The sequence below is a fragment of the Salvelinus fontinalis genome, chromosome 4, assembly GCF_029448725.1.
Source record: "Salvelinus fontinalis isolate EN_2023a chromosome 4, ASM2944872v1, whole genome shotgun sequence".
NCBI classification, from domain to species: domain Eukaryota; kingdom Metazoa; phylum Chordata; class Actinopteri; order Salmoniformes; family Salmonidae; genus Salvelinus; species Salvelinus fontinalis.
In genome coordinates, this window is record NC_074668.1 from 12796495 (window position 1) to 12868583 (window position 72089).

General features: G+C 41.3%; 3 protein-coding genes across 3 annotated transcripts; all 3 read right to left on the reverse strand.

Annotated features, from left to right (window-relative positions):
* Positions 1-20209: 20209 nt before the first annotated feature.
* si:dkey-245n4.2 (uncharacterized) lies at positions 20210-27345 on the reverse strand. The gene is made up of 5 exons (XM_055918836.1): positions 27171-27345; positions 25245-25793; positions 22014-22133; positions 21587-21677; positions 20210-21051 (listed from the first exon to the last, which is right to left on the reverse strand). Exons 1-5 carry the CDS (start codon positions 27328-27330, stop codon positions 20838-20840), a joined length of 1134 nt encoding a protein of 377 aa, XP_055774811.1. The 5' UTR covers positions 27331-27345; the 3' UTR covers positions 20210-20837.
* A 326-nt stretch (positions 27346-27671) lies between these two features.
* On the reverse strand, positions 27672-53047 carry LOC129853115 (arrestin domain-containing protein 3-like). Its single transcript, XM_055918835.1, has 6 exons — positions 52708-53047; positions 31127-31184; positions 30889-31036; positions 30090-30186; positions 29611-29867; positions 27672-29412 (listed from the first exon to the last, which is right to left on the reverse strand). Exons 1-6 carry the CDS (start codon positions 53036-53038, stop codon positions 28963-28965), a joined length of 1341 nt encoding a protein of 446 aa, XP_055774810.1. The 5' UTR covers positions 53039-53047; the 3' UTR covers positions 27672-28962.
* A 654-nt stretch (positions 53048-53701) lies between these two features.
* LOC129853117 (arrestin domain-containing protein 3-like) lies at positions 53702-56774 on the reverse strand. Its single transcript, XM_055918837.1, has 6 exons — positions 56422-56774; positions 56099-56156; positions 55812-55959; positions 55455-55551; positions 54628-54884; positions 53702-54513 (listed from the first exon to the last, which is right to left on the reverse strand). The coding sequence occupies exons 1-6, from the start codon at positions 56669-56671 to the stop codon at positions 54064-54066; spliced, it is 1260 nt and encodes a 419-aa protein (XP_055774812.1). The 5' UTR covers positions 56672-56774; the 3' UTR covers positions 53702-54063.
* Between the last annotated feature and the right edge of the window lie 15315 nt (positions 56775-72089).

Genomic DNA, 72089 nt, shown 5'->3' on the forward strand with positions numbered 1-72089 from the left:
ATGGTTAAGTCGAGAATTTTTATATGATGGATGGTCAGTCCTTGCATCCATAGCTCTGTCTATTAATTTGAGAGTGGTTACATTTCTTCAGCCCCATCTCTCAACTTTTACCAAAACAGGGGGCAGGGAGCCACTTTGTTACTGTTTCAACTGCTGATTGCTGCTTTAAATTCTTCTCTAAATCAAAGATGTTTTCCGCCTGAAAGAAAGCTGTCTAAGAGCAGGTTTAACCTCTCTACTGTTAGAAAGCCGGATCAACTAAGAATACCTAAGAGTGAATTAAATTATTTTGAAAACGCAATTAAGGGAATTAACTGGAATGATCTCTTGTCCTATACAGACATGGAAGCTGAAAGTCAGGTTTTTCTATCCACAATCCAGACTACAATAAGTGGTTTCCTAAAGAAAATCAAATCCAAACCTTGCCAAAAGAGCACTCTTCCTTGGCTAAATGGAGAAATCTGGAAATTGATGAAAGAACGAGAATATGCTCTAAAAATAGCCCTAAAATCCAAATTAGAGCATGACAGACGTAGGTTTACCATGTTGAGAAATAAGGTGATGAAAGAAATCAGACAGGCCAAGGCAAACTTTTTTATTAACATAATTGGTGAAGCAAAGAGAAATTCTAAATTGATCTGGGAGAATCTAAAAAAGTTAACAGGGAAAGACCATAGTAACACTGCAAAAAGACTAGAAATCATGGTGAATAATAATCTAACACAGGATGCTGTCGAAATAGCAATTCCTTCAATTTCTACTTTATTGACTCTGTCAGGGTACTGTGCTAGTAAATTACACTCAACCATGTCTTCATCATAAGGGAGGTTTCTGAGTCAAAGGTAAACAAGGTGATTAGCTCACTAAAGAACTCTAAAGCCAAAGATGTGTTTGGGCTTGACTCTACCTTTCTTAAAAACTACAAAGAGTCACTCATTGGCCCCATTACTAAGGTCACCAACACATCTATTGGTCTCGGGGTGTTTCCAAGGGCATGGAAGTCGGCCATAATAACGGCCATCTTTAAATCGGGCGACCCTGCTGACGTGAGTAACTACAGGCCCATTAGTATGCTACCTGTGGTGTCAAAGGTTGTTGAAAAGTGTGTAGCAGAACAACTGATTGTCCACCTCAACAACAGCCCCTTCACATTACACTCCATGCAGTTTGGCTTCAGAGCGAAACACTCCACAGAAACGGCCAACTGCTTTCTTCTGGAAAATGTTAAGTAAAACATGTAATCAAATCAAATCAAATTTTATTTGTCACATACACATGGTTAGCAGATGTTAATGCGAGTGTAGCGAAATGCTTGTGCTTCTAGTTCCGACAATGCAGTAATAACCAACAAGTAATCTAACCTAACAATTCCACAACTACTACCTTATACACACAAGTGTAAAGGGATAAAGAATACGTACATAAAGATATATGAATGAGTGATGGTACGGAACGGCATAGGCAAGATGCAGTAGATGGTATAGAGTACAGTCTATACATAGGAGATGAGTAATGTAGGGTATGTAAACATAAAGTGGCATAGTTTAAAGTGGCTAGTGATACATGTATTACATAAAGATGGCAAGATGCAGTAGATGGTATAGTGTACAGTCTATACATATGAGATGAGTAATGTAGGGTATGTAAACATAAAGTGGCGTAGTTTAAAGTGGCTAGTGATACATGAGTTACATAAAGATGGCAAGATGCAGTGGATGATATACACTACAGAATATACATATACATATGTGATGAGTAATGTAGGGTATGTAAACATTATATTAGGTGGCATTGTTTAAAGTGGCTCGTGATACATTTTTACATAATTTCCATCAATTCCCATTATTAAAGTGGCTGGAGTTGAGTCAGTATGTTGGCAGCGGCCACTAAATGTTAGTGGTGGCTGTTTAACAGCCTGATGGCCTTGAGATAGAAGCTGTTTTTCAGTCTCTCGGTCCCTGCTTTGATGCACCTGTACTGACCTCACGTTCTGGATGATAGCGGGGTGAACAGGCAGTGGCTCGGGTGGTTGTTGTCCTTGATGATTTTTATGGCCTTCCTGTGACATCGGGTGGTGTAGGTGTCCTGGAGGGCAGGTAGTTTGCCCCCGGTGATGCGTTGTGCATACCTCACTACCCTCTGGAGAGCCTTACGGTTGTGGGCGGAGCAGTTGCCGTACCAGGCGGTGATACAGCCCGACAGGATGCTCTCGATTGTGCATCTGTAGAAGTTTGTGAGTGCTTTTGGTGACAAGCCGAATTTCTTCAGCCTCCTGAGGTTGAAGAGGCGCTGCTGCGCCTTCTTCACAACGCTGTCTGTGTGGACCAATTCAGTTTGTCCGTGATGTGTACACCGAGGAACTTAAAACTTTCCACCTTCTCCAAAGGGGGCGTTGTTGGGGCTGTATTTCTGGACCTAAGGAAGGCTTTTGATACTGTTAACCATGAGATTCTAATCACAAAATTGTCCAAGTTCAACTTTTCCCCTGATGCCGTGAGATGGATAGAATCATACCTTGAAGGCAGAACTCAGTGTCAGAGTGAGCAATGAGCTGTCGCCCACTCTTAGCTATGATGTGGGCGTGCCCCAAGGGTCAATACTGGGGCCCATCCTGTTCAGGCTGTACATTAATGATCTGCCTTCTGTCTGTACTGGGTCTGAAGTTCAAATGTATGCAGATGATACAGTGATATATGTGCATGCAAAGAGCAAACAACAAGCTGCACAAGAACTCACTACTGTAATGGTCCAGGTTACAAAGTGGCTCAGTGACTTGTGTTTGCATCGCAATGTGAAAAAAACTGTTTGCATGTTCTTCACAAAGAGGGCAACAGATGCTACTGAGCCAGATGTCTATGTATCAGGGGAGAAACTCCAGGTGGTATCTTATTTTAAGTACCTTGGCATCATACTTGATTCCAACCTCTTTTAAAAAGCATGTGAAAAAGGTAATAGAGATATCCAAATTCAACCTAGCTAATTTCCGATTTATACGAAATTGTTTGACTACTTAAAATCTATGATACTCCCCCACTTAACATACTGCTTGACTAGTTGGGTCCAAGCTTGCTGCACAACATTAAAACCTATTCAGTCTGTCTACAAACAGGCTCTCAAAGTGCTTGATAGGAAGCCCAATAGCCATCATCACTGTTACATCCTCAGAAAGCATGAGCTCTTGAGTTGTGAAAATCTTGTGCAATACACCGACGCATGTCTTGTATTCAAGACCCTAAATGGCCTGGCTCCCCCTCCACTCAGTAAATTTGTTAAACAGAAAACCCAAACATATGGCAGCAGATCCACAAGGTCTGCCATGAGAGGTGACTGTATAGTTCCCTTAAGGAAAAGCACCTTTAGTGAATCCGCTTTCTCTGTGAGAGCTTCCCATGTCTGGAATACACTGCCATCAGACACACATAACTGCACCACATATCCCACTTTCACAAAATGCATGAAGACATGGCTAAAGGTCAATCAGATTTGTGAACATAATCCCTAGCTGTGTATTGCCGCTTTCCATGTTGTCTGTTGTCTGTAGCTTGTGAGGTGTGGAAACACTTTGTTGCTTTAATGAATTTTGTCTTGCTGCCTTTTGTCCGATGTTGCTCTGTCTGTATGTTATGTCTTGCTTGTCCTATGTTGCTCTTTCTGTATGCTACGTCTTGCTTGTCCTATGTTGCTCTGCGCGTGCTCACTGTTCAATGATTGTCTATATTGTAATTGTTTTTAGTAACCTGCTCAGGGACTGCGGTTGAAAATTAGCCGGCTGGCTAAAACCGGCACTTTTACTGAAACGTTGATTAATGTGCACTGTCCCTGTAAAAATAAAATAAACTCAACTCAACTCAGCCTACTGTGGTTCCTTTGGATTCAGCCAGATTCACTGGGTTGTAATGGCAACACGTCAGTCACATAAAACCTATTTTGGCAATCTAGAAAATGTGAATTATAGGGAGGAGACCTTCTTGTGCCTTCTTGTTTAAGGTTGTTGTTAAAGTCAGAGGTTTAATTGAACAGAAAGTAGGCCTACTGTACATGCTGGGACAGAACAGCCTAGTATTTCCCTTAAGCCAGATTGTGCCAGCAAAGGATCAAAGTATTTTCACCTGGTCTGATGTCAGAATTGTCTAACACTTTCACTGAGTACATAAACCAAAGCAACATGGCTTCTTATTCCCAATCCCCAACAGTAAAAGGACTGGATATACCCTGCTCTCCATTCATACAGGCACCTCCATCGTCTGTCTTAAACTGATCTGGTTTATACTGATTACATAAGCCAAAGCATTGTAAACTCAGCAAAAAAAGAAACGTCCTCTCGCTGTCAACTGCGTTTCTTTTCAGCAAACTTAACATGTGTAAATATTTGTATGAACATAACAAGATTCAACAACTGAGACATAAACTGAACAAGTTCCACAGACATGACTAACAGAAATTGAATAATGTGTCCCTAAACAAAGGGGGGGGGGGGGGGGGGGCAGAATCAAAAGTAACAGTCAGTATCTGGTGTGGCCACCAGCTGCATTAAGTACTGCAGTGCATCTCCTCCTCATAGACTGCACCAGATTTGCCAGTTCTTGCTGTGCGATGGTCCCCCGCTCTTCCAACAAGGCATCTGTAAGTTCTCGGACATTTCTGGGGGGAATGGCCCTGGCCCTCACCCTCCGATCCAACAGGTCCCTGACGTGCTCAATGGGATTGAGATAAGGGCTCTTCACTGGCCATGGCAGAACACTGACATTCCTGTCTTGCAGGAAATCACGCACAGACGAACAGTATGGCTCGTGGCATTGTCATGCTGGAGGGTTATGTCAGGATGAGCCTGCAGGAAGGGTACCACATGAGGGAGGAGGCTGTCGTCCCTGTAACGCACAGCGTTGAGATTGCCTGCAATGACAACAAGCTCAGTCCGATCATGCTTTGAAACACCGCCTCAGACCATGACGGACCCTCCACCTCCAAACCGATCCCTCTCCAGAGCACAGGCCTCGGTGTAATGCTCATTCCTTCAACGATAAACGCAAATCCGACCATCACCCCTGGTGAGACAAAACCGCGACTCGTCAGTGAAGAGCACTTTTTGCCAGTCCTGTCTGGTCCAGAGACAGTGGGTTTGTGCCCATAGGCGACGTTGTTGCCGGTGATGTCTGGTGAGGACCTGCCTTACAACAGGCCTACAAGCCCTCAGTCCAGCCTCTCTCAGCCTATTGCGGACAGTCTGAGCACTGATGGAGGGATTATGCGTTCCTGGTGTAACTCGGACAGTTGTTGTTGCCATCCTGTACCTGTCCCGCAGGTGTGATGTTCGGATGTACTGATCCTATGCAGGTGTTGTTACACCTGGTCTGCCACGGCGAGGACGCTCAGCTGTCCGTCCTGTCTCCCTGTAGTGCTGTCTTAGAAGTCTCACAGTACGGACATTGTAATTTATTTCCCTGGCCACATCTGCAGTCCTCATGCCTCCTTGCAGCATGCCTAAGGCACGTTCACGCAGATGAGCATCTCTCTCTTCTTTTTTTTCAGTCAGTAGAAAGGCCTCTTTAGTGTCCTAAGTTTTCATAACTGTGACCTTAATTGCCTACCGTCTGTAAGTTGTTAGTCTTAACAACCGTTCCACAGGTGAATGTTCATTAATTGTTTATGGTTCATTGAACAAGCATGGGAAACAGTGTTTAAACCCTTTACAATGAATTATTTTGATTTTTACGAATTATCTTTGAAAGACAGGGTCCTGAAAAAGGGACGTAACTTTTTTTGCTGAGTTTATTGCACTTTTTCTGAGTACATCAGGCAAGAATTTATCTTTTTTAAATGTTCTTGAATCTGGCTTTAATCACATGATATCATTGCAGAAGAAATTCAAGAAGACAGAAGCTGTCCCACCTGAGAATGAATTATTCTAAAATCTCTCCTATAAATATCTCAAAGGTTTACTGTAACCTTTCATGTCTAAGCCATTGTCCTTGCAACTGTAGCCCTAAACTCAATACATTAGAAAAATTCTATCAAACTTATTGTATACACTAATTATTTCCTGTGATGCTACATTTGGAAGATTTGCATCACTAGCTAAGTTTCCATCCAATTGGTGATAGATTTTCATGTGAATATTCTAAAATCTGCATAAATAAAATATGCTCATTCTCCCACCAGTGTGTTTCCACCAAACTGACTTTTTGCCGATCAAAATCAGTGCGTGATGACATAGAGCACAAAAATGTCTTTTTTTGTTTAAGTTTTTATGTACTGAATGAAAATCTAATGTTCAGTGTGTTTCCATTGCATTTTCAACTTTAACTGTGGTGTTAAATAGCAGATGTGCCTTACTCTGGTCATAACTGCAGTATGTTTGCTGAGGGTGCTGCAGCATCCCCTGAAAAGTTCCAATAAACAAATATATTATTACAAATAAAATATACATTTCATTTTTTCACAAAAGTAGTGCACTGGGCCTTTACTAGTCCTGTATTAGAGGACCGATATAGCACGGGTAAATGCTTTTTTATAGGTATGACTTTATTCGCATAAAAACTGTGTATGAAAACATGGTTACTGGCAGACAAGAATGTGCCCTTTAGACAAGAAATGAATCCAATATCCGGTTCAGTAACGGGGATGTGTCATTTAATAACCTGTAAATGTTTTCTGTCAAAACTAATACTACTAACAATTGGTAGCTCAGACCAATAGGTGTGTTGTGACAGTTTGCATTCTACAGAGAGCATTTCAAATCAGTTGTACCCTGCCCTACAGTCAGTATATTGCTTCCTGTTTTGGCTGTAAAAACCAACGTGTTTGTGTTTGTGTTGTTTAAGTGGGTTGTCTCCCACTGGCTGCACAGTGTCTCTGCTCCAAGCAGCCTCTGAAGCTTAGTTGGTTTTGGATCTATTGTCTCTGACCATCAGACCCCAGGGGGGATGGATGATGCCATGTGCCGGCCATGTGTGCCGACCCAAAAGCCTTTTGTACCAGCACTCTGTCTATAACATACATCAAACCTCTGTCCAAGAACCAGTGGAAAGAACAGAGAATGAGATAATACAAAAGCAGCCATCTTTGGCCATTTGACAGGTCATCTAGCCAGCCTAGCTGTACACAAAAGGGTATGGGTCTGTCATGCAAGCATTAGCAGCAGGGCTGCTGGAAAGCGTGTGGCAAGATGGCCACACCACTTTTGATTTAGTTTAATAAAATATAATGATGCAAAGCGTTAATAACAGGGGCAAAGTGATGTTTTTTAGTTTTTTTTACAGATTTGCCTGATGATTTGTCATCTCACGCTCTGTCCGTCACATCAGAGTGCTGCTGCAGGCTCTTTGTGTGTCTTGACCAATCAGATTAACGGAAACTGCAGGTCGTGCACAACACACAAAGCTCAAGCCGCACTCTCCACTTTCCTCTGGTATTTACTTAGCAAGCGTGATAACACATCATTCCTGACAGACAGACACAAGCAAAAACTTTTGCATAAATGTAGCATCCTATTAAACCTAAACTTTAGCAATCTGACATGCTGTGAGGACCTACTGCCAGTGGTGTGAAGTTCTTAAGTAAAAATACTTTAAAGTACTACTTAAGTCTTTACTTTACTATTTATATATTTGGCACTACTTTTACTTCACTAAAAAAGAATGTACTTTTTACTCCAAACATTTTCCCCGACACACAAAAGTACTCGTTACATTTTGAAGGCTTAGCAGGACAGGAAAATGGTCCAACTAACACACTTATCAAGAGCACTTATCAAGAGTACATCCCTGGTCATCCCTACTGCCTCTGATCTGGCACACTCACTAAACACAAATGCTTCATTTGTAAATTATGTCCAAGTGTTGGAGTGTGGCCCTGGCTATCTAAAAAAAACTTGTTACCGTCTGGTTTGCTTAATATAAGGAATAAGAAATAATTTATACTTGCAGTTCCTGCACCTAAATATAAACAGTACACACAAAATGAGTGCAGGGCACTAATGTTTGTCTAAGTCCCATGTAGCTCAGTTGGTAGAGCAAGGCACTTGCAACACCAGGGCTAAGGGTTTGATTCCTGCAGGGAACAAGTATGTAAAAGTGTGCACCACTTCTGTAAGTCGATCTGAATAAGAGCGTCTGCTAATTTACAAGAAAAAAATGTCAAGAACTTCCCACACCTATTCACTGATATATAGGGTGTGGTGTTTTGTGTGTCCAAGTGCAGTCTATTTTCCCCTTTTTAACACGTGAAGAACTCTGCTCCCTGGGTGAACTGCCTGTCTGTACTACCGTCCCTCATGAAAGCCTCTCCACTGTATCAAATATAAGGTTTTCCATTATTGTTCCTGTATGAGAGCGACCTCCACCATAGCATTTTTGTAGGATCTTGTTGTCAAATGGGTAACAGCCAATCGGATAAGAAAAATAAAGATAATCTTGTTTACATTGTGGGAGGCAACCCGTCTGCCTAGGGAGACTAGTCTAGTATAACTGAAGTCACTGTTTAACGCTGTTGAATAAAGAATGGAGGAATGAAGGAACAACTTATATTTTTATATTTACATTCAAAGTCACTTTTATCACCACATTCTCACAGAATTATTTGACATTTGTAAAGAGATTAAAGCACATTACAAGTTGTTCATAGCTACCAGCTGGTTATTTCTTAGATTTATTGCATCTCAGATACCAAGGGAGTTCTACAGTGTTCCCGTGACAACCACTGACAGCACTAGACATACATCAAAACATCAAAGGAGAAACAGCTTCAAGGCATTTATTATTTTCCATTCAAACCAAGCAATGCACCGTATCTGCTCTGGGGCAACAAATACTGTACAGTGTATTTTCCACTGAAGATGGACATGGACTTCCATTCCAAATGGCACCCTATTTCCTACATATTGCACTACTTTTGACCAGAGCCCTATGGGCCCTGTATTTGAACCTAGAACTGGGTTCAAATACTATTTCAAATAGCTCAATTACCTTCACATACATTTTGAAGTAAATATTCAGATTTTTTTGTTTGTTGGGGGGGACAAGTAGTTCAAATATGGAATGTATTTGGAAATAGACTTGAAAAGTATTTGCATGTATTTGAAAATACTTAAATACACTGACACAAATATACTCCCATGCATGTAACACAGGGATCTGAAAATAATATTTGAAATAAGTATTAGAAAATATTTTCAAATACTTCCAATAGAAGTAGTTGATTAGGGCCACATTATTTGAAAATACTCAAATACACATAAAATAAGTATTTAAATGACAAATACACGTCTCCACACAGTAGAGTGTAGAAGTTGGCATGTTCATGTGGTCAGGGGGGGTTGTTGCTTAACGTCAGCCTGCAGTTTGAATCCATCTGGCCCTCTCATTAAGCTATATTTATACAGCAGGAGAGAAAAGGGAACGCGGGAATTGCCAAAACATTACTGTACTTTCTCCACCACCAGGTCAACAGTCAGGGGAGGAAAACTTAAGAGGTGATGTTGATGGAGACAATACCTACTTCCGTGTGAAAGGATGTACACATTCTCAGCTCAGCTGTAACATTTACAGTACATAATGACATGTTGGGGGTCAGAGAACTCCCCTCCCCTGTAATCCTTTCGCAAATCATAATTTCCAATAAACAATGTGTCGTGGAGTTATTCTAATCAAAAGGAGACTTTTAGATTTCTTAAAAACAAACATCATTATTTAATTACTGCAGTAATGGAGCTTGTCAACGACCCTCTCGTAGGTGGTTCATTGAGAGCCCAACCAGCAGGACTAAGCCAAAGCATTTTATATCAAAGTCCATCCTCCTGGATGTTCATGACAAATCACAGATGAGAGAATTTATACAAAGGTACATTTTGCTCTCATGCAACAGACATCAAGATTTACATGGCGCCAAATATCTGTCTCTAGTTCATTTACTGCTTGCTTATACAGAAATACTGATGCAACATAGACACTAGGTCCTTTCCTTAAATAAACTGGAGATTGGGTCTCCCTGGTACTGACAGACAGGCACACAGACACTAATCATGGAATGGAATGCTGTCTTATCACCAAACCATTGTAAATCTAATGCCAACGTTAAATCTCAGAGGCTTCTCTCTATTCACACAGACACCTGAGAGTTCTAAGAAACCTATTCTGTTGCCTCTAAGAAAAACAGACGGTGTGAATACCAGTATAGGAAATGCATTCTGATATAAAAGTAATGTGATTAACATAATGTTGTAATTCTATGACAAATGCTAATGGCTTTAAGCCAGTCCCTCATTCCTCTGTACCTCTTCTTAACACGAATTATTCAATATTAAAGCCTAAAACCTTGACACCAGTCTCTCCTAAAACAACAAACGACATGGAGCATTAAACAGAATCCTCCTGCTGGGTGCTGGGACATTTCCGTGCCACAGGGTAATACCAGGTTCCAGTCTGACTACCTCTGCGGCTTCTATGGCTGTATGTACACACACACTTTTATTGAAATAAAATTATCAATAACCTGGGAAATACCAGGCTCCATAAATGAAACATCATCAATCTGACTAGGTAGCCTGGTGGGTAGAAGCATTCGGCCAGTAACTGAAAAGTTGCTGGATCAAATCACAGAGCTGACAAGGTGAAAATCTGTTGTTCTTCCCCTGAGCAAGGCAGTTAACCCACTGTTCCCCGGGCCCTGAGCAAGGCAGTTAACCCACTATTCTCCGGGTGCCGATGACATGGATGTCGATCAAGGCAGCCCCCTGTACCTCTCTGATTCAGAGGGGTTGGGTTAAATGTGGAAGACACATTTCAGTTGAACGCATTCAGTTCTACAACTGACTAGGTATCTTCCTTACCGCTGTGTCTTCTATGTCCGGAAGTACACAAACACACAGAAAAAAGAAACGCATTATACTTTTAGAAATATTAATTAAAATAATAACCTACACTTATCAAACTTACTATACTTATGAATTGTATCATATTCTATTTTACTACTATTTCTACAAAATAAATCAGTTTCACAGGAAGCTGCAGCCAACTCCAACACCCCCAGGAATGGTTTCCAGGTTCTCTCTTTATCAGAAAAAAGCAACTGGTTTCCTGAGCTTACACACTGCCCGTAAAACTCCACCTTGCACCTCATCTCTATGTGCTTGTGGAACAGTCATTGTTTCTACAGCTCAGCCATGTGCCAGTAGTTGTGGCGAAAGCTGGCCATGTTTAGGGACCGGGACTTCCAGTACTACTCACAGTGCAATATCTGAGAAACTTGGAAGGACTTGACCTAAATTCACACATAAAAGGAGTTCTAGATGCACCTAAATGCATTCTAAGCAAGGGATGTTGAGAAACACACAAAATTCAGCAATGAACCAAATGCTGGTGAGACTACACTATCTGATTCTTACCATTGATGATCATATTTCATAGTCTTGCAGGAAGATACTGATGTACCTGTACCATCCATGGTATGGAGTGGTGAAATTGCTGGATACTGACGCTCATGTTGAAAAATGTATAATCTTGGATATAGCAGAAACAAGTTGCAAGTATAGCCTTGGGGTTGTTGCCACCAAAACAGAGTTACAAATCAATATTGCCTATCCCAAGCATCTTTGAAATGATCTGTATATTGAAAGCACTGTACAAAATAAATATATTATTATTTTTATTATCCTGTAGCAACAAAAAAAAAAGGATCAAGGGAAGCCAGTTTGGATTTGGCTTCACACCAATCACATCACATTAGAAGCTCTAAGACCAGGTTGAGAAGCAAAAAGGCAACTTGAATTGTTGCATGTTGTCCTCCTGTGGCTAGCTAGCTAAAATCTACCCTTTCCTAAATTATCCATGGATGGAGATAGGGAGTTGGACTTGTGGTTTTATTTAATTCTCCGTAAAGGTCAATGATTATAATGCCGATTCTGATCCAACCATAAATTCATACATTGTGCCCCTGGCCTGAGAAGATGGAAGTTCAATATGCAGCTAACGTTAGGCTAATGTTAACTAGCTGGCCTGGCGCATTGTTGCCCATGAAAGGAATTTAGGCTAGCAAGAAAACATTTTAGCCAGGTAGCCTAGGACAACAAAAACTAAAAGCGTGTATTACAGAGTCATAGACCATTTAGGCAACATGAAAGAGGATGGCATTGGCATTTCTCTACAAGTAGGGTGAGTCAACATGTTTTTTTTAGTTTTTTTTTTTACTTGCATGCACACATGCACACACACAGAAATCAGTACCATGGACAGGCACATCATATATAGTTTACGTTGGTTGGACTAAATCATTTTTGGTATATTTTATTTGTCACTGTATTACACTAAGCATAGGTGATTAGATGATGTAGAAATGGTGCTGGAATAGTGGAGGCAGCTCCTGTTTTCTTTGCGACTTGTGGTAACTCTCCATGGTTCTAAATCAATAGGTGTTTAGTAGTCTGAAAATGTTGGAAACATTACCTTTCTTGACCATGCTGTAGTTTATGTAGCTGTTTGTTACATTCAATATGTTTTGTGGACTTCACTGGACAGATGTTGCTCTCCGGTTTTGTGATGAAACAAATGTGTGGTTGAAATTATTCTGCCACTGTGTCTTCTTATTGTCTCGGCCTTTAGGCCTATATATCACGGTGTCAAGGCATATGAACTAACAGGTTACAGAGCAAACAACACAATTATCACAAAACATAGGTGGTAAAATGCCCTTTTCCCCCTAGCTTGGCTTCCTCTGTGATTTTACCCACGCACCGCTACTGTTTGCCACAGCAATTTTCAATCCTTTTGATTCAGTTTAATAAATGATATCAATGCAAAATGTTAAGTGTCAAAGTGCTGTTTTTTTAGACAGACTTGCCTCATGATTTGTCAACTTGCGCACATTCTCTGTCCTTTACATCTGAGTGCTGCTGCATGAATTTTGTGTGTCTTGACCAGTCAGATTCACAGAAATCGCAGATCGTGCGGGCAGGGCACAACACACAAAGCTGAAGGCGCGCTCAACACTTTCTCAGATATTTATTTAGCAAGCGTGATAACCCATCACTCCCCACAGACACAAGCAAAAACTCACGTAAATATAACAGCCTATACGCCTTAAAATTAGCGATCTGACATGCTGTATTTGCATGGAAACGAGACAATTTTTTCAGACTAATCAACTGTAGGTATACTAACAACAGCAGCTGCATAGTCTAGCACAGGGCTGCCCAACCCTCTTCCTGGAGATCTACCTTCCTGCAGGTTTTCAGTCCAACCCTAATTTAACACACCTGATTCTTCTTATTAGCTGCTCAACAAGACCTTAACTAGCTGAATCAGATATGGTAAATTAGGGTTGGGCTGAAAACCTACAGGACAGTAGATCTCCAGGAAGAGGGTTGGGCAGCCCTGGTCTAGCACTTCTAGCTGATACCGGATTTCCCAAACTAGCTCCCGTTTTTTTCCTTGCACAATTTAGATGATTAAAAAAACAAAGCTTGATAATGAGTTGGTTAGTTGAATCTGCTGTGTAGTGCTAGGGCAAAACAGTAAATGTGCACCGGGGGGCTCAGGACCGAGTTTGGGAAACCCTGATCTAGCCTACAATGCGCCGTGGACAAAGCAGTAACGTTGTGTATTATAGCCCATTTGTTTGTGAGAAAATGTGAATGGGATCAAATGTTGTTTATATTCAAACTTGGGCTGACTGGGCCACCTAGACTTTTTATATCCAAAATGATCAACTGGAAGGAAAAAGTTAACACAGTAGCTGACATAGACTGATTTCATATTTTATTAGGTCTACAGTAGCATAGGGCAGGACTACACGATGCAAACCTGCACAAAGCAAGCCGTGTGAGTTTTATTGTCCAATCATGCTTTCTCTGTGTCTGTGTATAAGAACCTCCCTAGTCCTTTCTTTAAAACATCATTCATATAGATTGCTGCGGTTTGACAGGGTTTTCATCCTCCCCAAGGGCAGTTTTTTAAAAACCATGTAACCTGATTACAAAAACTCTGGTCCTATCTAAGCCCATATTAAAACATTTTTTAAACAGATTAATCATGTCATACCATATAAGGTCCGAAGTTTCACCTGGTTAGGTTGCCAGATTAGGTAAAACTATGGGCCCCAGAATTTTTTTCTCTCACACCACTCTGGGGACCTGTGGTGCCACCTCTGGTAGGAACTGTTATTAATAGCCTGGTCCCAGATCTGTTTGAGCTTTTCTCTACTTCCTTGTCATTGTTTGTCATGTTGATTCCATAAGGAGTTTGCAAGAGAGCAAAAACAGACTGACACAAAAGCTAGTGGATGACAGACTGGCACCCAGGCTATGTAATTACCACTTTGTGTCAATCATCCACAAAACACCAACAAGTCAACTCCACAGACCTTGTATTGTTGTTAAACATATATTAACTCCTCAGGTTATCACCTAAAAAAGTGTCTAATACTATTTACATATGTAATCCACTTTTTTTTTAATACAGTATGTATAAGGGTATGTCAGAAGAACAGTTACAGTACTGTAGCAGTCTGTAATTAAATTCTGAAAAATGAAGTGCATTAATAGAGCCCAACTGATATCTCGTTACACTGATATTATCGGCCGATATTGGCCTTACAGCGATATATTGATATCTGCCGATAATTCCCCTGATATTTGATAAATAGGATAACAAAAATGTTTTACGGTTAGGAGGTTAGGAGGCTCAAACACAAGATTTACCAGAAGATAGCCGGAAATCACTTTCTCAGAAAAACCTCTCACAGACCTAGTCTGGTTCCAAATCGGCATGTGCTTCAGGCAAGAGAACAAAGCTGTGAAGTAGCAAAGTCATGAAGGAGTGACTGCTCAGCTGCAGTGTTATCCCCGTAAAACACAGCTGTTATTATTTGACTGTGCGTGCATGTTTGTATTCATGTTGTGTTCCTAAGGAATCTGTATGTGGGTTTGGGTGTGTTCATGCATGTTCAATCATGTCGTGTTCCTAGGTATGATTGATGCTTGTACTCAAGAGTTTCTATACCATTAGCACCTATACTGCCGCCTCAGGAAAAACTGTCAGGAAAATAGTTTAGATTGATAATAGATAAGATTTATGTCATGAAATTGTGAAATAATTCATGGCTGCTATCAATACCAGGTCAGGTAGCCGAGTGGTTAGAGCAGTGGTCGGGTTGATCGTTCAAATCCCAGAGCCGACAAGGTGAAAAATCTGTCAATGTGCTCAATCAAGGCACCAGGGTCACTGCTGATAATGGCAGGCCATGATCCTACTCTCCGAGGATGTCTCAGGGAGTTGGGATTACATGCTGTGAGACAGGACAAATGTAAGCACCCACCAAATTATTCATATATAGGTAATCATGATTATTGGCACCATAACAATGATAGTCAGAGGAGTTGGATTGCAAGTTCCAACAGAATCATACTCACAATAGCCATGTTTTTCCCTAGGCGCCATAGAAACGTTTGAGAATTTGGAACTAGACGTTCATATACTTTTTGAGGGCGTTACAGCATGTCATCACACCCACAAGTGGTGAGAGCCTGCCATAACTGTTATTGCCATCATCTATATTTACAGTACCAGTCAAAAGTTTGGACACACCTACTCATTCAAGAGTTTTTCTTTTTCTTTTTACTCTTTTCTACATTGTAGAATAATAAAGAAGACATCAAAACTATGAAATAATGCATATGGAATCATGTAGTAACCAAAAATGTTTATTTTAAATGTGAGATTCTTCAAAGTAGCCACCCTTTGTCTTGATGACAGCTTTGCACACTCTTGGCATTCTCCCAACCAGCTTCACCTGGAATTATTTTCCAACAGTCTTGAAGGAGTTCTGAGCACTTGTTGGCTGCTTTTCCTTCAGTCTGAGGTCCAACTCATCACAACACAACACAACTGATTGGCTCAAATGCATTAAGAAGGAAATACATTGTTGAGAGAATTCCAAGAGTGTGCAAAGCTGTCATCAAGGTAAAGGGTGGCTACATTACAGAATCTCAAATATAAAATATATTTTGATTTATTTAACACTTTTTTGGTTACTACATCATTCCTTATGTGTTTTTCATAGTATTGATGTCTTCACTATTACTCTACAATGTATAAAATAGTCAAAATAAAGAAAAACACTTAAATGAGAAGGTGTGTCCAAACTTTTGACTGGCACTGTAACAAGTTTATTGTCGGCCGTTGTTGGTATATTGATTTTTACCGGTATATTGATATCGGCTGATAATTCAATCGATATTCGATACATATGATGAAAAAATGTGTTTCATGTTTATTGCGGCCATTCTCATTCAACCCTTATTTTACCAGGTAAGTTGACTGGGGGACAGCTACAGGGGGAGAGGGGTGGATTAGCCAATTGGAAGCTGGGGATGATTAGGTGGCCATGATGGAAATGGTTTGCGGGGGAGATTTGTTTTGAATGCAGTCTAGTGCTCTTACAATTCACCTAGCTTCCACATGGGGGAGAAATTCTAGGTGTAGCACCTTAAAAAATGAGAAATACATTTTTTACTTTTACCACTTTTTTTGTGGCATCCAATTGGTAGTTACAGTCTTGTCTCATCACTGCAACTCCACTACAGACTCGGGAGAGACAATTGTCGAGAGCCATGTGTCCTCCGAAACACGACCCTGCCAAGCCACACTGCTTCTTGACACACTGCTTGCTTAGCCCAGAAGCCAGCCACACCAATGTGTCGGCGGAAACCCCGTCCAACTGACGACCGAAGTCAGCTTGTAGGTGCCCGGCCCGCCAAAGGAATCGCTAGAGCACAATGAGAGAAAGACATCCCGGCCGGCCAAACCCTCCCCCAACCCGGAAGATGCTGGGCCAATTGTGCGCCGCCTCATGGGTCTCCCGGTCACGGCCAGGTGTGACAGAGCCTAGATTTGATCCCGAGTCTGTAGTGACGCCTCAGCACAGCGATGCAGTGCCTTAGACCTCAGGAGGCCTAAAGATGAGACATTTAAAATCAGAAGATCATATTAACATGTAAATATTATAGATCGGTAACAGAATAGCAGAATAATACTGCAGCAGATTCAGTAATGCTGTATTTGAAAATAGTACACTCAATGTAGGCTACTGCCTCTTTAAGAGCTAGCATTCATTTTGTGGTTAATGTTATCCGGGATCCTTGGGAAAACCATATCCTAACCAATAATGTGCATAAATCCTGGATGACTGACAGAGGGCGCTGTATTGAAGCCACTGTCATCTTGGTACTCCTCAATTTAAAAAAAAAAGATTTTGGAAGCTATAGAAATGCATTTATTAAAGTCTACACTAATTTTTGACACATTTATTATATTGTGAGCTAAACATTTTCCTTAAAGTATATATTTTTTGAGAGTACTAATGTTACTGTCCCCACTGCAACTAAAAATACTTAAGTACATGTAATTTTGTCCTTGAAACATTTAATTGAAATACTATAGAATTCCATTCATTCCTATGGAGGACTGCTCCTACTGGGGAGTGCCAATATGGCCGACCGGTGGCTTCAAAGCCTCTCAATGGACAATACATCGCATCAGCAATCCAGGGTTTATATAGGCCATTGAACCTAACCCTAAATTTAAAGATGCACTACGCAGAAATTGCTCCCCATTTCCTGGTTGCTAGAATTCTAATAGTTCTCTTAATTTCAGTTTATGTGACAAAACAAGCTAGTGTAGAGAATCATTGCACCATATAAAAACGCTGTGAAATATCTTTCCCATAACCCAAAATATTGTATTTTCAGCTGGTGTACAAAACCAAAACCTAAGAACGGGAAGCATAGAAATAACGCACACACAACAGATCTACCGCTTCTTAGACTTGCTTTCAATGAGAATGACAGATCTATAACTCACATTTCAATGTGGATTTGGTTACAGATTTCTTTTGGGCTTGCGCCACAGACAGCTATATCAGTCCACTAACAGAGGACTAGTTAAGGCCCAGTGCACTACTTTTGTGAGAGAAACATAAATGGTATATATTTTGGATTTCTTATTCTTTTTAGGGGGAGCTGCAGCACACCTACTTCCCGCTGTTATGCTTTTGAGGGGTTTGAGTTCCTTTGGAGTGTTCACACTGAACCAAAACATTAAGCGAACTGCACTTAGTTCTTCAAGAATTCGCTTAAAGGGACCAAGTGTGAAAACACCCTCCGTTTCAGAGGCAAGCCAGTAGTGGGATGCAGGGTGGTATGATGCTGGCTCATGATGTCATTACTGTCACAATTTAAGAAATCAACATTTGAAACATATTTCTTGGACGATTGCTCTTTTGGATAGCAATTTAAGAGAACTCAGTGTGCAAAAATGACACTTTTTAATTTCCCTACTGTAAAACAGTATATCGGCAGATATCAGCATCGGTTAGATGTGTCCCTTAAAAAATCTAAATCAGTATCGGACCCAAAATCCCCATATCAGTAAGGCTCTATGCATCAACATGTCAGAACGTTTTACAGTAGCTGTAAACTCTTCTTATATTAGTAAGCAAGTATAATATCCATAATTCAGACACAAAAATATTTTGTTACTTTTCCACATTTCACCAATTTAAAATGTCATTTCACATCACATCTTCCATACAAAAGCTGTCATAATACTAGCTCTGTTATCATTGCAAAAACTATGATTATTCTCTTCTATTCTCATTTGGCTATATTAGATTGACAACATTGTTGACACCTCAAAACACTAGCAATTGATATCATAGCAATGCTACAAATACCTCAGGACTCACCTTGAACATGTTACGACTACAGTATGTACAATCCACTGCTCTCTCACACCTGCTGGAAGCACATGGACATACAGTACTAGTCAAAAGTTTGGACACACCTACTCATTCAAGGCTTTTTCTTTATTTTTACTATTTTCTACATTGTAGAATAATAGTGAAGAGATCAAAACTATGATATAACACATATGGAATAATGTAGTAACCAAAGAAAGTATTAAACAAATCAAAATATATTTTATATTTGAGATTCTTCAAAGTAGCCACCCTTTGTCTTGATAACAGCTTTGCACACTCTTGGCATTCTCTCAACCAGCACCATGAGGTATCTTTCCTTCTTAATGCATTTGAGCCAATCAGTTGTGTTGTGACAAGGTAGGGGTGGTATACAGAAGATGGTATTTTACCAAATAGGGCTACGCCCATATTATCGCAAGAACTGCTCAAATAAACAAAGAGAAATTAAAGCCCATCATTACTTGAAGACATTAAGGTCAGTCAATCCGGAAAACTTCAAGAAATTTTAACGTTTCTTCAAGAGCAGTTGCAAAAACTATAAAGCGCAAAGATGAAGCTCTCATGAGGACCACCAAAGGAAAGGAAGACCCAGAGTTACCTCTGCTGCAGAGAATAAGTTCATTAGATTTTGCAGCCCAAATAAATCCTTCACAGAGTTCAAGTAACAGACACATCTCAACATCAACTGTTCAGAGGAGACTGCGTGAAATCAGGCCTTCATGGTCAAATTGCTGCAAAGAAACCACTACTACTAATAAGAAGAGACTTGCTAGGGCCAAGAAACACAAGCAATGGACATTAGACAGGTGGAAATCTGTCCTTTGGTATGATGAGTCCCAATTTGAGATTTTTGGTTCGAACCGCCGTTTCTTTGTGAGACGCAGAGTAGGTGAACGAATGATCTCTGCATGTGTGGTTCCTACCGTGAAGCATGGAGGAGGTGGTGGGATGGTGCTTTGCTGGGGACACTGTTTGTGATTTATTTAGAATTCAAGGCACACTTAACCAGCATGGCTACCACAGCATTCTGCAGCGATATGACATCCCATCTGGTTTGCGCTTAGTGGGACTATCATGTGTTTTTCAACAGGACAATGATCCAACACACCTCAAGGCTGTGTAAGGACAATTTGACCAAGAAGGAGAGCGATGGAGTGCTGCATCAGATGACCTGGCCTCCACAATCCCCCGACCTCAACCCAATTGAGATGGTTTGGGAAGAGTTGGACCACAGAGTGAAGGAAAAGCAGTCAACAAGTGCTCAGCATATGTGGGAACTCCTTCAAGACTGTTGGAAAAGCATTCCAGGTGAAGTTGGTTGAGAGAATGCCAAGAATCTGAAAAGCTGTCATCAACGCAAAGGTTGGCTACTTTGAAGAATCTCAAATATAAAATGTATTTTAATTTGTTTAACACTTTTTTGGTTACTGTGTTATTTCATAGTTTTGATGTCTTCACTATTATTCTTCATTGTAGAAAATTGTAAAAAATAAAGACAAACCCTTGAATGAGTAGGTGTGTCCAAACTTTTGACGAGTACTTAGTTAGAGGGAAAGCCTGTTTGTCTAGTTCATCAGGGGTTTGGAATATTCCGTAACGGTCCTTCAACCAGGTCAAGCTATATCTACTGGCAGGACTTCATTGCTACCTTTCATCTCAGTTAGGCCAGATACTTCTAAGTGAAGTGAGGGCTTTCCAGACATTCCATGAAGTGTGTGGGTTGAAAATGTGACCTGATAAAGATCCAACTCGGATCTAACCGTTGTCTTTTTTATGAGTCTGATTAAATCACCATGGGAGCATACCAGAGTTGCAGACATACATTTTAACTTTGATAGCTTCTTTTGCTCTGCACCTGATAAGTTGGATGTGCATATTTTTCCAAACATTCCTGTGTTGAAAATGTAACGTGACCGCTATGCCGACTCACATCAGCACACTTGTAAAATCTAATATTGAAATGCATTGAAATGTGTGTGTTCACTGTGCACCTCAGATTCTAAAATAGATTTTCAGATTCCCTTTGTTTCTCTTTCTCTCTACAAGTACAAAGACACACACACCCACACACATACGGACACATTTGTCCTTCAGTCAGTCAGGTAGCTGTTGTTGTCGAACAGCGGGGTGACGGTACCGTTCTTCCACTTGATCAAGATCTCTCCCCGCTTTAGCGAGGGAGAGTGGGCCGGCCGCATGGGGTGCTGAGTGAGGGGGGCTCTCTCGCTGAGCACAGGGGACCCCGGCTGACTCACAAGCCCTGTAGGAGTGTACGACTTCAGCACACACACTACTTTCTTCTTCCTGGGAGAGGGAAATCATTCATTTGTAGTTCTGCAACTGTGTGGGCAGTTGTGGTTACTGTTGTTTTAAAAAGTAGTATGTGATGAAGTTGTAGTTCTGGGTTATCATTTGAGAAAAAAATCTTCCTAACCACAGGATCTTTGGAGCATAATTCAGATTCAGTGGGGAAATTTGATAATTCTTGAATGTAGTAGGCATAATACTGGATCCAAAATGTCTGTTTATGGTATTACTGGGAAGCTGTATTTCCCCTTAGGCCCTTTGTCAGTAGACCAATAGTGGTACAGTGGGAAGACAGGAGTGTGCAGGTTAGCCTAGCAGTTAGAACGTTGGGCCAGTAACTGAAAGGTCGCTGGTTCAAATGCCCCGGGTCAACATGGTGAGAAAAAAAAATCGGGCAATTTGCCCATAAGCAAGGCACTTAACCTTACTTCTCTCAGGGAGGGTGGGATATGCAAAACAAAAAAAATCTAATTCACATGTGTATTAATAGATACTTGTACATGTGTGAAATAGGAGAACTATAAGCACCCACCTGTTGTGGTGGATGTTGAGTAAGAGCATGACAGTCCCCAGCACCAGAGCCAGAGCACTCAGCACCAGCATGGTCACTTTCCAGCCAAACCCTGTAACACACACACAAAGAGAGATGGAGAAACTCCCATAATCGACAGTTCAGAGTAAACAAACACTTTCCACTTTCAAACCCTAGCAAACCTCTAGAACGTCATATAAAAGGTCTTTAGAAACTGGAATTATCTGCGTGGGCTTGGACATCAATACACCCACTCTACAGATTCCTATGTAAGTTTTCCTCTCCTCTAACGCCACCATGTGGTAGAGAAGGCACAGAGTAGAAGGCCCCAGAGCCCATCGGGGCAGAGATGTGTTTTGCCCCTGGGTTTGTTTTGAAGGCAGTTATATTCTTCCACACCCCTCCGGCAATAGGTTTCCCAACTTACCATACTCAGCGTTGAAGAATGTCATTGAGGGGCCCTCAGGGCCCATGGTGCTTTCAACCAGATGAGAGTGCTCTGTCCCACGGTCCATTCCAGTGGTGTTAGGGGCAACAACATCATCCCCTGGAACCGGAGGGGGGACATCACATCAGCATTAGAGTATAATAACACAGGAGTAATACCCTAGTTATTATCTCAAAGCCATAGCCCCTTTGTTTTATTAATCTGTTCATCAATTAGTATGCCATCTCACCAAAGCCAGACCAAAATACTTAACTGAGGACCATCAGATTGAAATAAATCAAAATACATACACATAGGTCTAGACTAGTGCCCCATAGGACTGGCGTAGGGAGGAGCCCAAGAGAATAGTTTTGGACTTGCTGGCAACCAGCCCACATTAGGACCCTATTGATTGGAGGGAACTTAGCTGAATGAGAGTTAGCCAGCAAGGACAGTGGAAATGCAATCCCTGATGGAACTAATGGTATGTGACCACGCTGAGATGCCATTTGGATCACCCACTGTTAAGCCGAAGACACTGACCAAACCAAGGTATTCTCAAAGCAGATACAAAAAAAAAAGACGTTACAATGTACAGTACCAGTCAAAAGTTTGGACACACCTTCTCATTCAAGGGTTTTTCTTTATTTTTACTATTTTCTACATTGTAGAATAAAAGTGATGACATCAAAACTATGAAATAACACATATGGAATCATGTAGTAACCAAAAAAGGGTTAAACAAATCAAAATATATTTTATATTTGAGATTCATCAAAGTAGCCTCCCTTTGCCTTGATGACAGCTTTGCAGTCTTGGCATCCTCTCAACCAGCTTCACCTGGAATGCTTTTCAAACAGTCTTGAAGGAATTCCCACATACGCTGAGCACTTGTTGGCTGCTTTCCCTTCACTCTGTGGTCCAACTAATTCCAAACCATCTCAATTGGGTTGAGGTTGGTTGATTGTGGAGGCCAGATCTCTGACGCAGCACAACATACTCTTCTTCTTGGTCAAATAGCCCTTACACAGCCTGGAGGTGTGTTGGGTCATTGTCCTGTTGAAAAACAAATGATAGTCCCATTAAGCGCAAACAGATGGGATGGAGTATCGCTGCAGAATGCTGTGGTAGCCATGCTGGTTCAGTGTGCCTTGAATTCCAAATAAATCTCTGACAGTGTCACCAGCAAAGCACCCCCACACCACCTCTTCCATGCTTCATGGTGGGAAACACACATGCAGCGATCATCCATTCATCAGACCAAAGGACAGATTTCCACCAGTCTAATGGCCATTTCTCGTGTTTCTTGGCCCAAGCAAGTCTCTTCTTATTATTGGTGTCCTTAAGTAGTGGTTTATTTGCAGCAACTCAACCATGAAGGCCTGATTCACGCAGTGTCCTCTGAACAGTTGATCTTGAGATGTGTCTGTTACTTGAACTCGGTGAAACATTTATTTGGGCTGCAATTTCTGAGGCTGGTAACTCTAATGAACTTATCCTCTGCAGCAGAGGAAATTCTCTGTCATCCTTTCCTGTGGTGGTCCTCATGAGAAGCAGTTTCATCATAGCGCTTGACGATTTTTGCGACTGTACTTGGAGAAACTTAGAAAGTTATTGAAATGTTCCAGATTGACTGACCTTATTATCTTCAAGTAATGATGGACTTTGGTTTCTCTTCGCTTATTTGAGCAGTTCTTGCCATAATATGGACTTGGTCTTTTATCAAATAGGGCTATATTCTGTATACCACTCATACCTTGTCACAACACAACTGATTGGCTCAAACACATTGAGGAAATCAATTCCACAAATTAACTTTTAACAAGACACACATGTCAATTGAAATGCATTACACATGACTACCTCATGAAGCTGGTTGAGAGAATGCCAAGAATGTGCAAAGCTGTCATCAAGGCAAAGGGTGGCTACTTTGAAGAATCTCAAATATAAAATATATTTTGATTTGTTTAATACTTTCTTTGGTTACTACATTATTCCATATGTGTTATATCATAGTTTTGATCTCTTCACTATTATTCTACAATGTAGAAAATAGTAAAAATAAAGAAAAACCCTTGAATGAGTAGGTGTGTCCAAACTTTTGACTGGTACTGTATGTCCATGTGCTTCCAGCAGGTGTGAGAGAGCAGTGGATTGTACATACTGTAGTCGTAACATGTTCAAGGTGAGTCCTGATGTATTTGTAGCATTGCTATGATATCAATTGCTAGTGTTTTGAGGTGTCAACAATGTTGTCAATCTAATATAGTCAAATGAGAATAGAAGAGAATAATCATAGTTTTTGCAATGATAACAGAGCTAGTATTATGACAGCTTTTGTATGGAAGATGTGATGTGAAATGACGTTTTAAATTGGTGAAATGTGGAAAAGTAACAAAATATTTTTGTGTCTGAATTATGGATATTATACTTGCTTACTAATATAAGAAGAGTTTACAGCTACTGTGCAACATTCTGACATGTTGATGCATAGAGCCTTACTGATATGGGGATTTTGGGTCCGATACCAATTTAGATTTTTTAAGGGACACATCTAACCGATACTGATATCTGCCGATATACTGCTTTACAGTAGGGAAATTAAAAAGTGTCATTTTTGCACACTGAGTTCTCTTAAATTGCTATCCAAAAGAGCAATTGTCCAAGAAATATGTTTCAAATGTTGATTTCTTAAATTGTGACAGTAATGACATCATGAGCCATGATTAGCTAAAGGGTGGCTACTTTGAAGAATCTAAAATATATTTTGATTTGTTTAACACTTTTTGGTAACTACATGATTCCATATGTGTTATTTCATAGCTTTGATGTTTTCATTATCATTCTACAATGTAGAAAATTGTAAAAATAAAGAAAAACTCTGGAATGAGTAGGTGTATCCAAACTTTTGACTGGTACTGTATTTCTATGGCAAAAGATAGATCGGTAGAACCAATACTGACAGAATAACTTGTTAGACGTTGTTTGGTAGGCACTGCATAGGAGACAATGGTAATAATAGTGACTATGACCCAAGACATGTAGCCTACAAGTACAATTGTGATAATGTAATTCAGCGCTTGACAGCGAGGAAATATAAGACCAATGAAAATGGCAGTGAAATATCCCAGTATGATGAAAATGAATGAGATCTATAATGAAAGCTACAGAAGGATGACATGAGGCACATCCCTTCTCTATGATGGGACCCTAGTTGACGGTTCTTCTTACTCCACTGTGGTTGGCTGTTTGTATTGGAAGGGGTACTTGTTGAGGGGGGCAGAGCAGCACTTTGTGTGGACCTGTGGCGATGGTGGTGGTGATGGCTGGCTCTATTCCCACAGACAGTATGGTTGCCCAGCGTTCTCCACTTGCTGGCCTGTCTACGCTCTTTAGAGAGGAATACCTTAGACGACTTAGAGGATACGTGAGGAGCGCTGAGGTGGAGCCCCTTTCCTTGCAGTGTGAGGTGGCCCTTCTTAGAGCAGGCCCATGCCTGGCCCTCCCTGCCCACCTCGCCACCTGCAGCCCCAGCTCCCTCCTCATTCCCAGGGCCACAGTGGTGCAGTCTGACACTCAGATCATGCTCCTGGCCACTCAGACACTCTCCTGTGAGCCGGCTGCTCAGGGCTAGGCGCTCAGAGAGCCACTGCCACTCCTGCAGCGCTGAACCAGGGATGCACTCCCCCAGCACCACCCTGCTCCCGGGATGTCCATCCTGGACCAGGACCTGCACACACTTACCCAGCAGCTCATTCCTGATGCTAAAGCCAGACGCCTCTATGGGAGAAAACAGTATAATATAACATTACAGTGCATTAGCCTATGAAAGGAAAAAAGCGCCTTGGACAAACAAATGTGTTCAGGTCAGATGAGGTTGGCTATAGGGTGTAGGGTCAGTGCTAAAAGGCTCTGGTTTACAGCCATGTTATAAACTAGACAATTTTGTAATATGAGCTGGTTAAATAATAATGTCCTGGCCAGTGGAGGGATTATTCCCATGTTGTGTTTTGGAAGCTATTCATTGGTTGCATGTTTCGTCACAATATTGTTTTGAACGTTCGTTTTGTACAGATGACCGACTGAGCATTCTACTCAATGGATCATTATTGAGCACTGATGAAGACTTCATCAAAAGAGCATTTACAGTGGCTTGGAAATACAACGACATTAAAAGGGATGCAAACAATTAATAGGAAAACCCTGTCATCATTTTGATGTCGCTAGACTGACTTTTGATGCAATATAACTTTAGCTAAGATTGAAGGGAGGACACCGGATTTTAGCTAAGTAGCTAACGTTCTCATTCTAGCTATTTGTTTGACGAACTTTGCTAGCTAATGACAACATTGCCACCTGTCTAAAGTACATTTGACGACATGAAGATGTTGGCAAAATTGTTTCCTACCAAATATTTGACTATTTTACCAATGTCATCGTATTTCCAGGCACTAAATTGTAATTTTCACTCAAAAGTAGTTATCCTCGTCCAGAATGGCGACCCAGTGGCGCACTCAGTGCTTGAGGCGTCACTACAGACACCCTGATTCGATTCTAGTCTGTATCACAACCGGCCGTGATTGGGAGTCCCAGCGTCGTCCGGTGTAGGCCGTCATTGTAAATAAGAGTTCATTCTTAACTGACTTGCTTAGTTAAATAAAATAATGACTGGGTTTATCACTTTAGGACGCCACTATTGCGAAGCCGGTAGAGGGCGGCGTGAGAACGTTCATAACAATGGCATGACGAGACCGAGTGATGGAGGTGGAACCTACTGTAACGTTACTCTGTGAAGTCGAGACAGTCAGTAACTAAATGATGAATTATTGCATTACAACAAGCCTACTCGCACTAAAATGCAATTGAACATATTTTTAATAGATTTCTTTATACTTTCTTGTTGTTGATTAATTTATACTTGAAAGCTAACTTTTGAGCTGCTACAGTAACTACTGTATATTAGCTAGCTAGCTAAAAACAAATGTGGATGCATGCAAACTACTGTAACGTTAGCAAACAAGCTAAGTTTGCTAACTACAAACAATATTGTTAAGTCTAAACCAGAAAACTAGGTAGCTTATACTATTTTCTAGTATAGAAAACAACGCATTTCCCCATCAACTACAGATAGCTAGTAACTTTCTTACAAGTTCTTACCGTGGAAAACGAGTATGAAAACGCAGGGACCCCAAAACCTGTTCCCCATGACAAGTGGTGCTGTAATGTCTCCCGTGGCAACAGCCTGAATGTGTGCGTTGGGGTGTGGAGTTGAGATGTGTTCCCCACAGGGGCGAGGGGTGTGTGAACAGAGCTTCATGCGTCCAATCAGAACTGGTTAACGGTATATGCATCACTAGCTAACCACATAATTAAAGGGCACAAACAGCTACAATTTATAATGATAATTTATGTTAATTGGGTAAATGTGGAGTAGGTCATATGCCAGCAAAACTAACAGCAAACGAATATTGATCTAATAATGATGATTGGAAGGCTAACATGAAACAGACCTGAAAATGTCTGACATAAACAAACTGTGAACAAAGAATGTGATAGGTAACAAGAGTCTGCCTTCGTGGCCTGTAGAACAATAGAATAGAAACAATGCAATATCACACGCACCTTAAATAAATAAATGAAATAATGGTAGGCCAATGCTTCCTGTGATATATTTAATTAGTTAAACAACAATGGCAGTAGTAGTGCAATTCTGTATTATATCTCAGTGAATACATAATTTGTACAGAATATGTGTTAGCAAGGTGTCCTGGTACATGGGTTTAGATCACAACAATACTGAGTAATTAATGATGCATACATTTTGCATGGCCAAACTAAGGGAACTGTGGTGGTAATCTGGAGGCGAAAGAAACGCACACCTGTTTAGGCGAGGTGTTGGCTAGCGGACTAGAACACTTAAAAAGAAAAGGAGAGCTGCACTCTCTAGGAGCTCAGATGCAATAATTTAATAACCAACGTTGTCAAGGTCTTATCCCCAATAAATTGTCAAGTTCACCCCGTCTCATAGGGAGGGTGACGTGTTCGGTGCCAATATAGAGAAGGGACGAAATAGAGTGGTTCGCATTTGGAAGCGAACCAGTCTATTTCGTCGCTTCCCTATATCCCTAGGAGAGTGAGTGACCTTGACAATTTATTGTTAAAACGAGAGGCTGCCTGGACTTTTGACAATTTATTGTTAAAACGAGAGGCTGCCTGGATTTGTTATTTAAAAACCCTTGCTCCCTTCGGTCTCAACGTAGACTTTGATCTGAAGCCATTCTTGTGATTTTGCTATTCATTGTATCTATTCATGTTTGTAGGCCTATGTAGCCACATTGTATCTATGATCGTCTGCTATCCATTCATGCTTTTTATATGTTCTATTTACATCTGTAAATCAACCAATGACATCAAGCCACACCGGGCCATAATTACAGACACCTGTGTGTCCTTCGAAACTATATAAAGTAGTGATGCACAGTGTTTGGCATTATACCCACAGTCTTTGTCATTATACCCTGATGAAGACAGCTTGTCTGTCGAAACATTGGTTATAAAATGATTGCAACTGAGCACCTAGAGTGTGCTGCTCTCTTTTTCTTTTTTGCTGTGGTGGCAAACCTGGAGTAAAAAAATAAAATAATTCATAAAGGCAGTCAAGAAGGCACCATATGAGTGATCTGAGCATTACATTACATAGTTTAAAAAATGTTGCATCAGACACAAATCCTGGAAGACAGAACTCAGAAGCAGGTGTATATTACAGTAAAAAAAAATCTTTATGGCTCAAAACACAAACATAAATGCTATAGACTTGAAACACTGACGCAAACCTGGCATTTTGTTCCTTCATTAACATAATGTTTACAGGTCTGTTGGTGTGTGCAACAATGACATTGGGAGTGAATCAGTTGCATAACTTCTGTTAAAGATGAGTGTTTATGGTGTATCAGGGTGATGTTTCAGCTGTTGACGGAGGAAAGAGGGAACAATACGACGGGGGTCGGTCTATCTCTTGAGGAGAGGGGTGTGAAAGCATCATCGGGGCAGTCGGGGGTGTATGAAATGGTGGCGCAGTTGGAGGTGGATGCATCATCAAGTGAGTTGGGTATGGGTATGTTGGCTGTGGGTCAGGGGGATAACTTCCTCCCACAGCTGCAGGTTCAGGGTACACTGGCAGGACAGGCGGATATAGGCCTCCCCCTGGACCCGAGGCAGGAGGATATGGTCCAAAGGCTGTATCACAAGGGAAGTCACTGTTGCTTGGACCACCTTTCCCGAATTCTTCAAACCCGAGGACAGGACTGCCTGGTGATAGGTCAGACCGAAAGCAGGAAGGGATAATAGCCAATGGAAACTTGACTTCAGGGTCTGTGGCAAGAGGAACGTCCAAGTATACCTTTAAAACAAACAGCATGTTATGGAGGAGTATTGTCTGACCTGCCTTTTTGCACTGACGTCAATGGTAGATCTGTGTGTGTGTGACTGCGAATGTCAAGTTAATATGCATCACTTGAGCATAAAGCTTATAGTTAAAGCGTTACTTTTCTGTTTAATACTCGGAATATGAAGTGATTGTCCAGACACTTGGATGTACCTTTAGTATGTACTCTACTCTTATGATGTTACAGTTCAGGATGGACAAGTCCTGGTCAGCAGGTATCTTCAATGACCCAGCAACACGTTGTCGGGTGTTGGACGGGATAGGTTCTCTGACTACTTTGCAGACTGTCTGCTCTGCTATCTTTGTGTTGCCAGAAGCAAAGAAAGTAATTTTCTGCTTCAGACTGAATTTGGGCTTAAGGTCACGGGAGGAGTTGTTCTCGATGTTTGCACAGATATTCACAGTCTCACCTGGAGTGGAAAAAGCCACCACAAAATTAAAGACAGTCTGAGATTTCAAATAACCAACACAACAGTGCATTGGCACAGGTCCTGTACAGTTATGTTGAAGACATTACAAATATCGACTAAGCCTTGCATGTGAAAGTTAATTGTGTGATCAGGACACTTATGAGAGACACTTTCATAGTCATTTTCATGTTGCTACATTACAGTACCTGGGATATACATTACCTGGCATATAACCCATCCTTTCAACGTGGACATCCATGGTGACGTGTCCTGAGGTGAATATACCAACTGACTTGTTCTTCACACCATGCTGAGGAGACTTCAACGCAGGATGAGGAAATTATATTATGTTCTATACTATTATGGCACAAGGAAACCAAACCGGGATCTGTACATTCAACCATCCACTTTCACACATAATGTGATGAATAACACCGTACATCCATCCATCCTATAATCAAATGGACTAGATTACCATAAAACTTCAATTAAACGCTGAGTCTCAAATATCCACCTGTCCCTTTTAATAGATGGCATCGGCACACATTTCAGCAAATAACTGCCTGTTTCAAATAAACACAGGGTCTAAATGAATTGTTTATGAGTGAACTTCAGTGAGTACCGTAAAGATAACCCAAAATAAGATAAAGGAGAGCAACATCCTTGCCATGGATGAGACAGCAGTGTCATTTGATATGGTTGGCTCAACTACCGGTGATACAAGGTACAACGAGGCGCAACAAGTGAGAGAATGGTGCTGAAGCGTGAAATCGTGGGTGTATGATAGGCAGCCTAGTCTTTGCAAGTCTGATCTGCGATGGAATTGTTATTATAATCTTTATACTGGCCACAAACATTGTGGCAGTCTTCAACATTTTATTGAGCAAAAGCTGTATTCATTAAGGAAATAGATGTCTGGCTCAAATAAAAGCCTGTCTCTAATAAGCGCCAGTTGTGTTCAGTGATCGAAGCAAATAAACACATGGGCTATTAATTGAAGTTTATGGCACAGATTACACACCATTAGTAGAACATGGTTCAAGTCAGCCTTGGAGACAAAGGTGATTTCCTTCACCAAGTCGCGTGTCTTTAGCCAACCCCTAACCAGCTTGGCTTCCAGTTTGTACACTATCTTGCCATGTGGACCCTTGAAGGATGATGGCATGCTTCTGTAATATAAAAACAGTGTTACATACCACGTAAAACAATATGTCCAATCTGTAGCTATGACTATGAATTTGGCTTGAATTTCCACTTACCCCTCAGGAATTTTGAAACCAAATGGATATCTATGAATCCCAGGGGGGAGTATGTTGTCTGTAACAGAAACCCAATTAGTAATTTCAGTGTTGGGGAAGCTACTTTGAAAATAGAGTTGACCAATTACTTCACACTTGAAGAAGTTAAGCTACACTAGAACTACCCATTTTCCTGTGTTTTATATCATATTATACAACAGCTGATTAAATTGTGTACTAGTTCCAGTAGATGGCTACACCACTGCATGTAAAAAAAAAGTAGGCTAATTAACTACTGAAAACACAACCAAGATTTTAATTTAGTTTATCTACCAAGCTACTACTACATTTTTTTAAACAAAAAAATTACATTTACTGAGGAAAATATGGTGCGCTTGCTAGGTTGTGAAATAGTAGTGGTAGTAATGTTAGTAGGTTTTCATAGGCTGTGTGTTAGCAGGGGTGAAAGTAGATTTAATTTCTTCCTGGTATGGGACATCCTATGTGTGCACACACCAAAAACATTTATGGACCTAATCATAGAATTACATATATAATCTAGGTTTGGGCGATATACCGTTTATACTGTGGGGTCTGCTTGCTACACCACTGCTTATAACTATACTTTAAGTATAACTGTAAGAAATCTAAAATGTGTCAAATAAATTATATTCAGCTCAGGGCTCCAGCTTTGCATTTTGTTTGCTAACTTGCTAGCTATTGTAAGTGGCTAGATATCAAGATCAATTCCTTCTTGGTTACAGCAGAGACATTCCAACCAGAGTATCAGTCTCTTTAGTTTACATTCCACTCCACGCCTTGTCATTACCAAAGAGACTGCCTTTCTACTATCTTCAAATATGAAAATTCTATAATTAATGAGCTCAAGGAGAACAGAAGAGTAGATCCTGATTCGATCACCCTCACAGCTATCCTCCAATCACAACGATTATCTAAATATTGGAACTCTTTAACTTCTACTCTCCACAGAACACCTTGGTATACGGTTGCCATTTTTTGTTTGTCCAAACGAAACCAGTCGGTGAAAAGTTACTAGCTCAGGTTTAAATCTCTTCTGACCCACTGGGAATGTGATGAAAGAAATAAAAGCTGAAATAAATCATTCTCTATACTATTATTCTGACATTTCACATTCTTAAAATAAAGTAGTGATCCAAATTGACCTAATACAGAACATTTTTACTTGGCTGATTTCTTTTGATTTTCCCATGATGCCAAGCAAAGAGCACTGAGTTTGAAGGTAGGCCTTGAAATACATTCACAGGTACACCTCCAATTGACTCAAATTATGTCAATTAGCCTATCAGAAGCTTCTAAAGTCAGGACATACTTTTCTGGAATTTTCAAAGCTGTTTAAAGGCACAGTCAACTTAGTGTATGTAAACTTCTGACCCATTGGAATTGTGATACAGTGAATTATAAGTGAAATAATCTGTCTGTAAACAATTGTTGGAAAAATGACTTGTGTTATGCACAAAGTAGATGTCCTAACCGACTTGCCAAAACTATAGTTTGTTAATAAGAAATTTGTGGAGTGGTTGAAAAACAAGTTTTAATGACTCCAACCTAAGTGTATGTAAACTTCCGACTTCAACTGTGCATACTGCAATTCCAACCACAAAACCTTGTTTTGATTTTAAGACTCAAAATACAACAACTTGCCGAGCTAACAGCTAAATGTTTGTTTTTTACTTTGTTATTGTCACGGTTTTCTTCGTCCTCCTCTGACGAGGAGTAAGAAATGTCGGACCAATGCGCAGCGTGGTATGTGTCCATAATATATTTTAATGATACAAACTAACACAGAAACAAAACAATAAACGATACGTGAAATAGAAACCGAAACAGTTCCATGTGGGACAAACACTGACACAGAAAATAACCACGAAACCCAGGTGGAAAAAAGGCTACCTAAGTATGATTCTCAATCAGAGACAACTAACGACACCTGCCTCTGATTGAGAACCATACCAGGCCAAACGAAAAAACCAACATAGAAAAACAAACATAGATAACCCACCCAACTCACACCCTGACCATACTAAAACAAAGAAATAACAAAAGAACTAAGGTCAGAACGTGACAGTTATAATTCTAATTCTATTTTCAAAGCTTCACATGGTGTCATGGAAAATATTAATATTATTTCCAACAACCACTGAGCAACTCCGCAGTAAATCCAGCTGCATATTGAAGGTTGAAATCAGAGTTTCTAAACCCAGAGACGCAACATCGCAAGACTTCACACAGACTGAGCAGACTAGGCCGGGGTTTGGGGTTTGAGATGTCAATGAGAGAAGTGAAAAAGTATTATTTCGTTGTTAATTTTCTCTAAATCTAAAGGCACAATCTAGATTCGATCCAATGTCTTAAGTAGTTGAACATGTTTTTTACTCAGACCTCGTGAAAGTGACAAACTGACATGTTTTCATTTTCGTTAAAAACAACTTTATATCGAAGGAGTACCTTTGATTTGACGGCCTGCACATGCGCAGTTAGGCGTGAGACGACGTTAGACCGGATGATGTGTTTCTGCGCATGAGCTTATCTAGCCAATGGCGCCATGACATCGCCTACAAGCGTGATTGGGGATTGCTATTGGAGAAGCAGTTTCTGCTTATCTTCATACTGTACTGTCTTTGTTGAGATAGTCCGAGTCGATATTTAAGTAGCAATAAGGAATTCCCTTCGACCACACCCAGAAATTGGGGAAAACAAACATTATTTTGCATTCACCCCCATTGTAAAAGAGTCAACTTCATTGTCGATTTTTTGTTATACAGAAATAACAAAACATGCCGAAAAGCTTCTGTGTTGTTCATTGTAAATGTAACCAGTGGTGTAAAGTACTAAATTACAAATATTTAAAGTACTACTTGAGTAGTTTTTGGGGGTATCTGTACTTTACTTTATTATTTATATTTTGACAACTTTTACTTTTACTTCACTATATACTATATTAAAAACAGATATGTGTTTACTGAACTAAGGTCTTTATCTAAGGCAAAACAGTTTGAATTTTTAACATTGAAACTGCAGTTATCGAAAGCTGTTAACTTAGATTTAATAGGATGTTATAGACCTCCTCATCTGCAAAAGTAGAATCCCTGGATTCTCTGGCTGAACTGATGCGTGGTTGGGTAAAATAAATCACATGTTCCTTTTGGGCAATTTAAACTGGGACTGGTTATCTCCAAACTCCGAGTCCTCAATACTGGGTGATTTAAACTGGGACCGGTTATTTCCAAACTTCGAGGCTATAAGAGGACTGTGCAATACACTGAATTTTACTCAAATTATAAATGTAGTCACAAGACTCAATCCAAAAGATATCTCTAAGTCAACACTTATTGATGTTATTCTAACTAGCAATCTGCATAAATACTTGGCTGTTGGTATTTTCCCTGATGATTTAAGTGATCATTGTGCAGTTCCTTGCATTAGAGACACTAACATCCCCAAAGTGCCCCCTCAGTTCATAATCAAACTAAATTTGAAGCAGTTCTGTGAACAGGCATTCCTGCATTAACTTTATGCATGCAACTGGGATAAGATTGCGCTTATTGCAAACATTGAAGAGGCATTCTCCTATTTTCATTCCATGTTTTCTACTACAGTAGTTCTTCCTGTAAAAGTTGCGTCATACTGCAGCACACTTTGTGGGCTGCCGCAGAATTCTATGGCACGTTATTTAATTGTCAGCCATTGTTGCCATTAATGCTAGTTTGACCACCAGAGGGTATCTTTGAGAAGCATTTGACAGTCTTCAATATTTGCTGTATTAGAGAATTAAAACCCTTTTTTGTAAGAACATAGTATATGGGATTGATTTAAAGAAATGTAGCTTAATTAATTTTATTATTATTATTATGGTGTTCTATTCCAAGAAAAACGAAAAATTAAACCCTCAGGGTTTCCATTAGTACTAAGAGCAAATAATCCTAACATGTCCACAACCTAATTGTAGTCTAACCAATACCCAAACGGAGATTCAGTGAAAATAAAAATCTCATTGATTTATCAAGACCAGTCCCCATGCTTGTCTCAGAGCAGCGCGAAACGGTGCTGAAATAGTTGACCACGCGTGGGTAGGCTATTGCTTCAAATCCTATTGCTTCTAACTTCAATATGCTTTAAATGCCACAATGTCAACAAATAATTGAACACATACAATTCTTAAAACTCTAATGCTTTAATATTGAATAATTTCTGCCCCCCGAATTCATATTCATTATATAAATACGGCCATGTGCACCTTGATATTGGGGGTGTGCCATGTGGACATGTCTAACGGGGAAAGGGGGTGCGCCATGCGGCCATGCCTAACGGGGAAAGGGGGGATGAGCCGGTCGGGCGCAACCCAAGAGACATGGAGATGCGGGGTCAATCCTTCATCAGATGAACTGCAACATGTCGGCTAAAGCGATTTAATTCATGAATGCATTTGAAAGTTTTTAATATTGTAATAGTGAAGAGCAAAACTCTTCTCAAGAGAATTAACATTACAGTTACACCAACTGGTAGGCTAATCACACAATTGTACAAAATGGTAAGAGAACTGGTGAAGAAAGTGAAAATACTGGCAAATCCATAACATTTCCTTGTACAGTAGTTGATCTAATTACATTTAGAGGATTCTAAATTAATATCTAAGGGGCTTTTATACAATTATAATGCAGGGTTAATAAAAAATAACATTTTCAAAATGTGTATGTTTATTAAGTAGTCTTGCTTGTCTCAAAGCAGTGCAAAAACAGTGCTGAAATAGTTGACCACATGTGGGTAGGCTATTGCTTGTTGGGGGGAGGGGGGGTCACACAGTAGCTGGGCTATTAAACTAATCGTTGAATAACAGATCGGCTCTCGGAACTCATTAACACGCGTGACTGTGTGTGTTTCGATATTTCCTCTCTCTCTCTCATGCACTTGCTGTCTTGACCTCTGAATGCTCGGCTATAAAAAGCCAACTGACATTTACTCCTACACTCTAAAAATAAAAGGTTCCTCGAGTATCCTTTAGGGGTTCTTCAAATTGAAACTGTGGGGGAACCCTTATAAGTTCTTTGAAGAACCCTTGAAAAAGGTTCTTCTTCTGGCCTCCCGGGTGGCGCAGTGGTCTAGGGCACTGCATTGCAGTGCTAACTGCGCCACCAGAGTCTCTGGGTTCGCCCCCAGGCTCTGTCGCAGCCGGCCGCGACCGGGAGGTCCGTGGGGCGACGTACAATTGGGCTAGCGTCGTCCGGGTTAGGGAGGGTTTGGCCGGTAGGGATTTCCTTGTCTCATCGCGCTCCAGCGACTACTGTGGCGGGCTGGGCGCAGTGCGCGCTAACCAAGGGGGCCAGGTGCACGGTGTTTCCTCCGACACATTGGTGCGGCTGGCTTCCGAGTTGGAGGCGCGCTATGTTAAAGAAGCAGTGCGGCTTGGTTGGGTTGTGCCTCGGAGGACGCATAGCTTTCGACCTTCGTCTCTCCCGAGCCCGTACGGGAGTTGTAGCGATGAGACAAGATAGTAATTACTAGCGATTGGATACCACGATAATTGGGGAGAAAAGGGGATAAAATTTATATATAAAAAAAAAAAGGTTATTCGAAGCACCCCTTATAATGGTTCCTCAAAGAACCTTTAGGGGTTCATTTTTTTAAACTCCCTGTTCACCCTCCCTCCATTATAAAAACATATTTGAATAATAATAATACATATATTGACAATATTGATTTAAATAATTCATTGTTTATTTAGTACCACCACAAATGTGAATTCATATTTACAAAACAATTTACCAAACAAAACACATTGCAAATTGCAACATTATTTTGAATTTAACCTTTATTTTTTAATAAAAAAAAAATGTTATCCCCTTTTCTCCCCAATTATCGTGGTATCCAATCGCTAGTAATTACTATCTTGTCTCATCGCTACAACTCCCGTACGGGCTCGGGAGAGACGAAGGTCGAAAGCCATGCGTCCTCCGAAGCACAACCCAACCAAGCCGCACTGCTTCTTAACACAGCGCTCCTCCAACCCGGAAGCCAGCCGCACCAATGTGTCGGAGGAAACACCGTGCACCCGCCCCCCTCGGTTAGCGCGCACTGCGCCCGGCCCGCCACAGGAGTCGCTGGAGCGCGATGAGACAAGGATATCCCTACCGGCCAAACCCTCCCTAACCCGGACGACGCTAAGCCAATTGTGCGTCGCCCCACGGACCTCCCGGTCGCGGCCGGCTGCGACAGAGCCTGGGCGCGAACCCAGAGACTCTGGTGGCGCAGCTAGCACTGCGATGCAGAATTTAACCTTTATTTAACTAGGCAAGTCAGTCAAGAACAAATTCTTATTTACAATGATGACCTAGGAACGGTGGGTTAACTTCCTTGTTCAGGGGCAGAACGACAGATTTTTAACTTGTCAGCTCAAGGATTCAATCTTGCAACCTTACGGTTAACTAGTCCAACGCTCTAATCACCTGCCTCACGAGGAGCCCGCCTGTTACGCGAATGCAGTAAGAAGCCAAGGTAAGTTGCTAGCTAGCATTAAACTTATCTTATAAAAACCAATAAATCAATCAATCATAATCACTAGTTATAACTACACATGGTTGATGATATTACTAGTTTATCTAGCGTGTCCTGCGTTGCATATAATCGATGCAGTGCGCATTCGCGAAAAAGGACTGTCGTTGCTCCAACATGTACCTAACCATAAACATCAATGCCTTTCTAAAAATCAATACACAGAAGTATATATTTTTAAACCTGCATATTTAGCTAAAAGAAATCCAGGTTAGCAGGCAATATTAACCAGGTGAAATTGTGTCACTTCTCTAGCGTTCATTGCACGCAGAGTCAGGGTATATGCAACAGTTTGGGCCGCATGGCTCATTGCGAACTAATTTGCCAGAATTTTACGTAATTATGACATAACATTGAAGGTTGTGCAATGTAACAGGAATATTTAGACTGATGGATGCCACCCGTTAGATAAAATACAGAACGGTTCCGTATTTCACTGAAAGAATAAATGTTTTGTTTTCGAGATGATAGTTTCCGGATTCGACCATATTAATGACCTAAGGCTCGTATTTCTGTGTGTTATTATGTTATAATTAAGTCTATGATTTGATAGAGCAGTCTGACTGAGCGATGGTGGGCACCAGCAGGCTGGTAAGCAATAATTCAAACAGCATTTGTGCGTTTTGCCAGCAGCTCTGCTGATTATGAATTCAAGCCTATCAACTCCCGAGATTAGGCTGGTGTAACCGATGTGAAATGGCTAGCTAGTTAGCGGGGTGCGCGCTAATAGCGTTTCAAACGTCACTCGCTCTGAGACTTAGAGTAGTTGTTCCCCTTGCTCTGCATGGGTAACGCTGCTTCGAGGGTGGCTGTTGTCGATGTGTTCCTGGTTCGAGCCCAGGTAGGAGCGAGGAGAGGGACGGAAGCTATACTGTTACACTGGCAATACTAAAGTGCCTATAAGAACATCCAATAGTCAAAGGTATATGAAATACAAATGGTATAGAGAGAAATAGTCCTATAATTCCTATAATAACTACAACCTAAAACTTCTTACCTGGGAATATTGAAGACTCATGTTAAAAGGAACCACCAGCTTTCATATGTTCTCATGTTCTGAGCAAGGAACTTAAATGTTAGCTTTCTTACATGGCACATATTGCACTTTTACTTTCTTCTCCAACACTTTGTTTTTGCATTATTTAAACCAAATTGAACATGTTTCATTATTTATTTGAGGCTAAATTGATTTTATTGATGTATTATATTAAGTTAAAATAAGTGTTCATTCAGTATTGTTGTAATTGTCATTATTATAAATACATTTTAAAAATCGTCCAATTAATCGGTCAAGACGCCAGCAGAGTAAGTAGACCTATATGTAGTAAAATAAAGGTTAAATAGAAATAAATAAGACCTACAACACTTTTAACAGCACATTACTCAACACTAGTCACCCACGGTAGGCCAAGGGTATATCAAAAAATATTTTTTCAACGACATGACTCTCCGCCAATAAGAAAATTTAGAGGATTGTAGGATTCTAAATTAATATCTAAGGGGCATTTTTCATTAGGGCAAAACTGATCTGTGATAATATCTAAGGGGCTTTTATATAATTATAATGCAGGGTTCATAATAATAATATTCGATTTTTTATAAAATCGACTAACCCGGATGACGCTGGGCCAATTGTGCACCGCCTTATGGGACTCCCAAACAAGGTCAGATAGGATACAACCTGGTTTCGAACCAGGGAGTGTAGTGATGCCTCTTGCACTGACATGCAGGGCCATAGACCACTGCGCCACTCTGGAGCCATGACCAATATGACCAATATACAGTACCGTTCAAAAGTTTGGGGTTACTTAGAAATGTCTTTGTTTTTGAAAGAAAAGCACATTTTTGTAAATTAAAATAACATCAAAATGATCAGAAATACAGTGTAGACATTGTTAATGTTGTAAATGACTATTGTAGCTGGAAACAGCTGATTTTTTATGGAATATCTACGTAGGCGTACAGAGGCCCATTATCAGCAACCATCACTCCTATGTTCCAATGGCACGTTGCGTTAGCTAATCCAAGTTTATCATTTTAAAAGGCTAATTGATCATTAGAAAACCCTTTTGCAATTATGTTAGTACAGCTGAAAACTGTGGTACTGATTAAAGAAGCAATTAAACTGTCCTTCTTTAGAAGGGTTGTGTATCTGGAGCATCAGCATTTGTGGGTTCGATTACAGGCTCAAAATGGCCAGAAACAAAGTACTTTCTTCTGAAACTTGTCAGTCTATTCTTGTTCTGAGAAATTAAGGCTATTCCATGCGAGAAATTGCCAAGAAACTGAAGATCTCGTACCTCAGGTACCTCAGGTTTTGGAGCCAAGCATAGTACAATTACTGCAGGTTGTAGTTGATATTCTAGATGCTCAGGACAAGAAAAATCACAGTGTTTCACTTTTTATTGACTTATAGAAGGCATTCGACACCGTTGACCATGCCCTGCTGTTGTATCGACTAAAAAAGGTTGGTTTAAGTGTTGATGCATTGGATTGGTTCCAAAACACCTTTCTGACAGAACACAGTGTGTAGCACAGGGTATGAGAGTATGACATCTGAGTTTCGAAGGCTTACAAAAGGAGTTCCCCAGGGCTCAATTTTAAGTCAGATCCTTTTTACTCTGTATATAAATGATATAGGGAAGACGGTTGACTCTGCAAATCTCCATCTGTATGCTAATGACACAATTGTTTATTCTAGCGCATCTAATATTGAGAAGGCTTTTCAGGACTTACAGTTGGCTTTTAATGTTATTCAAAGGCAGCTTTTCAAATTGAAACTTGTGCTTCATGCAAGGAAAACAAAATGTATGATTTTCTCTTCCCTGAAAGTAAACAGATGGAGTCACATGCAGATGTTAACTATAAAAGGCCAGCAAATTGATAGCAAATTGATAGGGTCACCTCCTATAAGTATCTTGGGATGTGGTTAGATGAAAAGCTGAATTTTAAACAACACATTGATAACTTGACCAAGAAACTGAAGATGAAATTGGGTTTCTATTTTAGGAACAAATTTTGCTTTTCAATGTTAGTCAGAAAGGATCTTGTTCACTTAAAAAAAAAATACAGAGCGTTGCACCTGATTGGCTCAGTTTTCTGTCATGATTGGCTCAGTTTTCTGTCACTCATGGGACAGTATGTCATCACCAATTCTAAGGTCAGAGCTTGAACATTTTAGGCCCTTGGGTTCTGCCATAGAGTTATATTAGAAGTGCCCATCAAAGAAGGTCATTGGCCACATCAAATCACGTTATATCTATAGTAGCTTTGATTGGACTGATCATGTCAACATCTTACTTTCAAAGTCTTAGCTAGCAGTCATCATCAGTTGTCATCAAGTTGACAATCTACTGGAAAATCCTTTTTAATCCTTGTCATATGAAGAGAAATCATAGATAAAACGTATTGGTGCTCATCGGCCATTGTACATAAAGATTACACAACAAGTTGGAAATCGCAAATTCAACAAATGAGTTGTTTGGAAGTGTAACGAGTCCTGTGTGTTGCTGGTGAGAGTCAGGCGAAGGACAGCAGATACGAGTAAAAAAAACGTGCTTTACTCAAAAAAGACAAATATACAAAGTAACATATTGACCACCCACAGACGGACCGAAATTACAATAAACAATTACTCACAAAAATCATGTGGGGAACAGAGGGTTAAATAATGAACAAGTGATTGTGGGATTGACAACAGGTGTGTGAAACAAAGAGAAAACTAATGGAAAATGAAAAGTGGATCGGCAGTAGCTAGATAGCCGGTGACGTCGACCGCCGAACGCTGGCCCGAACAAAAAGAGGGACCGACTTTGGCGGAAGTCGTGACAGGAAGGAATCAGTGGCTAACTACAAGCGTTGCTAAGAAACCACTAACGTTGTGTTTTTTCCCCTGAGTTCCCACCATAAATCCAGAGAATGCCAGACTTTGATGACAACATTTTTCAACAAAGGAACGCTGCACCACCTGCACAAGGAGAGTCCAAAAATGTATTGTATGCTGCTGCATAAACGATGTAATATGCCAGGGAGAAATGTATACTGTAGCTAAGAAAGTAATACTAAGTGTATGTTGTGTAGTAAGCTGTTAGTAGCCCATGTACCTCAACCTAATAATTTGGTCTATTTTCACCAACACGGTGTTGTAAACATATTGTTCATGGCCCGGTGTCTGCTTGTTTGGCTACTTTTTTTGTACAGCTTTGACAGTGCTACTGATAGTAGTGGTGGTGCTTGGCTACAGCTTGACAGTGCTACTGATAGTAGTTGTGGTGCTTGGCTACAGCTTTGACAGTGCTACTGATAGTAGTTGTGGTGCTTGGCTTGCACGTGCAAATTCAGCACACACAACATTCTATAATAGAATTGTGTTATTTGACGTGTCAAATTAAAAGCTTATTTAACACGTCAAATAGTGTTAAAGGACCTGTATCTTCTTTGACATGCAAAGACCCAAACGGCGTTCAATGGGCCTCATCCTAATCATTTGGTCTATTTTCACCTCTTAATTTTGCCTACTGTTGTGGTGCACAAATAGCCTATAACCTGTTTTAGAGAAATGTAATCATTGAATATTGTCTGTTTATATGCCCCATTTATTTATCCTACGGTTCTGACTTGGTGTACAGGGAGAACACTGTAAGAACAACCCATGTTCTGAATTCTGTCGCTGTACATTTAAAAAGTGCTGAACAATCAATCAATCAATCAATTTTATTTTATATAGCCCTTCGTACATCAGATAATATCTCGAAGTGCTGTACAGAAACCCAGCCTAAAACCCCAAACAGCAAGCAATGCAGGTGTAGAAGCACGGTGGCTAGGAAAAACTCCCTAGAAAGGCCAAAACCTAGGAAGAAACCTAGAGAGGAACCAGGCTATGAGGGGTGGCCAGTCCTCTTCTGGCTTCTGGCTGAACAAATAGTTATATTGACTACGTCCGTCGTCGCTTGCTCATTAATGTCTTAATCGAAATTATGGATTGCCTCTTATCCGTTTGTCGTCCCCTTATGCCATAGTTCGTACATCTCAATTGTCACTAGAAACCACATTTGTTTTAGCAAGTCTGCCATATCAGCTATGTTTTTATGTGTAGTGGCTTTGTTGGCATGCATCCCACATTTTTTTTTTGCCCCACCAAGATTTACATGCTAAAATAGCCCTTGAAAATTACTCAAGTAAAAGTGAAAGTCACCCAGTAAAGTATTACTTGAGTAAAAGTCTAAAAGTATTTGGTTTTAAATATAATAAAGTATATAAAGTAAATGTAATTGCTAAAATATACTTAAGTATCAAAAGTAAAAGTAAAAATATGAATAATTTCAAATTCCTTATATTAAGCAAACCAGTAGGCACATTTTTTTAATTTATGGACAGCCAGGGGCACACTCCAACACTCAGACATAATTTACAAACTAAGCATTTGTATTTAATGAGTCGCCACTGGCCATTTTCTATTAAGGCATCTATCCTTTTACTCAAGTATGACAATTGGGTACTTTTTCCACCACTGCATGTAACCGGGTCAAACACCCCAATCTACAGTTCGCAATGATCCCACATAAGGAAATAAAGCCTGTGAGAAGAGACCTGTAGCTTCAGGCTATTCGGTGTGGGAAATATGGGCACACAGTGTCCAAGTAGGCTACACGTAGCTATGTGTGTGGAAAACATTCCATTCCAGGTAAGACATTTAACTTGTTTAGTATAGTCCTTTTGTAACTCCACTCACTACTTGTAGCTGTATAGTCTGTTTGTTTGTGTTGTTGGGTAGCTAGCTAGCACTCACTTACTCACGTGGCATGATGGAAGCCACAATATTACATTTTTCTAAGTAGTGAGAACGCTTGGGAGCAGGCAATGTTGAAAAGTAATCTTTAGACATGTTGTACTTTTCTTAAATGTAGTTTTGTAATTGACTAAAAGAAGCAGACAACAAGAAAATTGCGTTTGAAAAAGTTCAAGTTTTTGCTGTGAGCCAATGGGGTAACCTAGGTAACCACAGGTTGTGCGCTCTGAATGCTCAGAGAGCGAAACGAGATGGGTGGGGCTAAAGCTTAAGAGGGTGTGAACGATGATGAATGGGTGGAAACAAAGAAGAGCTCTTCACTAGATATCAAAACATTCAAAGGCCATTTTCTCAAAAGTGAGTTTACAAGTTTATCAACTTTCAAAGCAGAATTTATTTCCCATTGTAGCTCTGAGTCTCTACTTTTATCCATTGTAATAACCACAATTTAAAATGTTGCTACATAAGACCGGATCCAGGTGGTGAGTCACATATCAGTTTATCTGTAGAGATTTTTTTTTAAATTGTCAGAAAGATAGGAATACATTGAAATTAGCATAAACATTTAAGTAATACATTAAGTGTAACAGTATTAATTCTTCCGCTCAATGAAAGAGAAAGTAAATCCCAGGGTTCAAGATCCTGTTTCAGGCGGCGTGTTAAGGGAGAGAAATTGGCTTTATAGAGATTTTGAAATCGTGTGCGACCCAAATTCCCAAGTATTTCAATTTCAGTGTGATCACTCTGAAGGGCACATGACTAAAATAAATTTACATGGCAGAAGGATTAATAGGCATCAATTCACTTTTTTGCAGATAAACCTTTACACCCGGATATTTTACCAAGTGTCTTTAGTAGATCCTGGATCTGTGGAAGACCAGATAAAGGGTCACCATATATAATAGCATGTCATCCACATAGAGTGAGACTTTATGCTCTAAGCCTCCTCTTCGAAAACCGTTGATAGTGGTGTTATTACATATTGCTATGGTTAAAGTAGGACTGTGCGATATGGCCCAAATATCACATCATGGGATAAAAAATAAAGAAAATTGGACGGAATGATGGTATTTGACGGTTTTTGAATAATACATTTCCAAATTTGCTTCATGAGTAATGCGTGACCCTAGGGTGGCAACACATACATTCTAAGTCATTTTAATGGTCTTTCTCCATTCTCCATTAAACTTCAACCTAAAATGATTTTCTGCATTTTCATCAGTTTCTGCATTTTCTACACTCATTAGAGATCATTTCCACACTGCCACGTAGGCACGATATGGGCAAACAATCTAGGCCTTATTTTAACCAAATGTTGCAATTGCGATATGACTTGCGATTTAGAGTTAAACACTTGGGTGAACTGTTGGAATCATGGACATATAATGATTATTCTAATTCTATAGTTAGAATATAAGAGTGGGCACTTTGAACACAGTGTTGTTTGACATGACAATAATGAAAATACCAGGGAGGCGTTATTGTGATAGAATAGGAACCAAAGTTTTGATAAGTGTTTCCTGGGGGACCTTATAATACACTGCTCAAAAAAATAAAGGGAACACTTAAACAACACAATGTAACTCCAAGTCAATCACACTTCTGTGAAATCAAACTGTCCACTTAGGAAGCAACACTGATTGACAATAAATTTCACATGCTGTTGTGCAAATGGAATAGACAAAAGGTGGAAATTATAGGCAATTAGCAAGACACCCCCAAAACAGGAGTGATTCTGCAGGTGGTGACCACAGACCACTTCTCAGTTCCTATGCTTCCTGGCTGATGTTTTGGTCACTTTTGAATGCTGGCGGTGCTCTCACTCTAGTGGTAGCATGAGACGGAGTCTACAACCCACACAAGTGGCTCAGGTAGTGCAGTTCATCCAGGATGGCACATCAATGCGAACTGTGGCAAAAAGGTTTGCTGTGTCTGTCAGCGTAGTGTCCAGAGCATGCAGGCGCTACCAGGAGACAGGCCAGTACATCAGGAGACGTGGAGGAGGCCGTAGGAGGGCAACAACCCAGCAGCAGGACCGCTACCTCCGCCTTAGTGCAAGGAGGTGCACTGCCAGCGCCCTGCAAAATGACCTCCAGCAGGCCACAAATGTGCATGTGTCAGCATATGGTCTCACAAGGGGTCTGAGGATCTCATCTCGGTACCTAATGGCAGTCAGGTTACCTCTGGCGAGCACATGGAGGGCTGTGCGGCCCCACAAAAAAATGCCACCCCACACCATGACTGCCCCATCGCCAAACCGGTCATGCTGGAGGATGTTGCAGGCAGCAGAACGTTCTCCACGGCGTCTCCAGACTCTGTCACGTCTGTCACATGTGCTCATGTGCTCAGTGTGAACCTGCTTTCATCTGTGAAGAGCACAGGGCTCCAGTGGCGAATTTGCCAATCTTGGTGTTCTCTGGCAAATGCCAAACGTCCTGCACGGTGTTGGGCTGTAAGCACAACCCCCACCTGTGGACGTCGGGCCCTCATACCACCCTCATGGAGTCTGTTTCTGACCGTTTGAGCAGACACATGCACATTTGTGGCCTGCTGGAGGTCATTTTGCAGGGCGCTGGCAGTGCACCTCCTTGCACTAAGGCGGAGGTAGCGGTCCTGCTGCTGGGTTGTTGCCCTCCTACGGCCTCCTCCACGTCTCCTGATGTACTGGCCTGTCTCCTGGTAGCGCCTGCATGCTCTGGACACTACGCTGACAGACACAGCAAACCTTTTTGCCACAGTTCGCATTGATGTGCCATCCTGGATTAACTGCACTACCTGAGCCACTTGTGTGGGTTGTAGACTCCGTCTCATGCTACCACTAGAGTGAGAGCACCGCCAGCATTCAAAAGTGACCAAAACATCAGCCAGGAAGCATAGGAACTGAGAAGTGGTCTGTGGTCATCACCTGCAGAATCACTCCTGTTTTGGGGGGTGTCTTGCTAATTGCATATAATTTCCACCTTTTGTCTATTCCATTTGCACAACAGCATGTGAAATTTATTGTCAATCAGTGTTGCTTCCTAAGTGGACAGTTTGATTTCACAGAAGTGTGATTGACTTGGAGTTACATTGTGTTGTTTAAGTGTTCCCTTTATTTTTTTGAGCAGTGTATTTGGCTACGTTGAACGTTTTCTCTTCGCTACTTCATGTAGCTAACATTCTTGCTTCACGTATTCCTCTTTGATTTAGAAGATACTGTTGCACAAACAACAGGCTGTATAGCTAATGACGTTTGCTCTGACATTTATTAGCTAGCTAGCCAGCTAACTAGTGATTAGCATTAGCGGCTAACAAGATTTAGGCCAAAATTGCCAAGAAAAGACAAACTAGCTGTTTGAAGATGTAAGAAACAAAAACTAATAATGTAATTATAGAACACTAGTGGATTTATATTAAGAAGCAAAGTGAAAACAGCATCGTTGTCATCAACATTGTTGCATGTGCTGCATTGACCATGCAGATCGAAAGCAAGTGTCTGATGTTCTGTTGTTCAAGGAACAACAAAGGCGCTCCTTGAGTGACGGGGCGGGGAGCGGTATGGAGAGACAAGGAGCAGAGAGAGATGACTCAAGTAGGGAAGTAAGCTATAAAAATGGACGTTACACACGGCACATCACATTTAACAAACCAGACCTTCAAATACCATTATAGAAGGTAAAGTAAATACCCAAACCGGTCCGTGCATCAATACCAGTATATCGTAAAATACGATATATCACCCAGCCCTAGGCTAAAGGCTCGACTGCAAATTACAAACAGTTTAGGGAACAGAGGACAACCCTGTCTTATCCCTCGATGAAGTTGGAGATTAAAGGTTATTATTTGTGTGCACTGCAGAAATAGGGGAGGAGTAAAGGACTTTGATCCAGGATATAAAATTGAGGATAAAAAATATAATCCCACTTCATCTGATCAAATGCCTTCTCAGCATCAAGTGATACCAATATCTCTGGAGTGACAGATGAAGCGGGATTATAAAGTATATTATAAAGATGTCTGATATTGAAAAAAGAATGATGATTTTTAATGAATCCAGTTTGATCTGTAGAGATAATGGAGGGAAGGACTGATTCAAAACGGCGGGCAATCATCTTAGAAAGTATCTTTACATTGCAATCTAATAAAGAAAGTGTCCTATATGAACCCCAAGTTTTCTATTCCTTTTTCAGAATAAGTGAAATACATGCCTGTGTCATTGTTGAGGGTAGTGTTTGAGGAGAATGATTCCTTAAAATGGAAAGCAAGAGAGGAGAAAGTTGATCAGATTTATATATATTTTTGAATTCCCTCGGAAATCCGTTGAGCCCAGAGGATTTACCACACTGCATAGATTTAATTGCCTACACAATCTCTTCTATAGAGAACTGTTCTTCAAATTTAGCAGCTATATCAGGTTCAACTGTAGGAATATCTAAGTTCTCAAAGAAGGTGTCATATAAGGTAGCATTACCAGCGGATTCCGAAGTGTATAATTGTGAGTAAAAGTTATGAAAGAATTAATTGATCTCTAAATGGTCAATACATTTGTTACCCAACTTGTAATTTATCTCAGGTATGGTTTGATTTGCGCTTCTCTGACGCAGCTGTTCATAATTTTGTATCAAGATTTACTAATTCGATTTTCAGCTTGTCGAGTTGAAAGAAGAGCAAACTATGTCTGAAGTGTCAAACGTTGTTTTAGTACGCCTGCGGATGAAGAGTGTGAAATGGCCATATCCATATCCAAGATTTTATTTGTAAGGTCCCCAAGGTGTTGAATATTGCACTTCCTTAATCTTGCAATGTATGAAACAATTTGGCCCCTTAGATAAGCCTTCATTGATTCCCATACTGTTGTAGGAGACATTCTAGGGGTTTGATAAAGCTCAAACAGCTCAATTTGAGATGACATAAAAGCAACAAAGGTTTCATCTGATAGCAGTAGTGAGTTAAGCCCCAAGGGAGATCATTTTGCTATGTATTTGGTATAAGTAGTTTCATAGTAAGGGAAGAAGTATCTGAAATGACTATAGTTTGGTAATCACACTCTGTGATAAGTGGCAGAAATCTATTGTCTAGGAAAGGGTAGTGTATATGTGAGAAGGCCTTATGAACTGGCGAGAAAAAATAATACTCCCTAGCTGTGGGATTGCGGAAACGCCACTCATCAGATATGCTATATGTCTTAAGAAATAGCTGAATTGCGAGTACTGTCTTTGATGGAGATGATACCCTAGGAGAGCTACGATCCAGATTGGGTGACAGTAGGTGGTGATATGAATTGTGTACTATTAGGTGGTGTGTATCCATATTTGGTAATTGAGAAAATACATTTGTGGAGAATGAACTGTTATCCCAATTTATTGCATAAATGTTAGCTAAGATAACAGGTGTACTATACAGTCTTCCTACTACAATAATGAAATGGCCTGCTGAGTCTGCCTCTACACTTGACATTGCGAACGATATGTTCTTACTAATTAAAATGGCATTTCCTCCAGTTTTAGAATTAAAATTGGAATGATATGACTGACTGATCCACCATCCTTTTAAACGAGTGTAGTCAAAATTGCGGGGATGTGTCTCCTGAAGAAAGGCAATATCTACTTTAAGTTGATTTGAAGGCCCAAGAACCCTTTTACGTTTCACTGGGTGATTTAAAAGATTAACATTCCAGCAAAAGTGACCGAGCAACCAGCTGTCTCTCTAATGATATTAGGCCTAGCCATGTAAAGTCAGGTGGGAAAATTATAAATGCCAGATGACAATAAGAACTGACCCATTCATTTTTTTTTCTCTCCAAAAAGAGCAACTGAAAAAACGAAAGTTGAAAACAATACTCTGAAGTCTGGTATGAAAAAGAAAACCACCCTGGTCACGTAATAGAACAAGGTAACATCTAATCCTCACGCAAAGATATCCACACATGGAGTGTTTATAGTGGGGAACACTAAACCTAACAAAATCAACCGATGGTACCGGCAACGTTCACTAACGTTACCTAATAATGACCTCAACTGATGCCACTGGCAACGATATATCTAAAAAAGAGTGACCGAGACTGCAGTGCTAGACAGATTCGTCCATTTCCCTAATCGCCAAATATGTGAACAGACAGCCATTTGCCATTTGCTTGAGACTGATGAAGTAGAACTTGAGCCCGGGTCCTCAGCCACCCCCATGATCCTGATATTGGATCTTCACATATGACTTTATAAATTCATGCATTGTTCCTTAAGGCTAGCCATATCAGTTTCCAGCTTCTTAACCGTGGTTTGCAGCGTAGTCATGTCCTCCGAACATGTTGACAAGCCTTGTTCTATGTCAGAGACGGTTCTCTTTACTGTATCCAGTTCAGTGCAAACAGTTGCCGTATGCTTTATGAGTTCATTCTTGACTGCTTGTAACTCCGATTTAATAAAATTTAAGTCCTCACTGAGCACCTCTTTGAGCTCTGACTTGAGTGTATATGAAATGCCCGCTCTGAGGGCCACAAGCATCTCTGCCTTCAAATCCTCTGTGTCCATTTTTTCGCCGAGCCGAGGGGAGAAGCTGCTGCTGCCACTTGTTGAAGAACTCGAGCTCCTCGTCTTGGGTCTAGTGTTGTCTGTTTTGCCAGTGACTCCGCTGAACGTTTGCAGGTTATACGCCATTTACGAGTTAAAACAGAAATCTAAGTTGAACAAAGTATTGCACGTCATTCAAAGGCTATGTTTCCTAGCTCTTTTTGGGTCAAAGTGCAAATAAACCATTAAATAAATGCAATTTCAGCAGGACCTCTGTAAAAATGGGACCTACTCCACGGCTTGCTCGCTAGCGCCGCATTTTGGGGTGGTTTGTACACTATACAATTGAAGTCGGAAGTTTACATACACCTTAGCCAAATAAATTTTAACTCAGTTTTTGACAATTCCTGACATTTAATCCTAGTAAAAATTCCTGTCTTAGGTCAGTTAGGGTCACCACGTTATTTTAAGAATGTGAACTGTCAGAATAATAGTAGAGAGAATAATTTATTTAAGCTTTTATTTATTTCATCACATTCCCAGTGGATCAGAAGTTAACATACACTCAATTAGCATTTGGTAGCATTCCCTTTAAATTGTTTAACTTGGGTCAAACGTTTCAGGTAGCATTCCACAAGCTTCCCACAATAAGTTGGGTGAATTTTGGCCCATTCCTCCTGACAGAGCTGGTGTAACTGAGTCAGGTTTGTAGGCCTCCTTGCTCGCACACGCTTTTTCAGTTCTGCCCACAAAATGTTACTGTGGGGAGAACAAGTATTTGATACACTGCCGATTTTTCAGGTTTTCCTACTTACAAAGCATGTAGAGGACTGTCATTTTTATCATAGGTACACTTCAACTGTGAGAGACGGAATCTAAAACAAAAATCCAGAAAATCACATTGTATGATTTTTAAGTAATTAATTTGCTGTCGTTCTGGGATTGAGTTGCACTTTTCGCACCAAAGTCCGTTCACCACGCAGTATGACGGCTGCGTGGTCCCATGGTGTTTATACTTGCGTACTATTGTTTGAACAGATGAACATGGTACCTTCAGGCATTTGGAAATTTCTTCCAAGGATTTTTTATTTATTTATTTTTATTTTACCGTTATTTTACCAGGTAAGTTGACTGAGAACACGTTCTCATTTGCAGCAACGACCTGGGGAATAGTTACAGGGGAGAGGAGGGGGATGAATGAGCCAATTGTAAACTGGGGATTATTAGGTGACCATGATGGTTTGAGGGCCAGATTGGGAATTTAGCCAGGACACCGGGGTTAACACCCCTACTCTTACGATAAGTGCCATGGGATCTTTAATGACCTCAGAGAGTCAGGACACCCGTTTAACGTCCCATCCGAAAGACGGCACCCTACACAGGGCAGTGTCCCCAATCACTGCCCTGGGGCATTGGGATATTTTTTAGACCAGAGGAAAGAGTGCCTCCTACTGGCCCTCCAACACCACTTCCAGCAGCATCTGGTCTCCCATCCAGGGTCTCAATTTTATACACCTGTCAGCAACGGGTGTGGCTGAAATAGCCAAATCCACTTTCAGAGTCAGTAGAAAGGCCTCTTTAGTGTCCTAAGTTTTCATAACTGTGACCTTAATTGCCTACCGTCTGTAAGCTGTTAGTGTCTTAACGACCATTCCACAGGTGCATGTTCAAAAAAAAATTATTGTTCATTGAACAAGCATAGGAAACAGTGTTTCAACCCTTTACAATGAAGATCTGTGAAGTTATTTGGATTTTTACAAATTATCTTTGAAAGACAGGGTCCTGAAAAAGGGATGTTTATTTTTTGCTGAGTTTATTTTCCTTTCCTTATAGAACCACATAGATTACGTCTATTTCTGCTAATGCATGGTGATGAACTAGAGAACAAAACTCTGTATATGGACACATCTGCCTGGTTCTTGCTGGACTGCCTGTAGTGGGGTCAGCCCAAAGTAGAGTCAGCATTGTCACTAGCAGGTGAGGGCATCTACAGCCAACCGCTCAGATGGCTCCAGCTAGCCGTTATTACACAACCTATTCCAGACCGGTCTGCACGTTTTAAAGTTTGAATGGCGTTTCTATCTTCAACAGTGGAAGACTAGTTGAATTGTATGACCATTGAAATACATTGGGATTGATGCAAATATGGTTGTAGTGTAACAAGTATTAGTAGTACCACAGTTTTTTTCAAGCAACCTGACCAGGACGTTTTTATGTTGTTTTGGTGTTGATAGCTTTTACGCACGCTACATATAGGTGGCAACGGAATAATAATACAAAGTATAAACAGTTGTGATTGGCATTCAGCAAGCACAGTTAATTACTAGTTAATTGAAGTACATGTAGTTCACTCCTCCCCCAACATAAGCTATAAAAATAAAGAGAGTCGCACACTCAATACATAAACTCCAAGTAATTGATTGGGTATTAAAGAAGGCACAGTGGTGCCGAAACGTTAGTGATTTACCCTATACATTACTGGGAGTTTATTTATAGAGTGTACGACTCCCTTTATTTAAATGTATTTTATAGCTTATAGTTTATTCGCCGTTAGTCAGCACCTCTACATATAAATACTTGTATATGGTCGTGCGCCAGTTTGTTTTTTATTCAAAAATTGGATAACTGACATCGCGCCTGTGCGCCGGCAGGATACACGGGGTGGGGTCATTGAGGTATACAGATTGGGAGGGGTAGGTTATAGTAAACAATTAAAAACACAAAATCTCGCCTAGACTTACCTTTAGGAGATTCATTAATCATAAACGTCTTAAGTTTGAAATATCGATTGTGAGCAGAGTGAGTCCTAGTGTGGTCTTTCGTACGTGTCGTCCAATGGACATTTGCGTCCCCTTTGGCTTTGATGAAAAGGCTTTCCACTTTGGTTTCCTTTATTAACTCCAAAGTAATTCTTCCAAATATACAGTCGCCTTCGGAAAATGTATCATGTTCATTAATAACATCGTAACTCAAGTCAAACGTTTTTACTGAAGGCATTTTCGACTGTTTCATATGAACTTTTCTGAAGCCAATTTCCGCTAGCTTTAGCCTACTCACAAATAGTGATGTCATTGTCGTGGGACTGTACACAGGGATACCGCAGACTAAAAAAATACAAATAAATAAATATACCGCAGACTATACTCTACTGCCCCCCAGTGTAAAGGGTTTTGTCTAGAAGGGATAGGCTACAGTTTAGGTCAATGTCGACTTTTCGTAGCAGGTTAGGATAATTAGTTGAAGGTTAGCGAAAATGCTAAATGCAACTTTTGATGTCAAATTTGACAAAAGCTGTATCCCATGTAGACATGACCAGTGTAAAACGACTATACTGTTACCCAGTGTAGGCTAATGTGTGAATCGGAGATTATTTTTCTATATCCATAGGGATTCGTCTACAGTATGTGGAAAGCACTGGCCTAGGTTAGGTGTTGAGCTAACCCAACTAAAATCCAACCAAGAGTCCAACTAAAATCTCAAATTGCCCGCTTGGCACAAACTGCCATGAGGGTCATAAGAGTGAGGCAGCATTCCTCCCTGCAAACCATTTTGATACTGTTCTACCCGAGCTTCTACTGCACTCCTTCATAATACCTAAACAGCAGAAGTACAAGCTGAGCTCACTGAGCTGTAGAACACCAGTAACAGAAAGTGTAAGGACCGTGTGCAATTATACGTAGGTGTACTAGTTAGTTGGGCTTTTTGACCAGCAACAGTTGAGACGGAGTCAGAAGATCAGGTGTGGTATTTATTGAACAGTGCAGGTGATGAAAACTAGATCTGAACAATCACCTTACTCGACCATTAACAATGACATTAATGCCATACAGATGTTATATGTCTGGAGTCATCTTTTTTGCATAGCTTCTTAGATGTAGCTTTACTGATTATTGTTCTCATTTGCTGCAGACACATAATGGCTGATCTGGATTGACACATTATTTAAAGAAAAGTCTTTGAGACAGTATAGCAATTCAGTTAAGGCTGTGGGTTACATAAATGGCATTACAAACCTACTTCAATATTGATTATTGAACAGGTAGGTAGATATATAGCAGCACTAATCAAAAGGCCTCACATCTGTCAAATATGAGTGTTTATAGGGTATTAGGGTGAGATGTTTCAGGTGCACATGGAGGGAAGAGGGAACCATACGATGGGGGTTGGTCTAGCTCTTGAGAAGAGAGGGGTGGGTGCATTGTTGGGGTGGATATTAATGTATCAAATGTAGGTGGAGGAAAAACTGGGCCAGTTGGGTATGGGTATGTTGGCTGTGGGTCAGGGGGATAACTTCCTCCCACAGCTGCAGGTTCAGGGTACACTGGCAGGACAGGTGGATATAGGCCTCCCCCTGGACCCGAGGCAGGAGGATATGGTCCAAAGGCTGTATCACAAGGGAAGTCACTGTTGCTTGGACCACCTTTCCCGAATTCTTCAAACCCGAGGACAGGACTGCCTGGTGATAGGTCAGACCGAAAGCAGGAAGGGATAATAACCAATGGAAACTTGACTTCAGGGTCTTTGGCAAGAGGAACGTCCAAGTATACCTTTAAAACAAACAGCATGTTATAGAGAAATATTGGGATTTTATCCCCCACAATTTTTGTTTGTTTAAATACTAGTCAGGAATATGAAGTGATTATCCCAACACCTGGATGTACCTTTAGTATGTACTCTACTGTTATGATGTTACAGTTCAGGATGGACAAGTCCTGGTCAGCAGGTATCTTCAATGACCCAGCAACACGTTGTCGGGTTTTGGACGGGATAGGCTCCGTGACCACTTTGCAGACCGTTTCTTCTTCTATCTTTGTGCAGTCAGAAGCCATGAAAGTCATTTTCTGCTTCAGACTGAATTTGGGCTTAAGGTCACGGGAGGAGTTGTTCTCGATGTTTGCACAGATATTCACAGTCTCACCTGGAGTGGGAAATTCCACCCAGAAAATGAACGGGAAAGTTCAGGATTTTACAACTTGACTACAAGTGGTTTGTCTATGGGCCTGGAAAAACTATAATCCATGGTTCAGGTTCTCTAAACAGCCCCACTACTAACTTCAGATAACTTTAGCCAACTCTAGCTAATTTTGTAGTGGCTTTTTAAATGAAACAAAACCATGGACTACAGTTTCTCCTGGCCCATAGACTTTCAGGGTTGGGAACCATCTAACATCAAGTTGCAAAATCCTCAACTTCCCCTTTAAAGACAATATGAGATTCTAAATGACCAACACAATAGTGCTTCAGCACAGGTGAGGTACTGAATGCTGAAGACATGAATAAATGTGGACAAATTCTAAAGCCTTGCATGTGAAAGTTGATTGTATATTTAGGACACTTCCTGGAGGTAGTGTGGACTTGCTATTCTCTTATCCAGTGAGATTGTAAACTAATCTGTTGAATTGGCCATGTTATTCAACAGAAAATAGGTGCTTAAAGGCAACATGCTTTGTGTTAAATAGAGGGCTCTGAAACAACACTTGTACATTACCTGGCATGTAGCCCATCCTTTCAACATGGACATCCATGATGACATGTCCTGAGGTAAGACACCCCATTGACTTGTCCTTCACACCATGCTGAGGAGACTGGAACGCAGGATGAGATTACATTATGTTCTATACTATTATGACACAAGGAAACCAAACCGGGATCTGTACATCCAACCATCCACTTTCACACATATGTGATGAATAACAGCGTACATCCATCCACATTTACACACATAATGTGCTGTATAACACTGTCCGTCCATCCATCCACACATATGTGATGAATAATACCGTCCATCCACATTCACACATTTAATATGATAACAAAAAGGACTAGATTAGTAGAGTTAACACACCATTAGTAGAACATGGTTCAAGTCAGCCTTGGAGACAAAGGTGATTTCCTTCACCAAGTCGCGTGTCTTTAGCCAACCCCTAACCAGCTTGGCTTCCAGTTTGTACACTATCTTGCCATGTGGACCCTTGAAGGATGATGGCATGCTTCTGTAATATAAAAACAGTAACACATACCTTAAGGTGCTGAATCTATGTAATCAACAGATAGCATAATTTGTACACGGAGGTTGATTTAAAAGAGCATATCATTTGTCTGTCTATGAATTTGACTTGCTTTCCCACTTACCCTTCAGGAATTTGGAAGCTAAACGGATAGATATGGATACCAGGGGGGAGTATGTTGCCTATGACAAAAAATCGCAGTGGTCAACATAATATCCAATTAGTAATTAACCTCAATGAACCCATTACAGCATCAAAAAAATCTTGATCTGGCGAACATTAACCAACCGCCTGCTCGACTATAAACATTGGATTACATAGCCTACAAATCCCGTTTAACTAACGCGCGGGGCAAGCTACGCACCTGAAAGAGCGCGATAAATATTGGCCAAACTATTACGGATAGGTTAGGCCTGTAGTAAACTGAGTAAAGACTATCCCTCCTACCTTGAGGATTTTCATTAATCATTAATTTCTTCAGTTTGAAATATCTGTTGTGAGCAGAGTAAGTGTTGTCATCACTGTCAACAGTCCAATTGACATTTGCGTCCCCTTTGACTTTGATGAAAAGGCTTTCCACTTTGGTTTCCTTTATTAACTCCAAAGTAATTCTTCCAGATATACAGTCGCCTTCAGAAAATGTATCATGTTCATTAATTATATCGTAACTCAAGTTAAACTCTTTTACTGAAGGCATTTTCGACTGCTTTCCTGAAGTCAATCCCGCTGAGTAGAGCTACTATAATGACAAAAAAATAACAATTTGTTCCACGGTCTTTAGTAGCCTACCCTACGGTGTGTCAGATGGATCACACTGGGACTCTTTTAATGCAGACCATGGTACACCATTGCCTCCCAGTGTACTGGCGACTATACTGCTATCCTATTCTGTGAATTTGGGATTATCTCTATTTATTATTAATATAGTCTGGACTCTGTAGTATCCGGGACAAACACTGGCCTAGGTAGATAATGTTAGGGGCTAACCTCTTTCCATATCAAATCAAATGTATTTATAAAGCCCCTCTTACATCAGTTGATATCTCAAAGTGCTGTATAGAAACCCAGCCTAAAACCCCAAACAGCAAGCAATGCAGGTGTAGAAGCACGGTGGCTAGGAACATCTCCTTAGAGAGGCGGGAACCTAGGAAGAAACCTAGAGAGGAACCAGGCTATGAGGGGTGGCCAGTCCTCTTCTGGCTGTGCCGGGTGGAGATTATAACAGAACATGGCCAAGATGTTCAAATGTTCATAGATGACCAGCATGGTCAAGTAAAAATAATCACAGTGGTTGTCGAGGGTGCAACAGGTCAGCACCTCAGGAGTAAATGTCAGTTGGCTTTTCATAGCCGATCATTCAGAGTATCTCCACCACTCCTGCTGTCTCTAGAGCAGGGGTGTCAAACTCATTCCACGGAGGGCCTAGTGTCTGCAGGTTTTTGGTTTTTCCTTTCAATAAAGCCCTAGACAACCAGGTGTGGGGAGTTCCTAACTAATTAGTGATGTTAATTCATCAATCAAGTACAAGGGAGGAGCGAAAACCTGCAGACACTCGGCCCTCCGTGGAATGAGTTTGACACCTGTGCTCTAGAGAGACAGCAGGAGCTGGGACAGGTAGCAGCAGGTTTGGGACTGGTTGCATATCTGGTGAACAGGTCAGGGTTCCATAGCCACAGGCAGAACAGTTGAAACTGGAGCAGCAGCACGGCCAGGTGGACTGGGGACAGCAAGGAGTCATCAGGCCAGGTAGTCCTGAGGCATGGTCCTAGGGCTCAGGTCCTCCGAGAGAGAGAAAAAAGAAAGAAAGCGAGAAATTGTAACGGTCGTCTTTCGTTGAGAGAGTGGACCAAGACGCAGCGGGTGATGAATACATAATGATTTAATTAAACAAGACGAACACTGACACGAAAAACACTTGATAATTTTCAAAACAACAAACGACGTTGAGCAGACCTGAATTTGTGAACTACATAAAACGAAGAACGCACAAACAGGAAAAACGAATGAACGAACGAGACAGTACCGTGTGGTGCAACAAAACACAGACACAGCGACAATCACCCACAAACAAACAGTGAGAACAGCCTACCTTAATATGGTTCTCAATCAGAGGAAACGTCAAACACCTGCCCCTAATTGAGAACCATATCAGGCAACACATTAAACCCAACATAGAATGCCCACCCCAACTCATGCCCTGACCAACTAAACACATACAAAAACAACAGAAAACAGGCCAGGAACGTGACAGAAATAGAGAGAGAGAGAATTAGAGAGAGATACTTAAATTCACACAGGACACCGGATAAGACAGGAGAAATACTCCAGATATAACAGACTGACCCTAGCCCCCCACACATAAACTACTGCAGCATAAATACTGGAGGCTGAGACAGGAGGGGTCGGGAGACACTGTGGCCCCATCCGACGATACCCCCGGACAGGGCCACACAGGCAGGATATAACCCCACTCACTTTTCCAAAGCACAGCCCCCACACCATTAGAGGGATATCTTCAACCACCAACTTACCATCCTGAGACAAGGCCGAGTATAGCCCACAAAGATCTCCGCCACGGCACAACTCAAGGGGGGCGCCAACTCAGACAGGAAGATCACGTCAGTGACTCAACCCACTCAAGTGACGCACCCCTCCTAGGGACGGCATGGAAGAGCACCAGTAAACCAGTGACTCAGCCCCTGTAATAGGGTTAGAGGCAGAGAATCCCAGTGGAGAGAGGGGAACCGGCCAGGCAGAGACAGCAAGGGCGGTTTGTTGCTCCAGTGCCTTTCCGTTCACCTTCACACTCCTGGGCCAGACTACACTCAATCATAGGACCTACTGAAGAGATGAGTCTTCAATAAAGACTTAAAGGTTGAGACCAAGTCTGCGTCTCTCACATGGGTAGGCAGACCATTCCATAAAAATGGAGCTCTATAGGAGAAAGCCCTGCCTCCAGCTGTTTGCTTAGAAATTCTAGGGACAGTTAGGAGGCCTGCGTCTTGTGAACGTAGCGTACGTGTAGGTATGTACAGCAGGACCAAATCAGAAAGATAGGTAGGAGCAAGCCCATGTAATGCTTTGTAGGTTAGCAGTAAAACCTTGAAATCAGCCCTTGCCTTAACAGGAAGCCAGTGTAGAGAGGCTAGCACTGGAGTAATATGATTACATTTTTGGGTTCTGGTCAAGATTCTAGCAGCCGTGTTAAGCTATTACTGATGTTCATTTAGTGCTTTATCCGCATAGCCAGGAAAGTAGAGCATTGCAGTAGTCTAACCTAGAAGTGACAAAAGCATGGATTAATTTTTCTTCATCCTTTTTGGACAGAAATTTCTGATTTTTGCAATGTTACGTAGATGGAAAAAAAGCTGTCCTTGAAACAGTCTTGATCTGTTCGTCAAAAGAGAGATCATTGTCCAGAGTAACGCCGAGGTCCTTCACAGTTTTATTTGAGACGACCGTACAACCATCAAGATTAATTGTCAGATTCAACAGAAGATCTCTTTGTTTCTTGGGACCTAGAACAAGGATCTCTGTTTTGTCCGAGTTTAAAAGTAGAACATTTGCAGCCATCCACTTCCTGAAAAACAGGCTTCCAGCGAGGGCAATTTTGGGGCTTCACCATGTTTAATCGAAATGTACAGCTGTGTGTCATCCGCATAGCAGTGAAAGTTAACATTATGTTTCCGAATGACATCACCAAGAGGTAAAATATATAGTGAAAACAATAGTGGTCCTAAAACGAAACATTTTACAGTTGATTTGTCAGAGGACAAACCATCCACAGAGACAAACTGATATCTTTCGGACAGATAAGATCTAAACCAGGCCAGAACTTGTCCGTGTAGACCAATTTGGGTTTCCAATCTCTCCAAAAGAATGTGGTGATCGATGGTATCAAAAGCAGCACCACGGTCTAGGAGTACGAGGACAGATGAAGAGCCTCGGTCTGACGCTATTCAAAGGTAATTTACCAGCTTCACAGGTGCAGTCTCAGTGCTATGATGGGGTCTAAAACCAGACTGAAGCATTTCGTATACATTATTTGTCTTCAGGAAGGCAGTGAGTTGCTGCGCAACAGCTTTTACATTTTTCTTTGAGAGGAATGGAAGATTCGATATAGGCCGATAGTTTTTTATATTTTCTGGGTCAAGGTTTGGCTTTTTCAAGAGAAGTTTTATTACTGCCACTTTTAGTGAGTTTGGTACACATCCGGTGGATCGAGAGCCGTTTATTATGTTCAACATAGGAGGGCCAAGCACAGGAAGCAGCTCTTTCAGTAGTTTAGTTGGAATTTGGTCCAGTATGCAGCTTGAAGGTTTAGAGGCCATGATTATTTTCATCATTGTGTCAAGAGAGATAGTATTAAACAACACTTGAGTGTCTCCCTCAGTCCTAGGTCCTGGCAGTTGTGCAGACTCAGGACAACTGAGCTTTGGAGGAATACGCAGATTTAAAGAGGAGTCCGTAATTTGCTTTCTAATGATCATGATCTTTTCCTCAAAGAAGTTCATGAATTTATCACTGCTGAAGTGAAATACATTTTGGATTGTTCTTATTTTCCACAATTAAGTTGGAAAAATAGAATGATCGAGCAGCAGTGAGGTCTCTTCGATATTGCATGGTACTGTCTTTCCAAGCTAGTCGGAAGACTTCCAGTTTGGTGTGGCGCCATTTCCGTTCCAATTTTCTGGAAGCTTGCTTCAGAGCTTGGGTATTTTCTGTGTACCAGTTTATTATGACAAATGTTTTTAGGTTTTAGGGGTGCGACTGCATCTAGGGTATTGCGCAAGGTTAAATTGAGTTCCTCAGTTAGGTGGTTAGCTGATTTTTGTACTCTGACGTCTTTGGGTAGGCGGAGGGAGTCTGGAAGGGCATCTAGGAATCTTTGGGTTGTCCGAGAATTTATAGCACAACTTTGGATGATCCTTGGTTGGGGTCTGAGCAGATTATTTGTTGCGATTACAAACGTAATAAAATGGTGGTCCGATAGTCCAGGATTAAGAGGAAAAACATTAAGATCCACAACATTTATTCCATGGGACAAAACTAGGTCCAGAGTATGACTGTGGCAGTGAGTAGGTCTGGAGACATGTTGGACAAAACCCACTGAGTCGATGATGACTGTGGACTTTTCCATGTGAATATTAAAGTCACCAAAAATGTGAATATTATCTGCCATGACTACAAGGTCCGATAGGAATTCAGGGAACTCAGTGAGGAATGCTGTATATGGCCCAGGAGGCCTTTAAACAGTAGCTATGAAAAGTTTTTGAGTAGGCTGCATAGATTTCATGACTAGAAGCTCAAAAGACGAAAATGTCATTTTTTGTTGTTGTTGTAAATTGAAATTTGCTATCATAAATGTTAGCAACACCTCCGCCTTTGCGGGATATAGTCACTAGTGTAACCAGGAAGTGAGGCGTCATTTAACACAGTAAATTCATCAGGCTTAAGTCATGTTTCAGTCAGGCCAATCACATCAAGATTATGATCAGTGATTAGTTAATTGATTATAACTGCCTTGGAAGTGAAGTATCTAACATTAAGTAGCCCTATTTTGAGATGTGAGGTATCACAATCTCTTTCAATAATGTCAGGAATGGAGGAGGTCTTTATTCCAGTGAGATTGCTAAGGCGAACACCGCCATGTTTAGTTTTGCCCAAGCTAGGTCGAGGCACAGACACAGTCTCAATCGGGATAGCTGAGCTGACTACACTGACTGTGCTAGTGGCAGACTCCACTAAGCTGGCAGGCTGGCTAACAGCTGCTGCCTGGCCTGAACCCTATCTCATTGTGGAGCTGGGGGAGTTAGAGCTCTGTGTATGTTTGTAGATAAGATGAGAGCACCCCTCCAACTAGGATGGAGTCCGTCACTCCTCGACAGGCCAGGCTTGGTCCTGTTTGTGGGTGAGTCCCAGAAAGAGGGACAATTATCTACAAATTCTATCTTTTGGGAGGGGCAGAAAACAGTTTTCAACCAGTGATTGAGTTGTGAGACTCTGCTGTAGAGCTCATCACTCCCCCTAACTGGGAGGGGGCCAGAGACAATTACTCAATGCCGACACATCTTTTCTAGCTGATTTACACTCTGAAGCTATGTTGTGCTTGGTGACCTCTGACCTAACATATGACTATTTACTATGATCTTTAGCTCCAGGTAAAGGGCTACGGTAGAGAGGCTATACATAGAAATATAATCTAGATTCTATTCAGTGGGGCTATACACACACACACACAAGCACACTTTTAGACAGCTGAAGCAAGCACAAACATATTTTTTTTAAAGTGACATTTTCTAGTTTTATGATGCAAATTAGTAATTATTCCGAGCTAACACGTGAGAGCAAATGTAGGCTATTTATTTAGTAAATGTATGATTTACATTCACATAGTTTCAGTAGAATTATAAACAATCACAATGGATTAACACTAATGTGATAACATGTTTTAACATAGTGGATTAATTCATTAATTACATCACATCTCAGCTTTTGCAGCCCCTAGGCCTATTTCTGGTTGGATAGATTGTATCCTTGCTTTAAGGGGAGAGGGTACCTTGGTCAAGTCCAGTCTTTATTAGGATTAATGAACAGCTTGACATTTTTAGTCCTCTCTCTGAATCAATAAGTTTAATACTCATGAGGGCCAATGGGGATCCAAGTTGGCTGTACGCATATTGTGGCCACGGGGCGCATGTTAAATGTCCAAGTGGTAATCAATGCAGAGAAATTAGCTATTGATTTCTTATAGTTTTGTAATACGTTATTGGTTTGCTCTTTCAGAAAATTCCAATATTCGTTGGATGAGTGTGATGGCGATATTGCTGTAGCGGGAAGTGGAGATGTGTGTGTATGTTAGCTGAGCACTCAGGGTAACCCTCTAATTAGTACAGAGGGCAGATTCAAAATAATCATGTTGCGAGGAATATCAGTGATTCGCATCACATCTACAGTTCATTAGAAACCGGCGTGGAACTTGGGGGAATCATTATTGGCTTGTTGATTTATTTCATATGAGCTACTATATTCTCACTGTGAAACCAACACATACAGTGTATAACAGCATTATAACAACTATTTCACTATTTTAAGAACGTATTCAAGACAGTTACAACAGCACAGCATGTGCGCAGTGAAGTGATGTTGTAAAATATCATGAAGTTGTATTTTTATGAGATCCTTTGTAAGAAAGAGACCTAGCACTCAGTCTTGTAAGTAATAGATGCCATGAGGAATCCAAGTGTAAAGTTTTCTTGTATCGCTCCAAATAGCAAAAGGCAAAAATCTTGCCGGAACTTGTACAAAAAGGTTTAAAATTGAATAAAATTGTTGCACAAAAGGCTACAATAAATAGACTGCTGCATTAAATAATCACAACAATAACTCTGCAAAACACTGAGGTAACACGGGCCAGAAAAGTTACCTCACCAGATAGTGAGCATTGATTAAGACCGGCCTGTAGGTTAGACGCAGCCACATTGCCCCATTCTGAATCTGATTCTGGATTCATCTCTCTTCCCATCTACAGTGCCTTCAGAAAGTTTTCATACCGCTTGACTTATTCCACATTTTGTTGTGTTATAGACGGAATTAAAAAAATACAATATTTTTTTTCCTCTCACCCATCTACACACAATACCCCATAATGACAAAGTGAAAGTATGTTTTTAGAAATTTTTGTAAATTAAATATCCAATTTAAGGTATCACAATTCCCTGAGTAAATAATTTGTAGAAGCACCTTTGGTAGCGATTACAAATGTGTCTTTCTGGGTACGTCTCTAAGAGCTTTCCACACCTGAATTGGGCAACATTTGCCAATTATTCTTTTGAAAATTCTTCAAGCTCTGTCAAATTGGTTGTTGATCATTGCCAGACAACCCTTTTTACGTCTTGCCATAGACTTTCAAGTAGATTTAAGCCTCCATCCTACTAAACTATACTGTAGCAGTTACAGATCCATACAGCTATGGAGCCTCCATCCTACTAGACTACACTGTAGGAGTTACAGATCCATCCAGCTATAGGTGCCTCCATCTGACCAAACTACACTTCCTGTCACACCCTGATCTGTTTCACCTGTCTTTGTGATTGTCTCCACCCCTCTCCAGGTGTCGCCCATCTTCCCCATTATCCCCTGCGTATTTATACCTGGTTATCTGTTTGTCTGTTGCCAGTTTGTTTTGTTTTGTCAAGCCTACCAGCGGTTTTCACTCTGCACCTGGCTCTCAATTGTTCCTGTTTCCTAGCTTTCCCGGTGTTGACCATTCTGCCTGCCCTGACACTGTGAGCCTGCCTGCCATCCTGTACCTTTGCCCCACCTATCTGGATTACCGACCTCTGCCTGCCCTGGAACTGCTTTTTGCTTGCCCCTGTCCGATTAATAAACTGTTATTACTTCGACGTTGTCTGCATCTGGGTCTTACCTGAAACGTGATACTTCCGCTACACTTCCTGAGTTACATTTACACATGGGCGTTCAGAGCATGCAATATAGCTAATTAGCACTGATGGTTGCCTCTGTTTTCTGTCTGTTTTTCATAAACATGCGAGACATGGAGATATGGCCATGTGGGAATACTATAAAGACGTGTAACAATGTAACATAAAAATACATATAAACTCAGCAAAAAAATAAACGTCACTTTTTCAGGAAAAACGCACAATCCCTCCATCAGTGCTCAGACTGTCCGCAATAGGCTGAGAGAGGCTGGACTGAGGGCTTGTAGGCCTGTTGTAAGGCAGGTCCTCACCAGACATCACCGGCAACAACGTCGCCTATGGGCACAAACCCACTGTCGCTGGACCAGGACTGGCAAAAAGTGTTCTTCACTGACGAGTCGCGGTTTTGTCTCACCAGGGGGGATGGTCGGATTCGCGTTTATCGTCGAAGGAATGAGCATTACACCGAGGCCTGTACTCTGGAGCAGGATCGATTTGAAGGTGGAGGGTCCGTCATGGTCTGGAGCGGTGTGTTACAGCTTCATCGGACTGAGCTTGTTGTCATTGCAGGCAATCTCAACGCTGTGCGTTACAGGGAAGACATCCTCCTCCCTCATGTGGTACCCTTCCTGCAGGCTCATCCTGACATGACCTTCCAGTATAACAATGCCACCAGCCATACTGCTCGTTCTGTGCGTGATTTCCTGCAAGACAGGAATGTCAGTGTTCTGCCATGGCAAACGAAGAGCCCGGATCTCAATCCCATTGAGCATGTCTGGGACCTGTTGGATCGAAGGGGGAAGGCTAGGGCGATTCACCCCAGAAATGTCTGGGAACTTACAGGTGCCTTGGTGGAAGATTGGGGTAACATCGCAGAGCAAGAACAGGCAAATCTGGTGCAGTCCATGAGGAGGAGATACACTGCAGTACTTAATGCAGCTGGTGGCCACACCAGATACTGATCGTTACTTTAGATTTTTACCCCCCCCCCCCTTTGTTCAGGGACACATTTTCAATTTCTGTTAGTCACATGTCTGTGTAACTTGTTCAGTTTATGTCTCAGTTGTTGAATCTTGTTATGTTCATACAAATATTCATACAAATATTTAAGTTTGCTGAAAATAAACGCTGTTGACAGTGAGAGGACGTTTCTTCTTTTGCTGAGGTTCTATATATTTCTCGCTGATCCTTATGCTTATGCTTCCAAAACCGTACCGCAAGCGATGGCTGCTAATGTTCAGACCGACCGTCGTGGCTCTTTAACTTCCCCATACAGAAGATGCCTTCTCCAATGACTCGTACGTGTACGTAATGGAACTTAGAGTCATGATCAAGGGCTAGGCCACCGCTAAATTATAAACATTTCCACCTACATTGGTGCCAAATGTCAATTACATATCACACCAGCACTAGCAAAGGAATATAAATGCATTTAAGATTTTTTTTTTTTTTTTTTAAATACTGTGCAATGCTACTAATCAGCATTTTGCAGCTAATTATCAGTTATAACGAGGCTAGTTGGATGATGTGCATTCAACTTCCTGAATTGCGGTTGTTTGTAGTGCAGGAAGTTGACAACATTTCCAAAAGTATTATCCAAACCAAATGTGCGAGTTCCATGTAACTGATGAATTTGGGATTATGATAAGGTAAGAAGTCATGAGTCAATGGAATGTGTAGGTAGTTAGCTTCATGTGAAATGCCTAGTCAGTGAAGAAGCACATGCTTCACAACCTTTCAAAACTTCCACATTCCTCAAACTCAAATTTGTCAAATATACACTACATGACCGAAAGTATGTGGACACCTGCTCGTTGAACATCGCAATCCCAAATCATGGGCATTAATATGGAGTTGGTCCCCGCATTGCTGCTATAACAGCCTCCACTCTTCTGGGAAGGCTTTTTACTAGATGTTGGAACATTGCTTCTGGGACTTTCTTCCATTCTGCAAAAGGCATTATTAAGGTCTAGTCTAGTGGCACAGTAACAGGGATATATAGGGTTTATGGTAGTGGGGGATCCAGTCTAGTGGCGCAGTAATGGGGGTATATAGGGTTTATGGTAGTGGGGGATCCAGTCTAGTGGCACAGTAATGGGGGTATATAGGGTTTATGGTAGTGGGGGATCTACTCTAGTGGCACAGTAATGGGGTTATATGGGGTTTATGGTAGTGGGGGTCTAGTCTAGTGGCACAGTAATGGGGATATATAGGGTTTATGGTAGTGGGGGTCTAGTCTAGTGGCACAGTAATGGGGATATATAGGGTTTATGGTAGTGGGGGATCTACTCTTGTGGCACAGTAATGGGGATATATATGGTTTATGGTATTGGGGGATCTACTCTAGTGGCACAGTAATGGGGATATATAGGGTTTATGGTAGTGGGGGATCCAGTCTAGTGGCACAGTAATGGGGGTATATAGGGTTTATGGTAGTGGGGGATCTACTCTAGTGGCACAGTAATGGGGTTATATGGGGTTTATGGTAGTGGGGGTCTAGTCTAGTGGCACAGTAATGGGGATATATAGGGTTTATGGTAGTGGGGGATCTACTCTAGTGGCACTGTAATGGGGATATATATGGTTTATGGTAGTGGGGGTCTAGTCTAGTGGCACAGTAATGGGGATATATATGGTTTATGGTAGTGGGGGATCTACTCTAGTGGCACAGTAATGGGGTTATATGGGGTTTATGGTAGTGGGGGTCTAGTCTAGTGGCACAGTAATGGGGATATATAGGGTTTATGGTAGTGGGGGTCTAGTCTAGTGGCACAGTAATGGGGATATATATGGTTTATGGTAGTGGGGGATCTAGTCTAGTGGCACAGTAATGGGGATATATAGGGTTTATGGTAGTGGGGGATCTACTCTAGTGGCACAGCAATGGGGATATTTAGGGTTTATGGTAGTGGGGGATCTACTCTAGTGGCACAGTAATGGGGATATATAGGGTTTATGGTAGTGGGGGATCTAGTCTAGTGGCACAGTAATGGGAATATATAGGGTTTATGGTAGTGGGGGATCTACTCTAGTGGCACAGCAATGGGGATATTTAGGGTTTATGGTAGTGGGGGATCTAGTCTAGTGGAGCAGTAATGAGGATATATGGGGTTCAAACACACATAAAGTTCAGATCTGAAGAGAAAAACATCTGTTCTAATGCCCAGGAGGTTCTACTGTCTTATTTATTTGCCAATTTCATTGAAACTTTGGTGAGAGAAAGAGAAGAGTGCCTCTCCAGTACAATAGCTATCTGTAGCCATAAATCAATAGCTCAGATAAGTCTTATGGATCAGCCTAACACAGGGATCCTACCCAGCCGTCATTACCGGAAAAAGTTTGACATTTTTATTGATAAAAATAATGGTCCGACTTGGGCTAAATCATGTTAAGTGATGTGACATTACAGTTTCAAATATCATATTTCTGTCAAGACAATGATGGTGGAAGGCATTGTCACGGCACGATATCTGACAACAGGAGACATCTGGGGGGGATGAGAAAACATTAATGGGAAGATTTTACTGGTCTGAATTAGATTTTCTTTGTACATTGTCACTTTCCAAGCAGCTGTAAATTTTATGCCAGCACTGTTGGGAATTGGAGACATTTACACGTCCTGACAAATTGCTGGCTGTAAAAGTATTTACTGGTCTCATCCTTTTTATACCCGCCCAACACATACACTCAAATATTTCCTCACTGCTAATTTTTGTGACACACACTATCATACCTGAGCCCTTACTGGACAAGCTTTAATAGGTTCATGTTGAGTTCTTTAGTGTGCTCTTAATGGTTTTGTACTGGGGGCCTTGAGTGGCTCCTGACCGTTTATATGAACCACATTGTCATCGTTTCAACGGCTGTATGCACCATTCATCCCTGGATGATGCAGCAATGAAGATATGTTCACACACACACACACACACACACACACACACACACACACACACACACACACACACACACACACACACACACACACACACACACACACACACACACACACACACACACACACACACACACACACACACACACACACACACACACACACACACACACGTACACACACACGTACACACTGATGATGGCTATCAGGAGGAGAGTGATACAAAGTTTAATTTGTAGGATTAAAAGTTTTAGAGATGGGAATGAAGATGTACTGATGATCTTCGTTGCACAGAGTGAGTGTGTATCCATCTACAATAAAATCCAGATTTGTCTATAAACAAAAACTGTTGATCAGTATGCCCACTGGGTGGCACTATTAGACTGCCCACTGGGTGGCACTGTTAAACTGCCCACTGGGTGGCACTATTAGACTGCCCACTGGGTGGCACTATTAGACTGCCCACTGGGTGGCACTGTTAAACTGCCCACTGGGTGGCACTATTAGACTGCCAATAACAACGTGTTGTAGTGGAGAGAAGAGGAGAGGGGAGGCCCACCACTCCACCAGAGCTATAATTTACTAATAGAGCGGAAAGCAGCCATTGCTGTTATCTTTTAATAGATTTGTACGATGGAAAAGCAGGTGCCTGTTGTTAATGTGTCCAATTGCCAAAGTTGCCTACGGAATTTGACGCATCCATCAATGTCGGACGCGGTGACACCCTGTCGTTCTCCTTCACGCGGAGCGCTGGCCTGACTGGGCTGTAACAGATGAGGCTTCTCTCTCCTCTAGACTCCACCACCACCACCACCACCACCACCACCACCACCACCACCACGCTTTAGAAGACACACTCACAATGATACCAACACCATATTCTTTTTACATAATGAGATCACAAACAAAAAAAACATTATTATAGTAATACTAGTGATAATGATATTAATTAGATTATCACCGTATGGTTTCAAGAAGTATGAATGGCCAAATTGATAGTCATATTTTCCAGAATGAGCCTCTCAAACTCCAGTAGTTAGACAAGGACAGGATATGAAATGACTATGAATATGTGTGTTCAACTCTGGTTTAATGATCCCTTGGTTTCCACTGACTCCATACATGATTCTATTGGATTAAAACCTCTGTTTATAGCTTCTAAAAGCCTTTACTGTAGCCCCCCCAGGGTTGAGTGTGAGAAAGAGCAGCTTTGATAAACAGTACCTCCATGTGCCCGGCTCCTTGACCACCCCACTGTCTCCTGAGCTTTACACAGGGGCACCACGTTGCCCGCAGGACGGCCCTGCTCACTGAAACACACCCGCTGCAGCTGTCGCTCTTTTCAGGGGGGCATTACTGTGCTAATATCTTGTTAGGGCAGTTTGTGTTGCTGGGTCTCCGGGAGGTCAGTGTCAGTACTGCTTTGGTTCAAGCCCCTTGATGTGTCTGCTGAAGCCCATGTGCAACCTCCACCTTCTGACACCACGGGAGGCCCCCTCTCTCTCTCGCCCCAGGCCCCCTTTCTCCCAGGATGCAACACGTCCAGCCATGGAGCCAATGCGGAGTCAGACGTTCTCGGTCACAAATGATTATGGGGATTCGGGCCTTTCTTACTGATAAGGGAACGAGACAAATAACAAGGAACATACTTCATACATTTCCTCTTGTACTCTATCATTAATTTGTTTTCTGTCATTCTCTTTGGTTCTCCCTCCTCGCCTTCTTTACCCTCCTCCTCTGAGTCTGGGATGTGAACTCTGTCAGGGCCCTGGTGTCAGGTGGACAATATCACATGAGGAGCGTGGCCCTGATTCCTAACCCTCTCTTACTCTCTGACATCTCTCCTAACATAAAATAGAGTTGATGCTCCATAGCACGCAAGTAATTGTGACCATCACGTTGCTTTTCTCTGTTTCCCATGCCGTTGGTAAGCATTGCTCGGCTGTTTTGTGAGACTCACCTCTTCGGAATCCCTCAACCATGAGTGTGGATTTTTCCCCCAAAATCCCATTATGTTTTGACTGATGGATTTAGATTGTACACCTGTTTGTAATGAAATACAGGAATGTAGTTTAGAGTACGTAGATACTGTAACAACACATGCAAGCTCTAACAGTAAATTGTTTTATTGTTTACTATGTTCTAGCATCCTTTCACAATGCTCCAAAGGAACAGAAATCAGACAAAAATATGGGCTTCCACGTACAGATGTCAAGTCACAATTGATCCCCATTAAAATTAATCGCAGGAGGCTTGGTTCAGCACCAGTCCTGAAATCCAACACCTTTCAGAAACAAATAAACCCCCCAAACATAACAGGAATGGACATTTGACCTGCTGTCTACCTGATTCTTATTGGTATTCAGAGCACACAACAACTGCCTTCTGTATCAAAGGCAGCGAGGGAGAGGGAGAGAGACATGGGAAGAGAGGTATACCTGTGAGCAAAGTCCTGAAGGGACAGATGCTCTGGCCATCTCCATGTGAATCATCAATCAGTGCATTAACAAGGGCTCTCTGGCCTGGTGCAAGTGGTCTGGAGGACCACAAGGTTGGACATTAAGAAAACATTGCCATAAGTAATCTCTCTCTCTCTCTCTCTCTCTCTCTCTCTCTCTCTCTCTCTCTCTCTCTCTCTCTCTCTCTCTCTCTCTCTCTCTCTCTCTCTCTCTCTCTCTCTCTCTCTCTCTCTCTCTCTCTCTCTCTCTCTCTCTCTCTCTCTCTCTCTCTCTCTCTCTCTCTCTCTCTCTCTCAATTGAATGTTTGTCAAAGTGTCTAATATTTAGAATCAATATTGGAAAGTACTTGCTATCCCTGTATGACAAATTCAATATGTCTAGTGCGGAGGGGAATTTAACCATGTTGATGTTTTTCTAGTATTTCCCAGTTGGGAGAAGTGAAGGAGGGGAAAAAAAGAGGGTGGAGGGAAAGAGGCCCTCTTTCCCCTTGATCACAGGGCTAATTTGGTTGAGCAGGTTGAGCGCTCAATTTGGCACTGAGTTGCTTTTTAAGGTTAATTGCAGAACAGGAGTGTTTATGTTGCCATAATATGGACTTAACTCTCCCAGTGAAGCTCAGAGCATAAAAAAAACATGTTCCTCCCCCTAGTACTCCTACTCACCCCTCTCTCTCTCTCTCTCTCTCCCCCCCTCTCTCTCTCCCTCTCTCCCTCTCTCTCTCTCCCGCCATGGAGAAAAAAAGACAAACGTAATGTTGAACAAAAGATAGAGGAAAGTCTAGCCAATTAGCTGCTAATGAGACAAGCTTGTGAGGATATCCAAATCCTCAACGTGCTAACGTTTACAACCCCCCCCCCCCCCCCCCACCGTGCCCTTGCGTATGGCCTCCTATGAGACAGTTAGGGCACCGGTGGGGCCTTCTCTGTGATTATTCACACATGGTCGTGGCCCCTGTGCTTTGAGTTGGGACCTGGGAGAAAGAGGGGGAGAGAACGCCTGACTTATGATTCATGTACACGGGACTGACATGCTGCCACAGCTCCCCTTCATTTTTCTTTTCTCCCATCAAACCACAAATAATATGCTGAGAGAGAAACTAGCCTTCCCAGTTGCCTTTACATGCTTTTATCAGGGATGCCTGTGTTAAAAGTGGAAATAAAATCTGTTTTTGTAACATGGATCTCTGGACAGCCTTGAGTATTCTGCTAGTCGATTCCAGTCTCATTTACTCCAGAGTGTGTGGGGAGGGAGGTAAGGAGTGTGTGTATTCTCAGTGGGAGAATCCAGACCATAGCTGGCCTCTTAACTTTGCCAATAAAC

Excerpts from the sequence above, each read along its gene's own strand:
- si:dkey-245n4.2 (XM_055918836.1), bottom strand. The coding sequence starts at position 27,330 with ATGAAGCTCTGTTCACACACCCCTCGCCCCTGTGGGGAACACATCTCA. Across the intron at positions 21,678-22,013 it reads ATTCTTCAACGCTGAGTATG|GGTTTGGCTGGAAAGTGACC; the intron begins GTAAGTTGGGAA and ends TGTGTGTTACAG. Across the intron at positions 21,052-21,586 it reads CTCAACATCCACCACAACAG|GAAGAAGAAAGTAGTGTGTG; the intron begins GTGGGTGCTTAT and ends TCCCTCTCCCAG.
- LOC129853115 (XM_055918835.1), bottom strand. The coding sequence starts at position 53,038 with ATGACATCACTATTTGTGAGTAGGCTAAAGCTAGCGGAAATTGGCTTC. Across the intron at positions 30,187-30,888 it reads TGAACCATGTTCTACTAATG|TCTCCTCAGCATGGTGTGAA; the intron begins GTGTGTAATCTG and ends CCTGCGTTGAAG. Across the intron at positions 29,868-30,089 it reads AAGGATGGGTTATATGCCAG|GTGAGACTGTGAATATCTGT; the intron begins GTAATGTATATC and ends TTTCCACTCCAG.
- LOC129853117 (XM_055918837.1), bottom strand. The coding sequence starts at position 56,671 with ATGCCTTCAGTAAAAGAGTTTAACTTGAGTTACGATATAATTAATGAA. Across the intron at positions 56,157-56,421 it reads GATTAATGAAAATCCTCAAG|GCAACATACTCCCCCCTGGT; the intron begins GTAGGAGGGATA and ends TTTTTGTCATAG. Across the intron at positions 55,960-56,098 it reads AGCTTCCAAATTCCTGAAGG|AAGCATGCCATCATCCTTCA; the intron begins GTAAGTGGGAAA and ends TTTATATTACAG.